Source organism: Salmo trutta, chromosome 1 (assembly GCF_901001165.1).
Source record: "Salmo trutta chromosome 1, fSalTru1.1, whole genome shotgun sequence".
NCBI classification, from domain to species: Eukaryota; Metazoa; Chordata; class Actinopteri; order Salmoniformes; family Salmonidae; genus Salmo; species Salmo trutta.
Window position 1 is genome coordinate 53,553,126 of NC_042957.1, and position 69,281 is coordinate 53,622,406.

General features: G+C 41.4%; 5 protein-coding genes across 6 annotated transcripts; 1 reads left to right on the plus strand and 4 right to left on the minus strand.

Moving 5' to 3' along the window:
• Positions 1–7,152: 7,152 nt before the first annotated feature.
• Positions 7,153–10,870, minus strand: LOC115194628 (PRKCA-binding protein-like). Its single transcript, XM_029754518.1, has 3 exons — positions 10,866–10,870; positions 7,561–7,672; positions 7,153–7,336 (listed from the first exon to the last, which is right to left on the minus strand). The coding sequence occupies exons 1-3, from the start codon at positions 10,868–10,870 to the stop codon at positions 7,199–7,201; spliced, it is 255 nt and encodes an 84-aa protein (XP_029610378.1). The 3' UTR covers positions 7,153–7,198.
• Positions 10,871–11,364: 494 nt separating this feature from the next.
• LOC115200103 (galectin-1-like) lies at positions 11,365–12,620 on the plus strand. The gene is made up of 3 exons (XM_029762840.1): positions 11,365–11,498; positions 11,889–12,060; positions 12,337–12,620. The coding sequence occupies exons 1-3, from the start codon at positions 11,482–11,484 to the stop codon at positions 12,481–12,483; spliced, it is 336 nt and encodes a 111-aa protein (XP_029618700.1). The 5' UTR covers positions 11,365–11,481; the 3' UTR covers positions 12,484–12,620.
• Positions 12,621–15,453: 2,833 nt separating this feature from the next.
• LOC115194691 (interferon-induced very large GTPase 1-like) lies at positions 15,454–17,794 on the minus strand (the record flags this gene model as incomplete). Its single annotated transcript, XM_029754624.1, is given in 2 exon segments — positions 15,454–17,081; positions 17,084–17,794. Coding segments are annotated over 2 exon segments (1,740 nt in total), but the record flags the coding sequence as incomplete, so codon positions are not given.
• A 37-nt stretch (positions 17,795–17,831) lies between these two features.
• LOC115200096 (interferon-induced very large GTPase 1) lies at positions 17,832–38,169 on the minus strand. Its single transcript, XM_029762826.1, has 10 exons — positions 38,049–38,169; positions 36,494–36,583; positions 36,001–36,120; positions 31,246–31,399; positions 28,477–28,649; positions 28,162–28,285; positions 27,757–27,984; positions 27,358–27,444; positions 20,721–20,764; positions 17,832–19,482 (listed from the first exon to the last, which is right to left on the minus strand). Exons 3-10 carry the CDS (start codon positions 36,088–36,090, stop codon positions 18,010–18,012), a joined length of 2,373 nt encoding a protein of 790 aa, XP_029618686.1. The 5' UTR covers positions 36,091–36,120; positions 36,494–36,583; positions 38,049–38,169; the 3' UTR covers positions 17,832–18,009.
• A 3,648-nt stretch (positions 38,170–41,817) lies between these two features.
• On the minus strand, positions 41,818–53,846 carry LOC115200110 (cdc42 effector protein 1). Of its 2 annotated transcripts, none has more exons than XM_029762862.1 (3): positions 53,724–53,846; positions 43,637–46,388; positions 41,818–42,610 (listed from the first exon to the last, which is right to left on the minus strand). In XM_029762862.1, exons 2-3 carry the CDS (start codon positions 44,088–44,090, stop codon positions 41,967–41,969), a joined length of 1,098 nt encoding a protein of 365 aa, XP_029618722.1. In that variant the 5' UTR covers positions 44,091–46,388; positions 53,724–53,846; the 3' UTR covers positions 41,818–41,966. The 2 variants fall into 2 exon arrangements, with proteins under 2 accessions (XP_029618722.1, XP_029618712.1); XM_029762852.1 differs by lacking the exon at positions 53,724–53,846 and adding an exon at positions 50,569–50,829.
• Between the last annotated feature and the right edge of the window lie 15,435 nt (positions 53,847–69,281).

Here is a 69,281-nt window from a genome sequence, read left to right on the forward strand (position 1 = left end):
ATGGATGTTTAAATGTTGAAAGATTGGAATTAAGGATAAAACAAATACATAGGGTCTGTGGGGATAAGACAGAGAAGCAGCGCACAGAAGGCCTTGACACCGCTCGTGTTTGGCTGGCAGAAGCTAGGAAGAGAGCGGATGGGGCCAGGGATAAGGGCGTTACTAACAATGATTTGGGTAGTCAGGAGCAGACAGAGAGGACTCCCATGGCTCCCACAGAGACACCATCTAAACCCAAATTATACCCCTCCCTGGCTGACCAGGGATGGCGGGAGAACCCAGATAACGAGGTAGTGGTAGTGAGACGGAGGCAACCACATCAAGTGCCGCCCGTACCGTTACCCCCTCCCCCATATGCTGGTCCTCAGGGAGCCAAGGGAGGTAGAGAGGAAGAGACACAGAAAGTAGAACAGGATTTAGCAAACTTATTGAGAAAAGTGGATAGAGACAGTCACTGTAGACAGAAGGGGAAAAACAGGGAGACGCGCTGACAAAGACGGAGAGAAGCGGTGTTTTAATTGCGATAGAACAGGACATTTCGCCAGAGACTGTAAAACACCCTGTGAACATTGTGACCGAGTAGGACACAACTACCGAAATTGTAAACATGAACAATAGCATTGGTGGTTCAGTGGTAGAATTCTTGCCTGCCATGCGGGGTACCTGGGTTTGGTTCCCAGCCCATGCACCATGGGACTAAAGTTTAATTTAATTATTGTTATGTTATGACTGGAACCATACGGTTGTTAGTGTTTGTTTAAGATAGAAACCAAACGTTTTGATAGCTTGTTTAGTTTAAATGGAAAGACAGAGTCGATAAAGTACGTTGTTTGTGGTCTAAATGGCCTGCTTAAAGGATTTATAGAGAATGGGAGTTGTATTTGAATGACAGAATCAAGGAAAAGGCAGTTACTGAAATCTAATGAATTATAAGGAGCGGAAATTAATAATTGCGACAGAATTGTGGCGATATACATGATATTTTTTTAAACCCTTGGACATTTCATAAGACTATAAGCCAATACCTAGAGAGATTAAAGGACGTGTCCAACGCAAATAGTGGGTTAATAGAACCCCCGGTAGTGGATGGATTTGATGCCCCGTATTATCAGCAATTAAAAATTGCTTTCCTCAGTGGAATGCGTCCCGAGATAAGTTGTGCCATCAAACAGAACCTCGTAGGGTGGGGGCTAGCAGATCTGAGGGAAGTAAGAGAGGCCAGAGAGGGGTTCGAGACAAATACAGAGAGAAGAAGGTCAGGCGCCCACAGCCAGACTCAGAGGAGGGAGGAAGGAAAGGCGTGTTCAATCACATAAACCATTGAGGAAGTTTAAAACTAATGATTGTGGGGAGTACAATGGAATCATAAGTATTATTAGGTTTTGTTTATAGTCAACTTTTGGGTTTTTGAATCAGTGTAGTAGGATGAAACGCTGACCAAGTGGTTATTTTATGGAAAAAGAAGCGCTTAGCTCTCTTTGGGAAAAAAATCCTAGGGACATGATATCTTAAAGGGGTATACACACATGGCATTTTGGAAGTTTTGTTTTCTGAGTTTTAATTAAACACGTGAAATTCTTTTAATAGGGAATGTTCTGGTAACCTGGGATACAAAATGTGAATAAAGTTCTTAGCCTTTATTTGTCTAATGTAGTAAGAAACACGGTTCTGAAAGGGTGGTATGACTTTTGACCCCTCTAGTGGCTTCCCTGTGTGGTCTGATCAGCCACATTGAAAAGCCATTTGGATGGTGAATTTAAGGTCATTGGTGATATTGATTTTAAGGGAATTTGTAGAACTGATAATTATGATGGAGTTAAAGTTCTTAGACACAATTGATAATTTGAACCAATGAGAGGACTAAAAGGGCAAAGCCTTAGACTAAGGGTAGGCTTCCTTAAGTCTATTTTCCTAGAACAATAAGGGTAAAATAATTTTTCTTGGTGGAGTAAATCAGATTAGTCATTTTGATCTGATTATGTTGTTTGAAAATATTTTGACTAGTAGCAGGGGTATTTTTTACATGATCTAGATAAGTTTATTTTCCCTTAGGAAGTCAGCTGGTGTTGAATTCAGTGTAAGAGATGTAACACAACAAGGCTGTGGAATTGATATAATAGTATTACTATATTTTGTTGTGAATAAGTTTAATAATGGTAGACTTATGTCAACAGGACAGGGATATATGACATCTGTAGGTGATCCTGGATTATTGAGGGTATCGAGATAATTAAGTAGATATGCAATATCTAGACAGGTTGATTTTTCTAAAACTCAGGAGTGCAACCAAGGAGACAATGAGACATTTAGTCAATATTTGGAAACAACCCATATTATGAGAAAAAGCTGGAGACAGATAAATAGAAGGGCAGATGGAGAAATCCTCCCCTGCACTGCTGAAACCTTGAGGGTTGGGGAGTAGCAGGAAGAAAGGAGGGGGGCCAGCAGGAGTAGATAGGAAGAGAATTTGGTTCACTTAGCTTTAGGATATTAATTCATGGAGAGACTAGCGGCTCCGTTGGCAGGCATGTATTTTAGTTTTGATTTTAAGTTTATGTTTGGTAAATTCGCTAGGAGGAGATATGATCATTTTGTTGAAAGTAATTGTTACCCTAACTAAAAGGGCAATGAAAGCTTAGTTGGTTTCAGGTGTTAGACACTGAACCATTGCCCAGACACTATTCTGCACAGTAGGCCGAAATAGTAGCATTGACTAGAACCGGTGAAATAAGAAAGGAGAGAAAAGTTACTATTTACACAGACAAGCACATAGACATTTAAAACCATACAAAACAGCACAGATACATCTTAAAGAAGATAAAACACTTGACAGAGAATTGTTACAGAATAGCCGAGGATGAAGGCCCCAGGGAAAATTGGACATGTGGAAAATGAAAGGGGGCATCCTACAAGAGAAGGTCTGACATAAGGATAATTTACTTATCCTACCAAAGACATTGTATGGATACGCAGCAATATTGATACATAGGCTAAGCAATGTATCAAGGGGAGGGAAGTATAGTAGAGTAGTTAGGAAAGAGTGATGGCCTAGAGGATAAATACTTAACAATTTCTTTTGTAGAATATCCATTCCAACATTTGGAATTGGACTTATTGAACTATTCCGAAAGGAGGGGAAGAAGGGGTGTTTAACAATAATAGATAAGTATAGCAAATGGGTAGAAGCGTTCCCAACTTACTTGGTGGACATGATTATGGTAGCTAAAATATTAAGTCAAGATATTATCCCTAGAGTTGGTTTACTAGGAGCCATCTTTTAAATGATGGATGACATTTAAGCTAATCAGGTAAAGCCTATAGAATGCCAGAGTTAGGGAGAATAGATACCAGAACAGGTAGACATAGAAGTTGAAGAAATACTAACAGAACTAGTGAGAAGACTGTTTGTTAACCAAACCCGTATGTCCAAGATTTTGTGTCCAACAGGTGAATTACAGGAGAAGGTGATTCACTCAATCCAACCAGGAGACTGGGTGTGGATCCAGTCCCTGAGGAGAAAAGACTGGAAGCAGCCCCGTTGGGAAGGCCCATACCAGGTTCTGTTAACCACTGCCTTTGCCATTAGAAAAGCTGAGAGAGTCACTTGGGTCCACGTTATCCACTGCAAGGAGGTATGTACACATATGAGCACTGCTGATCACACACAGAGTTAGGAGAAGAACCGAGTACCAACAGGGTCCGGGGGTTACCTCTTTAACGAAGATTCCCTATCCCGACCGTTCATCACTGTGTGTGCTCCTAGAGGTGTGAGTATGGGGTGGTACCTAGCAGATCGACTAAGGGCAGGAGAGGGTTGGTGGTTTTGGGAAGAGTAGAGACTCTGAGCTGCATCATAGTCTAATCTTTCTGATACATTCAGATCCACCACCTTCTGGTACTAATCATAAGATACCGTTGTCATTGAGAAGAAGTAAAAGATGAACTATATAATACACTGATGAGTGACATACAGAATAAGGAATCAAAGAAGATCAAGATGTAGAATTTAAGGTAAACATTAAACAATTTCCTGGGGAAGCAGACAACTGTACAGGAATTGGGGTTGGCCAGATTGAAGTACTCAGCCAACCCACCTCGGTTCACCTTAACTCCTGATGAGTACCAGTGTTATAGATATAAGAATGGCACCGAGAACTTAGATGATTTTAATGGCTGAAAGTAATCGTTAATGTGACTGACTTAGGTTTGAAAGCACAGGAGAAAATGTTTAACCTCATAGCACCTATAACTGATGTAGGCTGGGCTAGTACCAGGACGCATACGGCAGAAATTACCACAAAGGGTGGTTAGGAACTTGCCCCCTGGGGTTATTGGTCCAACCAGTTCGAGTTAGTCATCAGAGGCCAGTTATAGGTGGCTAAAGTAGGCACAGGAGGAGTTTTGACCAGGATGGGAGTAGCTTTGTCTAGATGGATGCTATTGGCATCCTCAGGGAAGTTCCAGATGAATACAAAGCTATGAATCAAATATGTGAAGGCTTTAACACTACATTATTTTGGTGGTTGACAATAAATAGAAATGTGGATTGGATTAATGACATCTTTTATAATCAGCAGAGATTCATGAATGAAACCGGGGATGCAGTAAAGAGGTTCTCTGACCAATTATCCGCCACCTCCCTCATGACCTGGTAAAATAGACTGACTCTCGATATATTATTGGCAGAAGAGGGCGGTGTAGGTAGAATGATTAGGTTCATTGCTGTACGTACATTCCTGATAACACAGCTCATGACTGGGAAATGGAAAAGTGTTGTAAGAACTGTATTATGGGCTGCTTTCACCTGTATGAGTGTGTTTGTGTTGTGTGTATGTTGTCTCGTCCCATGTGTAAGAGGTTTAATCACCAGGACTCTCGAGAGATCGATGACGCAGCAGTTGGTGAGATATGGACCGATTCCGAGCTCCGATCGGATGGCGAATGCGGGCCTCCAGGCCAGGAAGATGACTCCGTTTCTTTTGATCATGAGATGCCAATGTTTGATGAAACAATTTTCAACGTTTAGATGACTGTTCCTTTAATGAAAATGATGATGAAAATCCTGAATCGAAGTGTCATAATTGGAAATAGGCCGAGGACAGTCATTGATGAGTATAGGAATATACATGTATTGGCCTTGTTAAATTCTTGTATCACAATTGTGTGCCAGGCCCGCCACGTCTGTTGACTCATCCAGCTGTAACACAAAGAATTCACTAGCTTGTATGCGAAGCAGTAATTGTTTCAAAACATCTGTTCTTCCTTCAGCCATATACACGGCAGAAGGAAGAATTAAGTCGTCCACAATAGTATGGGGTTTGCCTGTCCTAGCACTCGGTAGCTCACCATATAAGACGCTTCTAGCCCCTTATTTTTAATGGTATCTGTTGCTTTTATACATGTCTTACTACTCGAAAGTCATCTTAATTCTTGCTCAAAAAACTCCCGTAGCTTATTTTTCAAATTGGCATGTTTCACTTCTAAATGTCTGTGCAAAAGTGAAGGTTTCATCGAGTTGTGAGAAAGTACATTTGCACATATAACACACTGTGGCTGAGGAAAGGCACTACTCCCAGTATAAGTGAACCCCAAATCAATGTAGTTCTCATCATATTTGCGCCTCTTCGATGGTCCAACATCCCTGTCTGTTGCTTTCCCGGGTAAGGGGGCAGTAGCCCTTCGGCTGCATCAGATTCACAACTGTCAGTGTTCATGCTAGCTGGGCTAGCAACAAATGTAGAATTACTGCTGCTAGCATTGGATTTGCTCGTAGAAGCAGAACAACTTGTGTCGTGTGCAGGTGTAGTACTGCTGGTAGTAGCAGTACTACCAGTAGAGCTGTTACGATGCGGGATGCGGGCCTTACTTTTTTTAGCCATTCATCAATTTTCGATCAAATGGAATGAGCAGCAGCTACGTTTGGCTACAAGTTGACCGTTAGTGGAATTCCCACGAGAGAGTAACGGTTCATGTGATTGGATGTTAATTATTTGACTAGGCTACCTGTATTTGACATTGTGTTGTTATTTCGCAGAACACTAGATGGTTTCATTTTATTTTTGGCAGTGAAACGAGGCTACTCATGCGAGAAAAAAACATCACCCAAATGTATATCCCCGTTGGAAAATCTAAATAGACTGTTTGAAAATGTGAATCACGGCATTGCGCCCCAGTTTGGGAATAGCCGTTGTAGTGGATCGCTGCTTCTCCCTGCAAATACGAGAGAAATGCATGGAAGAGATAAGACAGACAGTAACTCAAAGACCACCTAAATATAATGAAAAACCATGATGCAAATCCACATCGACACTTCCTCCAGGGGTCATATTACTCAAACGAAAATATATAGCCTATGGGGTTCCCCCAGGCAATACAGTATTGATAGATCTACCTAACCTGACATTGGCTCCCTTCCCTGGTTCGTCTGGGGACTCGAGTGACAGGCAGGTCATATTCAACCAGGTATTGCCAAACAATCCATGAGTACAAAGTGTGTCTGCAATTAATTTCAACGGAAAATCATGAAGGACAAGACTGCACAATATAGCAGTATTTAAGCCAAACAAAGGTGCTTCGGCAAGTGTAGAAACATAAGAATTACAGATCCTCTGATAAAACTGCACAAAGTTTGCAAGTAATATCAATAAATACCACTGTGACAATTTCAACTCAGTGGTCATAGCATGCAAATAAATGAAAGAGTCAGCGAAGCCTAAGGGCAACAATGGCACATTATAATCCTTTAATATAGACAGTGGAGCATCTCTCTAATCCTAAACACAGACCATGGTGGCGTAGTCATTGAACTCACATAGCTTTCTGTGTCATCACAATGGATTCTAAAAACAACATTGCCACTCCACACTGGTGATGTGAGGGCCCAAACTCCTGGCTATTGTCCTGTTCTCACTAGCTCTGAGGTGTCCTTCTTGTTCAACATCTAATTGGGACAGCAGCCCTTTTCAGACTGACTGGTCATTTACTGCCAAAAAATACAGAATCCAGGATAAAATACTGTGGCTTTGGACTTTCTATTTTTATCTACTGGTAAGTGTTAATCTTGTCAGTGTTGGTATATAAACCTTATGGTTTGGGTTGTGTGGCTATCAAAAAAATATCTATAGAAAATACACTAACTGGTTTGTAGCATTTTGTAGTATCAAACCAAAATTTATTGACAAGTTGATTCCAAGCCCTGTTAATGTACCTGGACAGCCTGAATCATCTTTGCCACCTCCACCTTTGTCTTGCCCTTCACAGATTTGCCGTTCACTCCTGTGATCTCGTCGCCAGCCGCCAGAGTCCCCTTCAGAGCAGCAGGGGTGTTGTCAAAGACCTGACAGAGATCCCAGTTACAGGTAAAGAATATATCCAATAATGACAAAAAACTAAGCCAAAAGAGCTCAGAGCCTTAAAACAAACTGCTTTAAGAAAGTTCAAGAAAAAGTTTTATACAATGCATCTATAATCTAATGTTTCTGATTTTGTTAACACTCTGGATACATAGCTTCAGAACCAAACACAACCGCTCTAATGGACTGAGGTACAGGTACATAATACCTGTACAATGTAAAGACAGGGACAGTACTGCGCCCCTCCCCCGATGCTGATCCCTATCAGGTTCTGAGCATCCTTCTTCAGGGATATAGTCCCAGGGACTGTAGGGATCCCCCTGTTGAAGAATAATTGGAGATTCTTTCAATACATTGTCTGTCTAGTGTCTACAATATGATTTGGGAAAGCAAGCGCTGTCAAAGCCAATTAGATGAGATGTACAGTGCAATTGGAAAGTAGTCAGACCCCTTCACTTTTTCCACATTTTGTTACTTTACAGCCTTATTCTAAAATTGATAAAATTGTTTTTTTCCCTCATCAATCTGAACACAATACCCCCATAATGGCAAAGCAAAAACAGGTTATTAGAAATTTTGGCAAATGTATAATAACCCCCCCCCCCCTCAAAATATTACATTTACATAAGTATTCAGACCTTTTACTCAGTACTTTGATGAAGCACCTTTAGCAGTGATTACAGCCTCAAGTCTTCTTGGGTATGACGCTACTAGCTTGGCACACCTGTATTTGGGGAGTTTCTCCCATTCTAGTCTGTAGATCCCCTCAAGCTCTATCAGGTTGGATGGGGAGTGTCGCTGCACAGCTATTTTCAGGTCTCTCCAGAGATGTTTGATCAGGTTCAAGTCTGGGCTCTGGCTGGGCCACTCAAGGACATTCAGAGACTTGTCCCGAAGCCACTCCTGCGTTGTCTTGGGTGTGTGCTTTGGGTCATTGTAGTCAATGTGAACCTTTGCTCGAGTCGGAGGTCCTGAGCGCTCTAGAGCAGGTTTTCATCAAGGATCTCTCTGTACTTTGCTCCGTTCATCTTTCCCTTGATCCTGACTAGTCTCCCAGTCCCTGCACTGAAAAACATCCCCAATGCATGATGCTGCCACCACCATGCTTCACCGTAGGGATGGTATTGGCCAGGTGATGAGCGGTGCCTGGTTCCCCCCAGATGTGATGCTTGGCATTCAGGCCAAAGTGTTCAATATTGGTTTCATCAGACTAGAGAATCTTGTTTCTCATGGTCAGAGTCCTTTAGGTGCCTTTTGGCAAACTCCAAGCGGACTGTCATGTGCCCTTTACTGGAGGAATGGCTTCAGTCAAGCCACTCTAGGATAAAAGCCTGATTGGTGAAGTGCTGCAGAGATGGTTGTCCTTCTGGAAGGTTCTCCCATCTCCACAGAGGAACTCTGGAGCTCTGTCAGAGTGACCGTCGGGTTCTTGGTCAGTTTGGCCAGGCAGCCAGCTCTAGGAAGAGTCTTGGTGGTCCTCGTCTCCTCAAGCACAGCTAGTCGGTCCTGGTTCAAGCCCAGCTAGGCTTGTATTTAACCAGGCAAGTCAGTTAAGAACAAGTTCTTATTTACAATGACGGCCTACCCCGTCCAAACCCTAACCCGGACAACGCTGGGCCAATTGTACGCCGCCCTATGGCACTCCCAATCACGGCCGGTTGTGATACAGCCTGGAATCGAACCAGGGTCTGTAGTGACGCCTCTAGCACTGCAATGCAGTGCCTTGGACTGCTGCGCCACTCGTGAGGTTATGTTGTCGCAATAGTCAAACATGTACTTTTGTAATGAAAGCAACAACAAAAAACTGGCAACGTTAGTAGCAAGCTACCTCCCTAAATAATGGTTAGCTTACTTGCTAGCTAGGCTACCTAATGTTGGCAGCTGTCAGCAGTATGTGTATTGCAAATGAGCATGATAAAAAAAAAAGGTGGCCACTGGCCAGCTATTTACCTCCGACACAGTTGTTGACACGCGTGTTGTTATCTTAAGACAAACGTTTGTCTCATGCCCCTGGGGAATGTTTCTTTAAATGTACATTTTATTTTAGATTATTTTGTATTTCTTCAGACCACTTCACGGGTTATTCATCTGTCAAAAAGAAGATTCTGTTTACATGTCTCGTCACTTCTGGGAATTTGGCGGAAACTGTCATTGATTCTTTTTCCCTTCTCCCCATAGAGATGGTCAGCGCTATCCTGGACCTTGGGACGTCCCACCCTTACCTTAACCCCTACCCTAACCATAATCCTTACCTAACCTTAACCCTTACCTTAACCATTTAACATTTCTACTTCAATTGGGTAGGGAGGTCCCAAGGATTCCAGATATCAAGGACCATACTGTTTTGGACTGTATTTCAATATTATATAATAAAATTCATGAAAACGCTGTCATTTAAGATATGTATAAAATTGTATTTGTGGATTCATCTACTTATTCTACCTGATGCCTTTTATAGAATATTTTCAATAGCGTTTTTGTATGTTTTGCACTTGGAAGACCATTCAAAGACTAAAAAGGTTGATAGGCTAGGGAAGTCGTCACACTTTCCCATATGTGAATATACTGTTGATTCATAAAATCTATTCATTGTTGTATTTGTTAAGGGCAGATCATGCACTTTAACTGTCCAGTGCTTCCAGATTTCTATTAAATATGACCTATAATTAATTACAATATTAGTTAAATAGTTATTTCCTTCAATTTAAAAATGTATGTTAAAAAGCAGCTTTTCTGTGTTTGAATGGTGTGAGCGTACCCCAACAACAGAATGCCGTGGGCGTATACCAGTAATTAAAAATATTAACGACAAGGAAATGACTTAATGGCCAGCTCAGCCAATGAGCCAATGAGACGTCTCGGCCAAAAACGTGACATCATGTTATATGAGGAAATAACAAGCATTTTTGAAACGGTCTGTTTGAGATACAACTTTAAGGTGGGGTTTGAAGTGTGTTTTTTTTCTGAAATGTATGCTTTGACCACAAAATATGAGTAAAAGATGAGTTGATAACATTATTTGGGTATGAGTTAACACAACATGAGCTTTTAAAAGTAAGATTTTTCACTGGACAGTCATTTACTACCACTAGCGGCTGTCAGCCAATCAGCATTCAGGGCTCAAACCACCCAGTTTATAATATACAGTGCAGCACTACACAGTTGATTATTGATCAGAGTGACTTTGATCAAATATCAGTTTTGTGTTGCTGAGTGAATTAATTTAAATAGTCAGGCCCTTGAGTCTTGATTATGTTTTGACAACATGGTAATTGTTGAAAAAGTAATCTATGCATGTGTTGGGGTTCGTTCCTTGTTCCTTATCAATCATTGGCTCATTGGTGAAATTAGCATTCAGACAATATCTTTAATTAAATCAATCAAAAACCTTTATTAATGCAAGTCAACAGGAACATAGCACGCATGTTTCTTAGTAAGTTCTGCAAAATAGAAAAGGGTCCGAGTTGTTTTATTATGCCTGCAGTCATATATCTTAGTGATGTCACTGCCTACGTCATTACCTTCTACTCATGAGACCAAACCCATGCCTACACAACTATACAAACAAGAGTTTCAGTGTTATCTAAAGGCTCAGCAGTAAATGTCCACTCCCCAAGTTGATTTATAGTGGAATGTCTGACTAGTCTCTTATCTCTTTCACTCCCCTGCAGAGTTCTGTCTCACAGTCACAAATCTCTCAGACCGTTTCTTTATAAGAGACCTTAGAAAAGACTGTGGAACAATATTAAACATTATAATGAATATTAATCTATATTGTTAATCTATAGTATAGGACCCTATAAATGTAAGGAGGGAGGGGTCTTATAACCCCCCCTTCTATAAATACAACATACGCATAATCAATTATTATAATACATCAAACATTTGGTACAGCCCCTATCATGACCCCAAGGTGAACCCGACACATGCACTGCACATAGTGATTCCAATGATTATTAAAAGTCAGTCATTAAATATTTTATAACCCAACATGACATATTAAAATACAAAATCCCTTTTACCTTATGTTCAAAAGCACTAAATTTAATTATATGGTTCTTCATAGGAACTTGAGCTGAAGCATGTGGAGCTGAGAGCTGGAGACCAGTTCAAAGTACAGGGGAGGATTATGGATGCGGCTGAGAGGTACATTTAAAAAAAAAAATACGAAGTCAGTTAAGAACAAATTCTTATTTACAATGACGGCCTACCCCAGCCAAACCTGGCCCAATTGTGCGCCGCCCTATGGGACTCCCAATCACAGCCGGATGTGATGCAGTGACGCCTCTTGCACTGAGATGCAGTGTCTTAGACCACTGTGCCACTCGGGAGCTGCATTTAATTGTTTTTGTGTTTATATCACAAAGAGGGACCCATAGGATTCATTTATGCATAAAAAAATAAATAAACTACCAGTTTCACAAATTATTGTTCAAAAGAGGAGGACGGACCAGAGAATGGTTTTGTTTTGGTATACTGTATGTGTGAAATCAATTCATGTTAGACAGACATGTATTATATGTATTATATATCCAGGTTCCAGATCGACCTGGGCTGTGATGAAGACGACCTGGCACTGCACTTTAACCCACGCTTCAATGATGACACTGATGGTACTGTGCTCATGTGCAACTCAAAGATTGCCGGCTGCTGGGGTGATGAGAAGAGAGAGATCCACAATCCCCTCCAAAGGAGTTCTACATTCAAGGTGTGAAAATTGAGGTTGAAAATATGGAGGGAGGGGGTTTGGTCCTGACTAGGCAAATGGAGAATCTTGGGCATAGTGTTTCAGGTGTTCAATATAACAGAAACAATTAGGGCCTATGTCCATGTAATCTACCACTAGTATTGTTTTAAGGAAACTAGCGCTAATACACTGCACAGTGCTTAGTCCAGCTTGTTCGTTGCAATTGGCCATGTGGGTGTAAGGGTGAATGTGCTACAACACTAATGATGTAAACAAATGGGGTTTCTCCCTCTCAAGATTGTGCTGAAGCTGATGGGCGACATGTTTGAAGTGGAGATGCCTGATGGACAGGAGATCATGTTCCCCAATCGTGAAGGCCTAGACGTCATTACCTACATTCGTATCAAAGGAGACCTCAAACTTACTTCTTTCAAAATCTACTAGACCCCAATATATGAGGGGTGATTTAGTTAGATCAATGGGTTAGGACAGGAGCAATGACATTTATCAAATCATTGTTCTAATATATGTATTAGTGAACTGTTGGACATATTAAATATGTATCTGGGTTGACCACAGTCTATCATTGTTTATCTTTTTTTCCCCATAGTACAGTATATTTGTTGCAATAATATTCACAATCGCACGTACACTCAACACAAGGGTAATATGAGGATGAGGTTATGGTACTATTTGTCAATCATTTTGATTCCTTTACTACTACTACTACAAAAAGTGTTGCACCCACATCTTGGCCAGGTGAAATATTGGAGTCAATATTGAATTATATTGGTGAGAAAGAGCAAACAATATGTCATAATTTCGGAGCGTTTATTGAGTATTTGCTTACGGTAATACAATACAATAGTACAAGGATTTATCACTTGACAGAAAATGTGATAAATTGTTCACACTCAAAACATCTGCATATACATTTTTGATCCCAAAATGAGGCCAATAACTAGGCTTTTTCCTGTTAGTCTATCAGTGTCAGTTAAATGATTGAATCAAAATAAGACGTGTAATAGGCCTAGCTGATTAGAATAATAAAAGCGGTGCTTTATTGTACATTGCTCAAGGGCACATTGCCAAGAGGTTTTTCAGTTTCTGACTATGTTCATGTTTACAATGTCAACATGTTTACAATATCATGCTTGTGCCATCATGTCTGTATGTTTTTACTATTTGAGCTCCCCTTAGATTTTCTTTAAGCTTTCAATAGCTTGCTGTTTTGTGAACTTCCTCCATTCATTTGGAATTTCACCTCTGCCCTGGAATTTTTTGTCATAAAACCTTTCCAGGTCTTTTTGATATCGACAAACAAACCACTTCCAGTACGGAAGTTCAGAGAGGTCTGGTGTGATGCTCCAATCAGCAAATCTTGGGCCAGCTTTTCTGTATTCTTTCAAAAGATATGTATCCTCTGATTCATGGGAGGGGTAAAACCGGCAATTACTTGTTACTGAAGTTGTACAAAAATCTATCCAAAATTCTACTGTGTTTCTGAAGTGGCATCCATTGATTCCTTTAGGGCGATGAAAAGGGACATTGTGATCCTTCGGTTTGTGCCCCTCCATGGTGTTTGTACAGATCAAATCAAAATCAAATCAAATGTATTTATATAGCCCTTCGTACATCAGCTGATATCTCAAAGTGCTGTACAGAAACCCAGCCTAAAACCCCAAACACCAAGCAATACATGTGACAGAAGCACGGTGGCTAGGAAAAACACCCTAGGAAAAACTCCCTAGAAAGGCGAAAAACCTAGGAAGAAACCTAGAGAGGAACCAGGCTATGAGGGGTGGCCAGTCCTCTTCTGGCTGTGCCGGGTGGATATTATAACAGAACATGGTCAAGATGTTAAATGTTCATAAATGACCAGCATGGTCAAATAATAATAATCATAGTAGTTGTCGAGGGTGCAGCAAGCACGTCCGGTGAACAGGTCAGGGTTCCATAGCCGCAGGCAGAACAGTTGAAACTGGAGCAGCAGCATGGCCAGGTGGACTGGGGACAGCAAGGAGTCATCATGCCAGGTAGTCCTGAGGCATGGTCCTAGGGCTCAGGTCCTCCGAGATAAAGAAAGAAAGAGAGAAAGAGAGAATTAGAGAGAGCATATTTAAATTCACACAGGACACCGGATAAGACAAGAGAAATACTCCAGATGTAACAGACTGACCCTAGCCCCCCGACACATAAACTACTGCAGCATAAATACTGAAGGCTGAGACAGGAGGGATCAGAAGACACTGTGGCCCCATCCGATGATACCCCCGGACAGGGCCAAACAGGCAGGATATAACCCCACCCACTTTGCCAAAGCACAGCCCCCATACCACTAGAGGGATGTCTCCAACCACCAACTTACCGTCCTAAGACAAGGCCGAGTATAGCCCACAAAGATCTCCGCCACGGCACAACCCAAGAGGGGGAGCGCCAACCCAGACAGGAAGACCACGTCAGTGACTCAACCCACTCAAGTGACACACCCCTCCCATGGACGGCATGGAAGAACACCAGTAAGCCAGTGACTCAGCCCCTGTAATAGGGTTAGAGGCAGAGAATCCCAGTGGAGAGAGGGGAACCGGCATGGCAGAGACAGCAAGGGCGGTTCGTTGCTTCAGCCTTTCCGTTCACCTTCACACTCCTGGGCCAGACTATACTTAATCATAGGACCTACTGAAGAGATACGTTTTCAGTAAAGACTTAAAGGTTGAGACTGAGTCTGCGTCTCTCACATGGGTAGGCAGACCATTCCATAAAAATGGAGCTCTATAGGAGAAAGCCCTACCTCCAGCCGTTTGCTTAGAAATTCTAGGGACAATTAGGAGGCCTGCGTCTTGTGACCGTAGCGTACGTGTAGGTATGTACGGCAGGACAAAATCGGAAAGATAGGTAGAAGCAAGCCCATGTAATGCTTTGTAGGTTAGCAGTAAAACCTTGAAATCAGCCCTTGCCTTAACAGGAAGCCAGTGTAGGGAGGCTAGCACTGGAGTAATATGATCAAATTTTTTGGTTCTAGTCAGGATTCTAGCAGCCGTATTTAGCACTAACTGGCTTTACAGAAGGGACAATGTACCCAGCAGCAATCACAAAAATGTTTGATCAGAATCTCATCTGGCCTCTCCCTGAACTGCTTCATGTCCAGGAGTGACACGTTGCTGAGGCTTCTGTTGATCTCCATGATTCTGTTGGCAAGAACTTCCCTTACCTCTTCTTCGAGGAAGTCAAAGTTGGTTATATCACAGAAATCACTGAAATGCTTTTCAGCAAATTTCAGTTCATCTTTAAGAGCACTGGAAAGCTCTCTAAGCCACATGTTGGTGTTTCCATTCTTGTTTTTGACCGTCTTTGTTGCTGTTTGCACTGCATGGCTCACACGCTGCTCTTTACCTTTTATGTTCCCTTCAATCATGGTGAGGATTTTGGACCTTTTTTCTGTGAGGATATATTTCTCGACATTCTCTCTACTAAATCTCTCAAAGTGTTTCCTTGGGTTGTGAATGTAGGTCATGCACTTGTCAAAGTTTTCCTCCTCTGCCAGTGATGTCAGGATGTGTTTCTCCATGTTAGACCTGTTTCCACTGAATGCTGGGTGACTTAATTGCATTTCTCCAGCCAAGTCAATGGCAGTCTGGTCATAGACTGCCTGTACAATCAATTCTTTCAGTGTGTTGCAAATTAACTCACCAAGCACAGCTGCAGATGTGGATCCTTTGCAGTAGCTCTTGAAAATCTTGTTGTACTGTGGTCTCTTCTGCTCCAGGTAAGTATGGGCATCATTGTTGCATCTGAATTTGCTATGGGAATCTGCTAACTTACTTCCTGCTAGCTCACACACATGAAGTGAAACATCCACCGTAAACTCCCTTTTAAATCCATATTTTATCTTCGATTCAAATTCCTTAACGCTTTCTTTGACATGAATTACTATTTCTTGCATGTAACTGTCACTGTATCCCATCTTTTCTATGGGCTTTGTCTCAATTATCTTCTGGCTTTGTTCGACAACATCATTGGTGAATGCTCTTATCAATTCCTGATCTGTGTATGTTAGAATGTTGCTTGGAACAATGACCCCCCCAAAATCTCTTAAAAGCACCACTCACAATATTTTTCTGCAATTGGTCTTTGCTTGGCTTCCTTTTACCAGCTTTTGATTGTTGATCTTGGTGCTTGGATCCAATTACATAGTCAGAATAATTCCCCATGGTACAAATCTGTGGGTACATTCCACAACTTTTCCGTACAAGAGACAATTCATTACCGATCTCTTTAAGGATACAAGTCACATCATCCGATATGTTTATGTCCTTTATGGGAGGTGTATCTTCCATCAACTCAGTAACCCATGCTCCCCAAAGAGTATTGAATTCATTCTCAAGTTGTTTTTCATCCTTTGCCTTGTCCTTCAGTTCTGAGGCAAGTTCTTTGCTCTTTTGGAAGAGCTTGTTTTCATACTGTGTCTTCTTGTCATCCAGCTTTTTGCGTGAATCCCTTTGATGAATAACCTCCTCTAACTTTCTTTTTGCTCCCTTCACAAGTTCATCATGAAGCTCACACATTTTGGCTTGAAATCTCCCTCGCCACTGAATCAACATTTCTTTATCTCTGTCTTCATCAAAGTACTTCTCCATTGATTTGTCCACTTCTTCACGAGTCTTTCTCATTTCTTCAACAAGGTAATGTCTTTCAACCTTGTGAAGTTTTCCATTTTCGATTTGATTGTGCAGTTGATTTTCAATGCTTGACATGGCACTCCTGAGAGCCCAGATCCATTTTCCATACTGAATCTCAAGTTTTCTGTAAACTGCAATTTCTAGTGTATTTTTGAAGCTGAACACAAACTTTTCGTTCAGTAGTGCATTCCAAAGGTCTTGGATCCTGCTTTTGAGCTGTGATAATGTCATGCCAAAAGACTTTGATGTTTTAGAGAGGATTGTTTTCCTTAGCTCCTGGACATCCTCACTGTAGCATGGGTTTGGTGGAACCATGGGTGGGCTGCCCTCCCACAGCTGGGAAAAGTATTTCACATCTCTGCATTACTGTCCTCTTCTTTGGCAGCTAACTGGGTTATCTCGTCTAGTTTGTCCTGTAAGCGCCTCTTTCCCTCCATGTTTTTCTCTCCAGCCATGATGTCTTCAACATTCTGGTGCACAAACACACAACTTGGAGACAAATTAACTTTCTTCATCCTCATGAAGGCCTGAACAGCTATCTGAATGATGTCCTGCATCTCAGCAGGATTCTCCCCAAATATGTTGATCAAGGTCATGTTTCCAAGGCCAATGACAAAAGTTGCAAGTTCATTGTCATGGTGCACTGTTGCCTTTCCTGCCAACTCTAAAGCTCGAAGTCCCTCAGTGTCAACAACGAGAACGTAGTCAAACCTAAAGTCATCTTTCATCTCCTAGGTCACTTTCAACAGCTGTATGAAAGCACCTCTGGTACACCTTCCAGCACTTACTGCGAATTGCAGTCCAAACATTACATTCAGCATTGTAGATTTCCCTGTGCTCTGGATTCCCAAAATGGACAAAACAAAGACTTTCTGATCTCCTAGTTTCTTGATAACTTCATCTAAAACCCCATGAATCCACGTCAGTGGCACATGAGCTGCGTCACCATCCATTAGTTCTATTGGGTGTCCCGATATCATAAGTTCTGCCGCGAGCTCTGGAAGGTAAGACACGTTCACCTCACTTTCTCCTTTGCTTTGCCTGGCTACAGATGCATGGGCTTCATAGATCTGTGTTCAAATCCGAAAGTTGCTGCTTGCAGCTTTCCTGATATTTTTTCCAGCTCCATTTGTCTCATTTTCAGTTGCTCTGATTTATCATGCTTCTTTTTCAAAGCCAGGACCTCGGACCACTTTTCATCATATTTGTGATGAAGGTCTGAGAGCTCATCCGAGGACAGGTCATCCAGTAGTATCCCTACCCACTTGAGGAAATATGATTTTTCTTTTTCTCACAGAGATCGTAGACTTGTGATAAACATCTGCATGAGTTCAGTAAAGGCAACTTTATGTTGATGGTGTCGAATTTGCATCATTTCATGTTGTAATTTACTTCTTTCCATCTCTAGATTCCCTTGGAGACGATAAAGGTCTTTATTTTTTTGACACCAATCATGCCACAGCCTTCCTTGACATGGAATAAATTTTTCTTTGATCTTGGACAGTTCCATTTCCTTAAGCAGATCCGTTATCTGCAGAGCATTAGTCTTCCCTATTTGGCAATCTTCATCATCCTCATCTACCCTAAACCCTGAGTACTCTGCCATGTCCTCAAGTTTGAAGGAGCAACATGGTCTTGACAAATTATTTCTAATGATCCTTTTTAGTTCCTCAGACACATCTGACTGATTTCTGTCTCTCAAACCCATTTTGTACTTTCCCTTTTTAATTTCAGTTGCAACAGAATCCTCTTCAGTGAGCAGACATATCAGAGGTTTAGAAGACTTGAACAGCTCCTGCACGATTGCCATACTTTTGTCGCCTTTTCCAAGACTTGGTAAAAGGATAACATTGACTGAGGCTTTTTCAATCAGTCTGTCACGCTGAATTTCTTTCGCAATTGCGTCACCATGGAGATTACAGAATGCAACACAGTCAGTGAAAATATCATTGGGCTTCCCAGCAGGACAATACCATGCAATCTCTACCACCCCATCCATTAGGAGGCAGGTTTTACTGCTTCCTGGACAGTGTCTGTGGAAGAATGTGCTGTGACGTTGGTTGATCAAGTTGCTCATCAGCTGAGATTTTGATGAGGACACAGAACCAAGCCTAAAGAATGACACCATTGGTGTTTCTGCCTTGTAAATAGGCATACTTTGGCTGGTGAGCATATTAGAGTCATTAGTGGACTTCCAGGTTTTTCTGATTTGTCGAAATGTCCACAAAGGGCATTCAATCTCTTCGGTGAAGGGGTTTGGCACAAGCAAAGGCAAGGCATACTGACACACGGACAGCTTTGTGACCATGAACTGCCGAAGGAAACTGTCTGAACAGTGAAACACTGCCATCTGGCCGTCCATTGGGTGAACATGCGTGTTCCTCTTTATATCACCAGAGACTGTGTTCTTGTTGAAAAGGGCATCGAAGGCACTTTCTTCTGTTTCTGCATTATCATTTCTGTTGTCATTTGTGTCATGCATCTCACTATTCTCATCTCTTACAGGAATGTACCTGGCTCTGTAGTCCAGCATCAACAACCTTTGTAGGAAAGTATGAGCAAGTTTGTTCTCTGTTTGGGGTTCGTGTCGATGTTGAGCAGAAGAGCCAATGTTCAGGAAGTCTGCAGTTGTCAACTTATCTTGATATTTATCTTGAAGGTGAAGTCTGCACATGAGCTCTTCTACTTTTGCTAGTTGTATATTTTCTGGGATGTTTTTTTCAATTAAACTCCTGTCGATTTCCTCAAGTATCTTTTCTTCTCCCTTTAACGTTAACCAAACACATTTTAATAGCTTAGTAAGTCATAACATCTGCCGTACTATCAACACACATACTTAAGAGTGACGCAGAGTGATATTTAAGAGATACAGTCTCCAGTGAAAGTCTACACACCCCTTGCAGTCTCACATTTTGCAGCCTTAAAATGTTATCTAAAAAGGGATTAAATTAGATTTTTTCCCCTACCGATCTACACAATCTACTCCACATTTTCAAAGTGAAAGAAAAATTCAAGAATAGTGTCAATTTATTACAAATAAAAAACAAAGATGTCTTGATTGCATATGTCTTCACACCCCTGAGTAATAATTGGTGGAAGCACTTTTGGAAGCCATTACAACCTTTTACCTGGGCTTTGGTACTTTCATATTTCTTCCTGACAAACTCCCCAGTCCCTGCTGGTGACGAGCATACCCATAACAGGATGCTGCCACCAAAATAGTTGAAAATACAGGAGGGTTTCACTCTGTGTTGTATTGGATTTGACCCAAGCCTGTAGATTTTAATCTAGGCCAAAAGGTTATTTTATTTTCCGTATTGTCTTGCATGATTACTTAACAGCCTTGGATGATTTGGAGTGGATTTTTTAATCACAGGATCCCTCCTTTTCACTTTGTCATACAGGTCAGTAATGTGGAGTGGATGCAATGTTGTTGATCCTATGTATTTCCTCAGTATTGTGGTGGTAGCATTATTTTATGGGCATGGTTGTTACCGGCAGGGACTGGGGAGAATTTTATTTTTCAGCAAGACAATTACACAAATGGGAATGCCAAAGACACCAGAATGTCTTTCCGATAGTTGTTCAGTGTTCCCGAATGGTCCAGTCTCAGTCCTGACTTAAATCTGCTTGAAAATCAGACACAAGGTTTGAATATTGCTATCAATGATTCCCAACCAAAATTACTGAGCCTGAGCAATATTGTTGTGCAAAGTTGGTAGAATCTTATTCAAATGATTAACAGCTGCCAAAGATGCTTCCACCATGTGTGAAGACATCTGCAATCAAGACATCTTGTTTTTTTAGTTTTTTTTCATTCATTTGGAAAGTGTTCAATAATTTTTCTTTCACTTTGAAAATGTGGAGTAGGTTTTGTACATAAAATTCAATTTTTCCTACTTAAGGCAGCAAAATGCAAAGACTGTACAAGGGTTGTGTAGAATTTCCCAAGGAACTGTATTTGAGCTTACCAGAGCTTGTGTAAGGATATTTCAAATGTACCTTTTTTTTGTTTGCAACACCATCTTCAGGCAAGTTACCTGGAACTGTAAGTAAGAGGGACAGGAAAAAGTAAAGTGTATATTAGACACGTACAGTATGATGAGCAGAAGTGTTTTCCTAATTTCTCAATCTTTGTGGCATTGATCACTTTTTTACAGGACATGAAAGTTACCATTGTCAACCAAGCTTTTCTAACAACACATAGGGGGAAATCCTCTATCTTCACATGTGAATCTGTTTACACACTTATCCCACTGTTGTCAATACCTAGTCTCGGAAATCCGAGACCTAGAGCAACAGCAGATTGCCCTAAAATCACAAGTTGGGGTGGGCGGGGCTTAAAATGTGAGCACAAATTGTGATCTTGAAAAATAATTGCCTCATATATATGACAGAGGCGGACACAATGTGGACGCAGATAGCTAGGCTAATTATAGCCCCAGCCAGTCAGTGGGTGAAAAATTGTAAGTTACATTGCCTTCAGAAAGTATTTATACCCCTTGACTTTTTCCACATTTTGTTGTGTTACAAGGTGGGATTAAAATGAATTTGTCATTTTTTGTCAACGATCTAAACAGTACTCTAATGTCAAAGTGGAAGGAAAATTCTAACATTTGTAAAAAAAATATACAGTACCAGTCAAAAGTTTGGACAAACTTACTTCATCATGGGGCGGCAGGGTAGCCTAGTGGTTAGCGCGTTGGGCTAGTAACCGAAAGGTTGCAAGTTCGAATCCCCGAGTTGAGAAGATACAAACCTGTCGTTCTACCCCTGAACAAGGCAGTTAACCCACTGTTCCTAGGCTGTCATTGAAAATAAGAATTAGTTTTTAACTGACTTGCCTGATAAAAAATTCAAGGGTTTTTCTTTATTTTTACTATTTTCTACATTGTAGAATAGTGAAGACATCAAAACTATGAAATAACACATATGGAATCAAAAAAAGTGTTAAACAAATCAAATCAAAATATGTTTTATATTTGAGAGATTCTTCAAAGTAGCCACCCTTTGCCTTGATGACAGCTTTGCACACTCTTGGCATTCTCTCAACCAGCTTCATGAGATAGTCACCTGGAATGCATTTCAATTAACAGGTGTGCCTTGTTAAGTTAATTTGTGGAATTTCTTTCCTTCTTAATGCGTTTGAGCCAATCAGTTGTGTTGTGACAAGGTAGGGGTGGTATACAGAAGATAGCCCTAGTTGGTAAAAGACCAAGTGCATATTATGGCAAGAACAGCTCTAATAAGCAAAGAGAAACGACAGTCCATCATTACTTTAAGACATGAAGGTCAGTCAATCTGGAACATTTCAAGAACTTTGAAGGTTTCTTCAAGTGCAGTCCAAATACCATCAAGCGCTATGATGAAACTGGCTCTCATGAGGTCCCCCACAGGAAAGGAAGACCCAGAGTTACCTCTGCTGCAGAGAATACGTTCATTAGAGTTAGCAGCCTCAGAAATTGCAGCCCAAATAAATGCTTCACAGAGTTCAAGTAACAATAAGAAGAAGAGACTTGCTTAGGTCAAGAAACACGAGCAACGGACATTAGACTGGTGGGAATCTGTCCTTTGGTCCAAATGTGAGATTTTTGGTTCCAACCGCCGTGTCTTTGTGAGACGCAGAGTAGGTGAACGGATGTTCTCCGCATGTGTAGTTCAAACCGTGAAGCATGGAGGAGGAGGTGTGATGATGTGGGGGTGCTTCGCTGGTGACATTGTCGGTGATTTATTTAGAATTCAAGGCACACTTAACCAGCATGGCTACCACAGCATTCTGCTGCGGTACACCATCCCATCTGATTTGTGCTTAGTGGGACTATCATTTGTTTTCAACAGGACAGTGACCCAACACACCTCCAGGCTGTGTAAGAGCTATTTGAACAAGGAGAGTGATTGAGTGCTGCATCAGATGACCTGTCCTCCACAATCACCTGACCTCAACCCAATTGAGATGGTTTGGGATGAGTTGGAACGCAGACTGAAGGAAAAGCAGCCAACAAGTGCTCAGCATATGTAGGAACTCCATCTAGACTGTTGGAAAAGTCTTTCTCATTAAGCTGGTTAAGAGAGTGCCAAGAGCGTGCAAAGCTGTCATCAAGGCAAAGTGTGGCTACTTTGAAGAATCTCAAATATAAAATATTATTTGATTTGTTTAACACTTTTTTGGTTCCTACATAATTCCATATGTGTTATTTGATAGTTTTGATATCTTCACTATTATTCTACAATGTAGAAAATAGTAAAAATAAAGAAAAACCCTTGAATGAGTAGGTGTGTTCAAACTTTTGATTGGTACTGTATATAAAAATGAAACACTAATATATCTTGATTACATAAATATTCAACCCCCTGAGTCGATACATGTTAGAAACACCTTTGGCAGCGATTACAGCTGTGAGTCATTCTGGGTAAATCTCTAAGAACTTTACACACCTGGATTGTAAAATATTTTCACATTATACTTTTTTAAATTCTTAACGCTCTGTCAAGTTGGCTGTTGATCATAGCTAGACAGACATTTTCAAGTCTTGCCATAGATTTTCAAGCCGATTTAAATCAAATCTGTAACTAGACCACTCGGGAACATTCAATGTAGTCTTGGTAAGCAACTCCAGTGTATATTTGGCCTTGTGTTTTAAGTTATTTTCCTGCTGAAAGGAGAATTTGTCTCTCAGAGTCTGTTGGAAAGCAGACTGAACCAGGTTTTCCTCTAGGATTTTGCGTGCGCTTAGCTCAATTCTGTTTCTTTTTATCCCGACACACTCCCTAGTCCTTACCGATGACAAGTATACCCATAACATCATGCAGTCACTACCATGCTTGAAAATATGAAGAGTGGTGCTCAGTGACGTGTGGGATTTTCCCCAAACATAACGCTTTGTATTCAGGACATAAAGTTAATTTCTTTGACACATTTTTTGCAGTTTTACTTTACTGCCTTATTGAAAACAGGATGCATGTTTGGAATATTTGTATTCTCTACAGGCTTCATTTAGGTTAGTATTGTGTAGTAACTACAATGTTGTTGATCCATCCTCTGTTTTCTTCTATTACAGCCATTAAACTCATTGGCCTCATGGTGAAATCCCTGAGCGATTTCCTTCCTCTCTGGCAACTAGGTGTATTGATACACCATCCAAAGTGTAATTACTAACTTCACCATGCTCAAAGGGATATTCAATGTCTGCTTTGCGAGGCATTGGAAAATCTCCCTGGTCTTTGTGGTTGAATCTGTGCTTGAAATTCATTGCTCGACTAAGGGACTTTACAGATAATTGTATGTGTGCAGTACAGAGATGGGGTAGTCATTCAAAAATCATGTTAAACACTATTATTGCACACAGAGTGAGTCCATGCAAGTTATTATGTAACTTGTTAAGTACATTTTTACTCCTGAACTTATTTAGACTTGCCATAACAAAGGGGTTGAATACTTAGTGACTGAACATTTCTAAAAACATAATTACACTTTGACATTATGGGGTATTGTGTGTAGGCCAGTGACACACAATTTCAATTTAATCCATTTTGAATTCAGGCTGTAACACAACAAAATATCAAGTGGTGTGATTACTTTCTGAAGGCACTGTAATGTTAGCTGTCAAACTACTCACTTGCGAGTTACAGATTGAAAACATTTTCTGTGATCTCAATCTATCTAGCTACCAATTTTGTGTCTGGTGGGGATGTTTACACCAGGGCAACAAAAATGATGCATCTCTTGCATTAAACTAATACAAAAATATGTAATTGTCTCGGAACAGGAGTGGAGAAATATTATTTCTTTCTTTCAGCATCTCCTGAGAAAATGCAAATGTGCGTGTAATATGTTATCTTTGACACTGTTGTACAAGCAGACAGTATTTCGACCACATAAAATGTGCATCCAAGACCAACTGAAGTCTTATCATAAATGGGTTTCATCCTTTTCTCAGCTTAAAACCTGTCAACTGATGACATTTGGATATTTTGCACAGGACCTATCTTTCCACAGTTTTGGAGTTATTGCGTTTTCTCCCCGGTCCCTAAATGAAATGGACAACTTTACCGGTGTTAACTAGATACTGTAGATTACAAATGCATTCATTCTATCTCTGTAAGACATTATTCCGGTGAGCACTACTTTATTTAATCTTCTGGAGCAGCAAGTTATGACAGAAGAGAAGCTGCAACTTGTTGACAAACAAATGGCCTACCAAATGTCTACATTTTTTTATATGGCCTACCAAATGTCAGAAATTATGAGAATCAGCTAAATAAATGATCATGAAATGATTATGGTGGATCAAACCTACTTTTTGAAGTGATTTGTTTGACAATCGGGTGAAAACATCACACAACACCCATGATATGTGAAACTGAGCCTGCACAGACCGTGAAAAATAACAGTAAACAGGATAAGATGTTTACATGCCACAGTATTCCGTCTAAGATTAGCATATCCCAGGTATCTTATCCAGGTTCCACATAACCGGGATACAAGTTTTTGGGGTTATTGTAAATGGGATATGATGTTTATATGCTTCAACTCAAAAACAGAATACTTAATTAAGTATTCCGAATAATAATGGGATATTGGTGTGCACTAAAAACTGCTATGGTGAAAGCCCTTCTGAAGAAAAGTAATCTAGATTCTTCAGCTTTTAGCAATTTTTGGCCAATCTCCAACCTTCCATTTTTAAGCAAAATTCTGGAGAAATTGGTGTTCAAATAGCTAAATTATTTTTTAAGTGCCAACAGCATTTAAAAAAAATCCAATCTGGTTATCGTGCCCAGCACAGAGACAGTCTTCGTTAAGGTAGTAAATGATTATAGAGCCAACACAGAGACAGCCTTCGTTAAGGTAGTAAATGATTATAGAGCCAACACAGATGCCAAACAGCTCTCTGTCCTTGTACTCTTAGATTTAGGTGCTGCATTCGACACTGTTGACCATGATGTCCTTCTGGACAGACAGAACTGGTTTTAGACCTATTTAACCGGTCGAGAGTTTTTTGCAACCCTTGGTGAACATAACTCAGAGAAAATACATATCACATGTGACGGTCCACAAATTTCGATTTTGGGTCCGGTACTGTTCAGTTTATATATGTTACCCTTTGGCAGCGTTATCAGAAAGCACAGCATTGATTTTCACTGCTACGCAGACGATACACAACTTGACATTTCTGTGTCACCAGAGGATTTTAGATCCACTGAAAAATGATTAGACTGTATTAGTGATTTAAATACTTGATTGGCTCATAACTTCCTCCAGTTAAAGACCAAGGTTCTTATTGTTGGACCCAAAGCACAGAGATAGAATCTAGCCGCACATTTGAATTCACAGGCAATAAAGATAAAACACCAGGTAAAAAACCTTGGTGTTATTTTCAATTCTGGACTACATTTTGAGTCACACATTAGGAATGTGACCAAAATAGCTTTTTACCACCTGAGGAACATTGCCAAGGTGCGGCCGTTTCTCTCTCAGTCTGATACAGAGAGACTCATCCATGCTTTTTTTACAAGTAGGCTTGACTACTGTAATGCTCTCCTGTCTGGTCTACCCAAGAAAGCCATTGGTCAACTACAAAACATACAGAATGCTGCAGCATGGGTACTGACCAAGACCAGACAGAGAGCACCCATTACACCGGTTTTAAGGTCTCTGCACTGGCTGCCTGTGAGTTTAAGAATTCATTTTAAGATTCTTTTCTTGGTTTTTAAATCAATCCATGATTGTTCATCCCAATACATGTCAGACATGCTTTTAAGTTATGTACCCAGTAGGTCCCTCAGGTCCTCTGGCAGTGGCCTTTCAACTATCCCAAAGCCTAGGACCAGGAGGCATGGAGAGGCAGCCTTTAGTTATTATGCCCCCAGCCTCTGGAATAGCCTGTCAGAGAACATGAGGGGGGCTGAAACTGTGAACATATTTAAAATAGATCTTAAAGCACATCTTTTTAGCTTTGCTTTTCCTTCGGGTGCTTTTTAGTTGTTCAGTTAGTGTCATTCTTTTGTTTTTTATCTTATGCTTGTTGTGTAGTAAATATTTCAGCTTTTATTTTCAACGTTTTTTTATTCGTTTTTTCCTGTAAAGCACATTGCGTTTCATTCCATTTATGAAATGTGCTGTTTAAAGCTTGATTTGATTTGATTTGCATGTAAACGTGGTCAATGACAATCCCCAAATGTCATTACACTTTTTGGTGTTTTGTAACAAATGTCTCTTTCCATTCATCAAATGGTGTGAGTGCACAGTGCACTGTTTGGAACTGGAATTATTTTGGAGTGGATGAACATGTGCAGTTAGCCGACTTTTTGAAGTTATTTGTTTGACAATAAGATGAAAACATCCTAACTGGATGTGTTCATGCCAAATTAAAAGGTAATAAAACATGTTTTACCCTTAAATTACATGTACTTACTATTAGGCCAATAAAAAAGCAGGCCCACTCAAGCGCGTGCACACATAGGAGGTCTATTGAAAAAAATAGACCCCCCCTCGAATGTCACGGTATAATTCGCACTCTGCCTATCTTAATAAGCAAGATATAGACCGGAAAACAGTTTTTGGGTATCGTCAACGATCGGGGTAAGTGTGTGTAGACGGAGTCACATGTCAAGATGGGGAAAATCCTCCTACAGGACTTACCTGATGCAGTTTTCTCCTCGCTTTGTGATCGGTCACCCCAATCTGTTTTCAGTTGCCGTTTCCTGATCTCTTCATCATACATTTCTCCTGTGTAGCAGCATAGATCATTTTCAGACACCATGAGGTCTATCTGTTCAAGTAATGTTGAAATCTCAGTTGGATCATTCATACTCTTTTTGCAGGTGAGATACCTATTTCCACACATTTCTATGAGATCCATCAGATCATTGTTGTCCTTTAGATCACCCAACCCAAAGTCTTGGTCATTCTTGTGGGTGAAGACGATTATTGTAAAGGCAAGGGCTCGCTCTCCAAGCATTCTTTCCAGCCACCCCACTCCCATTTTGAATTCATCAATATGCTGACCCAATGGTAGAAGTAAGAGGACAGCATTGATACCCTGCTTATGCACAAGTGGACCTATGTGATTCTCCTGGGTAAGTTCAGAACTCTGCAAGCCCAGCATGTTGATGACAGAGACACAACGACCGGACAAATCATACATCCTGGGTGCTATCTGTGAGAGTTCTGCTGCTAGTAGATCGTCTTGACCAAGAAGGAGATTTCCAGATTCAATCTCCATAGAATCAGTGCCACCAATCAATGCAATTGTCAGAACAGGTGTCACTGAAAAATAATTATAAGAACAATTAAATGTACATACTGTAAGTTAGTAGCTGTAAATCACGTACAATGCTATGACATGATGGTTGACTAAAACAATCTCACCTGTCTTACTTCTAATTGTAAGTTGCTCTGGATAAGAGCATCTACTAAATTACTAAAATGTAAATTTCTTCCTACTTTGTGCGAAATTAGAAGACGTTGTGATTTCTTTCTTTTCTTCATCAGTCTTGGTTGTCTTGTTATCCTGTTGGTTGCTGTGTTGACTCTTAATGTCTGTGATGTCAAAGGCCTCAGGCTCCAACTGTAGAAATAGTTGCAGTGCTTTAACACAAGCTCTAACTACTGAGAGATGTTGGTCCAAATTGCCAAGTATTCTTGAAAGAGGCTTAACCTAACTTGTACAGGAAATGTAATATCACTGATACTGAACATTTCAATGACCCCCCAATTGTTTAACAATAGCATAAACACTGCTGTTGAACTATTTCTTACAGATTTTTTGCTCACTGTGCCAACATTATCCATGTTGATTGAAATGTGGGGGTCAGTAAAGTGATCCAGATGAACCATGGTATCTTGATCTTGATGAGCCGAAGGAATTGTGCAAGTTGGTATTAAACTTTCATCACACGGATCCACCAAATCATCACTTTCGTTTTCAATGTCTGTTAGGTATAGACAGAGACAGGAGAGTTGTTTTTTGTTAGGACACTTCAAGATTTAATATTTACTTGGCTCTATTTTAACAAATCTAACACAATGGTAAATCTTAGTGCAACCACGCAGTGCTGTCAAGTTGTGGGTGTGGCAGAAATATTTCAGTTATTTTTACAGCGGGAATAATGGGTGCAATAGCTGGCGGTGGCGGTGGCGCAAAAGGGCAGGGTTTGGATGAATAAATAAGTTGTAGGTGTGACAAGAGCTTGACCACTCACAGGCCAATCAACGTTCTTCATGGCGTTATACTGCATGCGGTTGTCTCAAATTGTGTAGATTATTAACAGTCTTTGCATTACAATCAACTCCAATTCGTCTGGAAGGAACGCAATATTGTGGATTGATACAATTATTAAATAGCATACAGTAACGAATAATAGCAACAATAAAATGCATCCAGTTTTGCTAAATATGTTATTTTCAATCCACATTGTTGTAGTTGGCTTCAACATGTAGGTCTATATGTCTTTACACATCACAGTCGCACTTCTCCAGAAATAAAAAGGCTCTTATTAATTGTATTTCATGTGCGAGGCACGTTCTCAATAGGCAAGATCATTTTGCCATTGATATGGGACTGAATAATTAAAATAAGTTTGAAGTGGGGATGGAAAAGGGGGATGGATATTTGAACACTCAAAATGAAGTATGTAGGTGGGTCGTTCCACAAAAAGTGCCATAATGCTTTGACATTTTAAGTAGAAATTGTGCACTAATATTGCATTTTATAAGCCGTTTATATTAAATGAAGTGCCCTTTCATATAGACCATATGGAGAATTCACTAAATCAGATTTTTTTAAATGTTAATAGAGATTTGCTAAAGTGCCAAAATTCTGCATTTTACATGTCCCTCCGTGCACCCTCTGTGACTTCTAAGATTTTAATCCACTTAATACCAACATTTCTCAAAGTTTTCAACATCATTGTAAAGCCCTAGCTATTTGTTGCTTTGACAAAGTCATTTCTGAATATTATTATTTATTTCATGTGATTAGTGATTAATTTACGTCCCTGTTACGGGAACTGAACTCTCATTTTAATATGGTGAAATTGTTCCTTTTTAAATATACCTTTTTTCAAATATACCTTTTTTCAATCCTAGTGTAAAAGCAGGTGAATTGGTCCTACTCTTTTTGGAAATGTTCTGGTGTTTTGTGGTCAAACAGAGCATGTCGAGCATAACTTTACCCATTGATAGACAGGCTAGAAATGTTTTAACAAAAAATATTTATATTAAGTTGACAATCAATTGCCACCCCCTGTTGTACACAACAAGCTTCCATTCTCCCTGTCACAAGGGGATAACCTCTTGAGATGGAAAACCTATTTTTTTCATTAAGTTGAACATGTTGATCATGTCTTCCCTGTGGCTCAGTTGGTAGAGCATGGTGTTTGCAACACCAGCATGCTGTGTGCAACGCCAGGGTTGAGGGTTCGATTCCCACGGGGGGCAGTACAAAAAAAATGCATGAAATGTATGCATTCACTACTGTAAGTTGCTCTGGATAAGAGCGTCTGCTAAATGATGTAAAGGTAAAATGTATTTTATGACAATGTTAAAACTGAATTGAATTGGTGGAGCGGCCCAGGTACAGTATGTGAATTGTGAATTATACAAAAGCATGCGGGCAAAAACCTCCAAAATATTTCAAGGCACTCTGATGAGTAGACACGTTTAAAACCTCTTATTGATAGGCTGCTTGGATAATGCATGGCCAGGATAAAAAAAATATGCACCGACGCAGAAGAACCAGACTTCGTTGTAGTAGGATAGCCTATTGATGGCTTGATTTTGAATTAAATGAAACGTAAAACAAGAAATTGTACAGGAAAATAACTTAAACGTTTTTAAATACTAGGGTCACCGGCATCATCGCATCTCTCGATCCATGATGGGCATATGGACACATGTCCATGGAGGGGGTTTTACACACATCCAAAATAATAACAGGAACTGGCTAAAAGAATGTCCAATACATAGATAAAAAGGGAACGTTCGCTCACTGTTTTGCTGCTCACAAACATGGATTAATAAAGCTTTGGTGATTAAGATGTACAAAAAAAAAAAATCTTTACATGGGCATTGCGCCATGGCCACCGCTGACAAAATCCATGCTGTAATCATCTGCGTTTGCAAAAAGAGCTGATTTTAGTGGTTCTCAAAAGTCCCCACCTGCGCTTCTTGAAATCGGCACTTTGGCACACGTTTTAAGGACACACCTCAGATATTGCCACCCCTCCCACCCCAGTGCAAACGAGCTGATGTTAGACAGGTAAATTGCCAGACCTGGTGCAAGAGGTGGAAAATGCCAGAGCGACAATTTTTACAAGCCAAAATTACTAACTAACATGTGTTTGACAATAACCGCTTTGGCACCAGCTGAAAATAGTGCCAACAGAATCAACGTTACCAATCAATGCAATTATCAGTTGTGTCGCAAAAATATAGTGCATAATAACAAGAGAGATTGAGAGAAGTGAGTATCTCTAAATCAAAGTTATACTGTGAGAATTAAATGATGGTTGACTAAAACGCTCTCACCTATCTTACTGCTTTGTGGGAAATTAGAAGAAATTGTTGTGATGTCTGTCTTTCCTTCATCAGTCTTAGTTGTCTTGTCATCCTGTTGGTCGCTGTGTTGACTCTCAATGTCTGTGATGTCAAGGGCCTCAGGCTCCAACTGTAGAAATAGTTGCTGTGGATGTATCATGGGAGTATCAAAATACATATCTGGATTACATCATTTGAGTACAAACATTTATACAAGTATTTTGTTAAAGTTACTGTGTAAATTAAAAGGTAGTGATCAGATTACATTTACTTCAGACCCAAGGTTTGGAAAAAATGGGAACGCCCTTGTCATGCAAATTCTGCATAGGTCTGCGCAAATATTAATAACATATTGAAAAGATGAGTAAGTTATTTCAGAAGCTAGCAGATTCATTAACTACCAAAAACAGCTGCAAATCCCAATGAAACTACATCATGTTTTGATATTCACTTTCCTTGCTTTGTCTAACACTATCATGAATCTAGAAAATAGGTTTTGTGGGTCAACGTGCAGTATATATTTAGTTTCATAGCACAAACGTTTGCTAGCAAGTTTCTCACAGTCTTCAGCTGTGGCCTGCCATGGCAAGTCCAGGAGGGATGCCTAGCAGTGACCTAGCAGTGACCCCACTTCCCAATTTCAGAACACTATCTTCACTGTCCTAGATGGGTATTTAGGTTCTGGTCAAATCACCACAAAATAACACGACTTTTGGGCTATTTTGCCGAAATTACACAAGAATGTTACAAAACCTCCAGGGCGTCCGTCCTATTGTAGCGGCTTTGATGCAGTAACGGTGCCTTTATCAACTTTATATTTTTTTTATTAGACCACTGGCAGAACAGCTCCCCTCCTTTGTAAAGGACACCAGCAGTATGGTCTCAGAACAGCTCCCCTCCTTTGTAAAGGACACCAGCAGGATGGTCTCAGAACAGCTCCCCTCCTTTGTAAAGGACACCAGCAGTATGGTCTCAGAACAGCTCCCCTCCTTTGTAAAGGACACCAGCAGGATGGTCTCAGAACAGCTCTCCTCCTTTGTAAAGGACACCAGCAGTATGGTCTCAGAACAGCTCCCCTCCTTTGTAAAGGACACCAGCAGTATGGTCTCAGAACAGCTCCCCTCCTTTGTAAAGGACACCAGCAGTATGGTCTCAGAACAGCTCCCCTCCTTTGTAAAGGACACCAGCAGTATGGTCTCAGAACAGCTCCCCTCCTTTGTAAAGGACACCAGCAGTATGGTCTCAGAACAGCTCCCCTCCTTTGTAAAGGACACCAGCAGTATGATCTCTATTATTGAATCTCTTGATTCTCTCCCTGTGAATACTTTGTTACTTTTGATGTTGAGTCGCTATACACGAATATTCCACAAGAGGGCGGTATTGAAGCCATGAAACATTTTCTTCTGCAACGTGACCCTAATGAACTACCTTCCAGGGCATGCGTTATAACATTTACTGAAATAGTACACACACGTTTAGAAACTATTTCATGTTTCTAAATTATTTCTTTATTCAGACGAAGGGTACTGCTATGGGATCCCCTATGGTTCCTAACTATGTTAATTTGTAAATGAAACAGTACTCAATACTCTCAAAAAATATGTATTGCCTAACATTATTATATGGAAACGGTTCATTAATGATATTTTTGTTCTATGGAGGGGTGATGCAAAACAGCTCCAGGCATTCCATGCTTTTCTTAACTCTTGTTCTGAGCACCTGAGATTTACTATGCAATCTGGCACACGGCAAATCCGTTTCCTTGATATTCTGGTTGTGTGAGGATAATGTTCTATACACTGATATATACAGGAAACCTACTGATCGTAACAGTTTGTTGAGGGCTGATAGCTGTCACCAGCTTCCCTTGAAAAACAGTTTTCCCTACAGCCAATTCTGTCGAATCAAAATAATTTGCAAACAAATAATCAGATTTCGACAGAAATATGGCTGAGATGCAAAGAAAATTCAAGGGCAGCGGGTACAAAAATGGTCAGATTAAAAATAAATTTAAAAAAAAGAAACATTCTTACTACCTGCTATTCAAAGTGCTCTGAACAAATTAAGTGGAATCGTTCGCAAACATTGGCACATTCTAAGATCGGTAATGTGTTTTCGGACATATTCTCGCGGGGCAGAAATCTCAGAGCACAATTGTTAAACTCTGATTTACCACCCCAAAACAACGCCTCTACCGGATGGAAACTACAAGTGTAATGGTTGCGCTCAATGCAATGGCACTTACAAACGTAGCTCCTTCAAACACCCCCAAACAGGGGAACAAATCCCAATCAAAGGTGTTATCACGTGCTCCAATGATGCAGCTATTTATTTTATGAATTGTCATTGTAGTAAAACGAAGTGCGAATTAAAAGTATGAATCTCGGAGTGTCGTAAAAGCCAGTTGCAGCCCACTTTTTGGAAGCGAACCACTCGATTTCGTCCCTACGTTATATCGGCACCGAACACGTCACCTCACCATCCCTATGAGAGGAGGTGACCTCGACAATTTATTGTTTAAACAAGAGGCTGCTCCCTTCGGTCTCAACCTAGACTTTGATCTGAAGCCATTCTTGTGATTTTGTTATTCATTGGAAATATTTGTAGGCCTATGTAGCCAAATGGTATCTTTGATCGTATCCTATCCATTTCTGTTTTTTTATATGTTCTATTTATATCTGTAAATTAACTAATGATATCAAGCCACACCCAGCCATGATTACAGACACATGTGCGTGTCCTTTTACACTATATAAACTAGTGACCCGCAGTGTTTGTCATTATACCCTGATTTAGACAGCGTGTCTGTCGAGATGTTGGTTATTAGGTTATTCAATTATTGCATCTTAGCTCCTAGTGTGCGTTCCTTTTCCTTTTCAAGTGTTCTACTCCGCTTGCCAGCACCTCGACTAAACAGGTGTGCGTTTCTTTCGCCTCCAGATTTGCCAGATTCGTCTGTGACAGCCGAAAGTCGGACACTAGTGGTTTTCCAACAGCAAGGCTCAGATCAACATGGCAGTGTCAACATAATTGCTATTGTTTATATAAAAATGTTTTTGTACATTTCGAAATAAACTTTTCTATACCCCCATATCACACACTTACAATCTGAAAACGTGCATACTATTAATTGGTTAGAAACAGGTTTCAAATATAACTTTCATTTGTATCTGCTTTAGAAACGTGGAAAAGTTGGTTTCTGTTTAAGGGTCAAGCTTGTGTGGGTCAAACAAAAACAATGATGTTGATATTTGGTTACGTTGACAACCAAATATAATTCAATATCACATTTGTAATACAGAAAATAGCCTATTAACTTATTTACATGTTAACTAATTATCTATTAATTAATGTAATGTGGCTCCTGAGTGGCACAGTGGTCTAAGGCACTGCATCTCAGCGCTAGAGGTGTCACTACAGACCCTGGTTCGATTCCAGGCTGTATCACAACCAGCTGTGATTGGAAGTCCCATAGGGCGGCGCACAATTGGCCCGGCGTCGTTAGGGTTTGACAGGGGTAGGCCGTCATTGTAAATAAGAATTTGTTCTTAAATGACTTCCCTAGTTAAATAGAAATAAATAAAATGTTGGATTCATGACTCCATCTCCACCAAAAATCACAGTTAAAAATAGTTCCATCTGGCTTAATCATATTCTTTAACTTAGATTTTTGACCCAGATGGAGACATAAATAGAGACATGAATTGAACATACAGTATCAGCCAAGCAGTAGATGGTATAGCCAAGTAGATCTTCAGATGTTGATATTTGGTTGCGTAGACAACCAAACACAATTCAATATCACTTTTGTAATACAGTAAATAACCTAAAATAACAGTATTTATTAAACCTTAAAATAAGTATTTATTCAACCTAAAATGAGTAAAACATCCATGGCCACATTTTGGGGTTACTGTAATTATAAATGTCTTCTTATGTGATCCTAGAAAGCTTGCATGTTCAAGATGGCATGCGAAGGTCGCAGATCTATGGAGATCTTCTCAATTGCTCTGATGTTAAAGTCTGGTCTCATAGACTAGACGTAACATAGTAAACGTAAATCCGGGACACGGCAGAATTTTGAACAGCATGTACTTTTAATGCAATCTTAACCACAATTTAGGTTATTTGGTTTTGCTATTAGATGCAGCACAGTGATAACACATTCTGTTGTTCTATAAACAAAATATCAGATATTGTTTTCCCATTGGAACATTGTTTTGCTTTTAAATGGTTGGAAGCGCAGTGATTTAGGTGACAACTAAACCAAAAATCTGACATTGTTTTCCTTTGGAATTTAGTTGTGCTTTTAGAGGAGTGAAAGCATAGTGATAACACATTGGGAAATCAACAAATATTTGGCTGTCTTTTTGAGTGGGTGATTATAGGTTGTAATTACATTTTACATAGATAGCAGACACTCTTATCCAGAGCAACAATTAAGGTTAAGTGCCTTGCTCAAGGGCACATCGACAGATTTATCATCTAGTCGGCTCAGAGATTCAAACCAGCAAGCTTTCGGTTACTGGCCCAATGCTCTAAACTGCTAGGTTACCCTGTTGTCCCTTCTCATTGATTAACGTCTAAGCCAAATATTTCCCAATTGTCCACATTGAAATGATGTGCCCAGTAGAATGCTTGTCTCTTTGTCTCTGTTTTAATGATAATTTTCCTGATTTATTTGAGAGTCAATTCCTGACACTCTCTGTCTTGCTGTTCCTAACATGATGTTCCTCAGTTACTCACATGTTCTTCTCCTTGACATGTACACTCAGACGACGGATCCAGTGCGTCTTCACTCTTTGTCTCCATTTCCTTATTTTCTCCAGTCTCCATTATTAGCTGCTACTAGTCACTGCAAAAAAACTTAAGAAAAATCAATCAGTTGTATATTATTATATTCACTTCAGTTACCTTACATCAAAACAAAACCTTTGTTAGTATTTTACTATATAAAGCAGCACTTAATTGAAAACAGTTTGGTTAATAGTAAATAATACAATTCTACTGTATCAGCAGATTTAGTAGAATTTACACATTCTGTTCATGTAATCTAAGGACACTGACGAAAGAACAATACGACTATTACAAAAAAGAAGAAAGAAAATAAAGAAATAAATGAATAATGCTAAGAATAATGTGTGTGTAGAGTGTGTGTGTGTGTCTCTTCACAGTCTGCGTTGTTCCCTGAGATGTTGTTTAATCTGTTTTGTTATATTTTATTGCTTGCCTGAGTTACCTGAGGTGGAAGAGAATTTCATGTAGTCATTGCTCTGTAGAGTACCAGTGTCAGTGCAGTACATGTTGAGTGTCCTTCCCTATAGGTGTGCTGAAAGTGAGTTGTTAAATTATTCACAGAGAAATATCATTCTATCTGGTCAAACACAATCTTTTCTATAAGTTTGCTTGAACTGGCAGCAAGCTGATTGGGCGGCTGTTAGAGCCAGCAAAGGGAGCGTTAAAATTTTTGGGTAGCGGAATTACTTTAGCTTCCCTCCAGGTCTGTGGACAAACACTTTTCAAGATACATCACAAAGTACCATTGGGTTTTGTAATTGGTTTGCTTGAACATTGACATTAGCTCCATAATAGATAACATGATTGGTTTAAATAGAACAATTATGTGAATCTTTACAGTGTCAAATTTGAGCTTGACTTTATGTCATTTGGTATGACATATTTACAAACACACAAATAAACATACAAAATAAAACAAATATATATATAAAGGCGTGACCCTGGACAACACCCTGTCGTTCTCTACTAACATCAAGGCGGTGACCCGATCCTGTAGGTTCATGCTCTACAACATTCGCAGAGTACGACCCTGCCTCACACAGGAAGCGGCGCAGGTCCTAATCCAGGCACTTGTCATCTCCCGTCTGGATTACTGCAACTCGCTGTTGGCTGGGCTCCCTGCCGGTGCCATTAAACCCCTACAACTCATCCAGAACGCCGCAGCCCGTCTGGTGCTCAACCTTCCCAAGTTCTCTCACGTCACCCCGCTCCTCCGCTCTCTCCACTGGCTTCCAGTTGAACTCGCATCCGCTACAAGACCATGGTGCTTGCCTACGGAGCTGTGAGGGGAACGGCACCTCCGTACCTTCAGGCTCTGATCAGGCCCTACACCCAAACAAGGGCACTGCGTTCATCCACCTCTGGCCTGCTCGCCTCCCTACCTCTGCGGAAGCACAGTTCCCGCTCAACCCAGTCAAAACTGTTCGCTGCTCTGGCACCCCAATGGTGGAACAAGCTCCCTCACGACGCCAGGACAGCGGAGTCAATCACCACCTTCCGGAGACACCTGAAACCTCACCTCTTTAAGGAATACCTGGGATAGGATAAAGTAATCCTTCTAACCCCCCCCCCCCCCCCCCCCCCCCTTAAAAGATATAGATGTACTATTGTAAAGTGGTTGTTCCACTGGATATCATAAGGTGAATCCACCAATTTGTAAGTCGCTCTGGATAAGAGCGTCTGCTAAATGACTTAAATGTAAATGTAATAAAGGAAAGGATTCGTTTTTTTTTAAGTCTGTTTCGCCACATCTATATAAATTCATCTTTACATTAGAATGTTTTGTTTTTATGCAACCCTGTTAATTTTTATACACTACATGGTCCCTGTTGTCATTATTTACCTGATAGTACCCAATCTAATTGGTTTTGATGAAATGTTTTACTTTACAGTGTTTGATTTTATACTACTTACACTGTATTATACTACTTACACTGCCATACTACAGTTACCATGAGGTGCAACATAAACAAACATAAATTATAAAGGTTACTTACAGTTTGCAAAGTGATATCCATTTGTTGTTTGTTCATAATGTAGACTGAACCTTTTATCCACAGGGTATTTATAAGGCCTTCAGTATCTTTCAAAGCATCATTTCCTGGAAATCACATGACAATGTGTAAATGAAACTTAAGACATTTGAGATGGCAATAAAGTTTGGTTAGCAATCAGTACACTGTAACTAATACTGTTTATCGCAAGGCAAACATATTATAAGACATTCATAAAATTATATATTTTATGTGAATGTAAATTAAAAATGAAGTGCAAAGTTCCCAAAATCCTTTATTGGAGTGGTGGGGAAACAAAACTCATTAATTGTGTAATGCAGTATAAATTTGACCTCATTTAAAAGTTATATAGACCTTTGAGAATGCATACCCCCACCCTATCACATGATGAAGACAGAGTTTTTTCTCAGTGACTAGCCTTTATAAAGCAAGTTTACAAGGATAATGAGTTTCGTTTGCTCCAAGAAACTGCATAGCATTGTGTGTGCCTGTGGTGGGTAGATGTAAAAGTGCATTTGTGTTTATATATGTGCTTGTCTGTGAATGCTATTGTGGAATGTCATCTTACCGGCACCAAGATAACCTCAGGTGTGTGTGTGCAGGAAGTAGTTGACAGAGAGAGAGGAAGAGATGCAGTGTCTCTGCTCTGAACTAAAATCAGCTCTGCCCAGTCCTATACAACAGGTGCCATGGAGTCCTCATTCTTAGTCATTGGGATCTCAGAAAGTGGAATTTGAGTGTTTAGCTTCTACATCTGAATGAAGGGACAATATAGTATTGCCTTCTTTGCATGTCTAATGTAGTTTTTAGGACAAACTATGATGTTAATCTAGTAGATCTGTTCCCAAGTATTCCCTTGAATAAGTAGAGAGACACGTGATAGTGTCTCAATGTATGGTATGAAATTATTATGTTATTTCCAAATACAATATCTGTCTGGTCTTACTTGTGGTCAGTTTGCAGTGTACAAATTATTATCATTATGTTCCAGCCCCCTATTTACTCAGAAATAAATTGTCCAACGGCTGAATCAAGTTACCCCTGGTCTATAGTGAATATCCATTCCTGGTTGAAAATCACTGTTGCTTGTTTCTGTATATTTTCTTTATCCACTCAATGTGTCAAAAAGGACAGAACCAATGTTTATTAAAAAACGGTATTTATTGTTAAGAATATGACTGCTATGACAGCTACTGGTAAATGGATAAAATTATACAATCGTATTTTGTTCCGTATACATACTGTATTCATATGTGACATCACATACAAGTCTGTACTGGTCATTTTAATTAGAGTGCCTGTAGTCTTATGAACATAGCTAATATTCAACTTCATTTGATTACCTTCATGTATGACAATGCATTTGTTTCCTTGTTATTTAAAAAGAAATTATAGTCACATGTATGAACATAACACCGTGAACAAACATACTTGGAAAAAGTACTTGACAATAACTATCACTGTAAGGCAGCTATAGGTTTAAACGATTATAGGGCTGTGTATCCCAAATGAGTTTTATACATTTTACAGGGCACGCCCTTCATTTCAACTTTAGCATGCAGTGCAATCTCAGATATTATTCCAGATATTAGTGAGAAAAGCTTTATTCCTATCAAACTTTTCTCAGGAAATGATCATTTCTGAAACTGGCTTTGTGTTAGGTCTAACTGAGATGATTTTCTCACTGAAGATATGTCAATTTAGGTCTGGTGGATAGAAACTAAATCAAACAAAACAAAATGTATTGTCCCTTTAGTATCCACATACTGTTACAAATCGTTTTGCAGATAGTCATGTTTTATCTCCCTTTTCAGTCCTTTCCACAGAAGGAGTGTGCCATTAGGCTGGAAATCCTACCTTTGTCTTCTAAAAATAAAAGGTATTATGTTCCTTACATCCATGTGGCATGTCTGTGAATGACCACTATGAGTGGTTTTAACAGACACAACCTTGGATCCTTTCTGGTTGTTGTACAGCGTCTAGTGTGACTGTTGTACTGCAGCTGCTATAGCACAGAGTTGCACGATATCAAAAGATAGTTCCATCCCAGAATTGAATGACAGTTTAATGGAATCTGCTTAGTATAAGGTATATTTCTTATGAAGATATAATGAAACCTGTCATGTTTTAAAGGTTGTTTTTTATATACAGTGGGGAGAACAAGTATTTGATACACTGCCGATTTTGCAGGTTTTCCTACTTACAAGCATGTAGAGGTCTGTAATTTTTACCATAGGTACAATTCAACTGTGAGAGACGGAATCCAGAAAATCACATTGTATGATTTTTAAGTAATTCATTTGCATTTTATTGCATGACATAAGTATTTGATCACCTACCAACCAGTAAGAATTCCGGCTCTCACAGACCTGTTAGTTTTTCTTTAAGAAGCCCTCCTGTTCTCCACTCATTCATTACCTGTATTAACTGCACCTGTTTGAACTCGTTACCTGTATAAAAGACACCTGTCCACACACTCAATCAAACAGACTCCAACCTCTCCACAATGGCCAAGACCAGAGAGCTGTGTAAGGACATCAGAGATACAATTGTAGACCTGTACAAGGCTGGGATGGGCTACAGGACAATAGGCAAGCAGCTTGGTGAGAAGGCAACAACTGTTGGCGCAATTATTAGAAAATGGAAGAAGTTTAAGATGACGGTCAATCACCCTCGGTCTGGGGCTCCATGCAAGATCTCACCTCGTGGGGCATCAATGATCATGAGGAAGGTGAGGGATCAGGCCAGAACTACACGGCAGGACCTGGTCAATGACCTGAAGAGAGCTGGGACCACAGTCTCAAAGAAAACCATTAGTAACACTACGCCGTCATGGATGTGGTCTGATGAGACAAAAATAGAGCTTTTTGGTCTAAACTCCACTCGCCGTGTTTGGAGGAAGAAGAAGGATGAGTACAACCCCAAGAACACCATCCCAACCGTGAAGCATGGAGGTGGAAATATCATTCTTTGGGGATGCTTTTCTGCAAAGGGGACAGGACGACTGCACCGTATTGAGGGGAGGATGGATGGGGCCATGTATCGCGAGATCCTTCCCTCAGTAAGAGCATTGAAGATGGGTCGTGGCTGGGTCTTCCAGCATGACAACGACCCGAAACACACAGCCAGGGCAACTAAGGAGTGGCTCCGTAAGAAGCATCTCAAGGTCCTGGAGTGGCCTAGCGAGTCTCCAGACCTGAACCCAATAGAAAATCTTTGGAGGGAGCTGAAAGTCCATATTGCCCAGCGACAGCCCCGAAACCTGAAGGATCTGGAGAAGGTCTGTATGGAGGAGTGGGCCAAAATCCCTGCTGCAGTGTGTGCAAACCTGGTCAAGAACTACAGGAAACGTATGATCTCTGTAATTGCAAACAAAGGTTTCTGTACCAAATATTAAGTTCTGCTTTTCTGATGTATCAAATACTTATGTCATGCAATACAATGCAAATTACTTACTTAAAAATCATTCAATGTGATTTTCTGGATTTTTTTTAGATTCCGTCTCTCACAGTTGAAGTGTACCTATGATAAAAATGACAGACCTCTACATGCTTTGTAAGTAGGAAAACCTGCAAAATCGGCAGTGTATCAAATACTTGTTCTCCCCACTGTATACCCTGTTCAATGTTGCTGTCAGATCATGTCTAAGAAACTCTATACAAGCTTCTCTAAAACTGAACAAGAGACAGTATTGATCCAGTTGTTAGATGGTAGACGAGAGCTCTTATCATTATGAGGAGGAGCTTTTCAATTCAAATCATTCATGTAAAAGGTTTATTGAAAAACATGGATCCCTCTGAAGGTGTTGAGTGCAAGGATTCAGAACCAAGGTCACCCAGTAAGTAGTCTAATGATCAAAAGGGTTCTTCTCCTCACAATGATAGACATTTGGTAAATGTTTCAGACTTTGATCTCCTCTTCCTCAGGGAAGGCGTAAGGGGCTTTAGGCTGGCTGAGGGGGGAGGAGGAGGAGGAGGCAGAATCGCTGCGATGACTCCTGGAGAAGGAGCCTCCCCCGTAGTGACGCGCCAGCACATCAGCTGCCCTCTGGAACCTCTCAGCTTCCATAACTGGTTCTACCTGTGTAGGAGACCGCATAGATGCGTCTGGCATCTTAAGAGACCTCTCATCCTCCTCCTCTCCCTCTGGCCACTCTGAGCTGCAAGAGCGCCCCCTGTTGTTCACATTCACTTTGAGCGGAGTGCTTGACATGGAAGGGTTTGATGAGCTTAGCATGGGGCTCTGCACAGCCAGCTCAAACACAGAGCTCTGCTCCTCCTCTTCCTCCTCTTCCCCCAACTCCCAGCTGTGATTGGGCATACTGAGGCAACTGGGGCTGTCAATCATGCCCAGAACCTCACTCATGAGAGAGGGGCCAAGGTCCACTGTGAACGAGGTGAAGGAGTCGGAGCGCGTTAGCGCGAAGCCGTCGTTGTCTGGGAGCGAGCCACAGTGATAGTCCTGAGCGAACAGTCCAGTGCCATCCTGCAGCTGTTTATCAAGGCGGGAGTGGCGGGGTAGTGTTACGAAACCAGACTGCAGACCTGCAGACAGGAAGGAGACAAACATATTAAAATGCAATACATTTTTAGAACAGTTCATGCCTTGAAAAAGGCCATTGTTGATTCTATTAATGCATCTACAGTATAATATCCAATTACTTTCATTCGACAGAGAAACCAACTTTCAAAGAAGTGCATTGAAAATAATGTCAGGGAGCCTTGCAGTTTGCCTCATTGGCCAGAGGGTGACAGTATAAAACAAGCAAGGTGTTTAGTCGTTTCAGAGCACCAGCCCAACCCACACACACATTCCACGGTGCCATGACTTCACTGGTTCTGAATGCTCCCTGGGTGGGGTATAGGGGGGGGCTTGGTTTAATGCCTAGTGGACAGTTCTCAGCCACTACTGAAAGAGAGGTGAGAGAAGGACCCAGAAAGGCATATAAAGAGGATAACAGAGTGGGAAAGAGAAAGGAACTTAAAGTTAAAAAAGTTAATGACGTGGAGAGTAGAAAAGGAATGAGAGGAAAATGGGACAGGAGAGGAAAGAAAGAAGAGCTAAAGAAATGACCAGAATATACAAATGAACATGTACATCACAGTAAGAGGTGATATAGTGTGAGTTAACCTGTTAATCCCCCAGGTCATCTAGCTCTCTGTGCCCTCTGTTGGTGCTCTTTATTTGGGTACATTCCATCTGAGTTGGGTAACTAAACCCCTACCCCTGAACACACACACACACACACACACACACACACACACACGCAGTTTCGCTGTACCAGCAGTGATTTAAAAGGGAGATGATGAGTGTTGGGTTTATGCGGTGCAGTCAAGCAGCACACAAACACAAAAGATGACAGGAAATGCCCTGTTGGTATCTTTCTCTCCCCAGCTATGTTTGTTTGTGTTTATAGGCGTAATTGTACGCAGGTGACTCAGAAAACAATTATCTGTTTGTTGACTGTTTGGTGGTTTGAGAAGAGGAAATTGCAACCTGTGTGTGTGCGCATGCGTGTGCATGTGTGTGTGTGTGCAATATGTCCTTTTCCCCATTACAGATGTTCTTACCGTAGCTGTAGAGGGAGGTATCTGGGGAGCTCACTGAGCTGGGGAACAGCACCCTCTGGTAGCCGTTGGGCATGTCAATGTTCAGCTGGGGCAGTGAGATGGCGTTCTTGATGATGGGTGAGACAGGAGGCGGTGGGGGTGAAAGGTCACGGGAACCGATCCTGGCACGGGGCACAGGGGACCTGCGTACATGCCTCAGGGTGCGGGAGAAGAAGCGGGTGGTCTTCGTGCTGCTGGTGGGTGAATCGGGGCTCGCTGGTTCCCCTTTGCCCCCATGGTTGCTAAGGAAGGAGGTGTCTCCGAACACATCGCCGCCGCGGCCCACGTGCATGGTGTGACGAAAATCTGGGAGCGGTGGGCTGATCATGTCCACGGAGAGTTCGCTCTTAAAGCGCCTTTTCCCCTGAGAGCCCGACGCTAGGCCTTTAATCCCTGGCAGTTTTCCCAGACTCATGGTAGCAGAGATGACTACCCTTTAAATATAATTAATCAGGGGGATTAAAAGTCCAGTAAGAAATCAGTCAACTTTTCCAATGTAAAATGAGTGTTAAAAGACACTTAAACAACTTTCTGGATCTTTAAAAAAAAGAAAAACTCAAAGTATGTGCTGAGAAAGTGTGTGGAATACATTCTCCACACGGCAGCAAGTGCCAGCTATTCATCGAGCGTAAGCCTGCAGTTTGGCTGTAGGAAGTCCCACTGAAGTTTTCAGTTGAATGATGGTTATCTATGGAGTCAGTCAACATTCAAAGCTTTCTCTCTCAGGATCAATTCTGTGCTTTAGAATGACTCCAGCCTCAAAGAAATCCTGTCCTCCTTCCCAGCAGCTTTTAGTCATGAGGAATAAAAAGAGGAGGAATGACACATCCCAGGGATTCTGGAATAACCACAGCCTATGTGGTCTGAGCTTGGGATCCACTGGTCTTTTCCCAGACGGTGGGATTTTGAATGTCAATTCAGAAAATATATCCACTTGCGGCTCCAAATATATACTGACAGTTAAAGATAACTCATCCAGTATTTGTGCAGTGAAAGAGTGAGAGAATACTAAGAGATGCTCATATTTTGTCAGACAAAATACATTGAAGTGGTGCCTGACTGTTATTTTGAACTTGTGTTTCTGCTTGTGAACACTAACAATATAACTACCATGCTCTCTCTGTTGGCAAGCTCATACCTGTGAACGTTTCTAGAGCTAAATCAATCTTAGACGTGCACAACAATTTCTATAATTAGGTCATTTAAATGCACCTTTCCCTTCAGCAACAAAAATATACAGGTCCTTAAACTTCCCTCTCAAAGTTAAGCAATGAGGCTTTACAAAAATAATATTCTTGTTCTTCTCTTTTTAGGATCAGTCCAAACTGAAGTCTATACCTATCTCCTTTAAAATGAGCACCAATGTCTTCTGTCAAGGCTGGACAGCCAGCAGTGTTACCTAGAGACCCCTTTCTGTGAAAACCATCCAAGGTCTTGTTAACAAACAGTTAACCAACATCCCACCCGTCTAGACACTAATCAGCTAGCCAGAGGTTTACGAGATCCTCCTAAAATGAGAAGAAATATGTATGTTTTCTGTAAACCTAGTTAAAATTCCTTTGCAACTTGGCACAGTACAGTAGATAGGAGTTAGGCTGTGTTATACATCTGAAAGTGGTTATGTTTAAGCTGCTTGGCCCTGTGTGCTCTGTCCAATAAACTTGTTGGAGATTATAAATAACTTGTTAAGGAACTGTATTGGGATTATGTCAGCTTTAAAACACCCTTTATTACCACTTCACTCTCACCCAGTGCTTTCTCTTCTCACCACTACAGGCTTCAACACCAAGACAACACCAAGACAACAACTCTCACCAACCAGGTCACTTTAGATATGGCTTATTGAGGATTGACTCAATAGGCTGACACCTTTGATTGTCAGCTAATAATCTTCTCTAATGCACCTACACACATGAACACACTGCACTCAAATACCAAAACACACACTTGATACTTAATCACTTAACTGACAACTCAGATCCTTCCAGTTAATGATGGAGGTTTCTAGGCTGCCGCAAGTCTCCTCAATCAAGTCCTTCTTCCCTTCAGATACAGTAAGTGTTTCCAGAAACTAATTTGTAATCCTGCTTTGAAAGCAACCTCACCTTATAGTCCCCTGTAATCAAAAACTAAAATATCTCCAACCTGTAACTCACTAGTCACTCAGTCGTTTTAGTATTCCCTCATAGAAGCTTTATCTTGAATGTACCGTCCACAGGGGTGGTCAGCTTTCAGTCCCTCTGAGACCCAGCAGAAAGAGCAGGGGGTCCGTTCACACATGTCGTCTCCACTAAAGCGCTTTATCTGCGTGTGGCACCACACAGTCCATGGGACATCCTGTCACTTCGCTCCCCTCTCACCGGGACTGTTGTCTTCTTTTATCCTTTGTTGTAGAGTTCAGCAAATTTACCACAGTCCCGGGACACCAGGCATTTAGGGGCAATGAAACACCATACAAAAGGGATAATGCTTTATAAAAAAAAAGGCAATACACTAAAGTGCAGTAATCCGTGCGACTGTTTTGTCTGCGTCTTGGAAGAAAAGGAGCTCCTCTGGGATTGGCCGTGTCCTGGATTAGTTTCTAATCCCTCTCTTCATTCCTCCCTCTCCTCTCGTTCTCTGCCTCCCACAATCCAGATAGTGTTTTGAGATACAGGTAAGTGGCTCCTCTCTCTTTCTTCAATGAGACCATGTCAGGGCTGCCTGGAGAAGACTTCACAGAGAGTTACAGAGTTAGAGAAAAGGCAACCATTAATAGGACACATAAATGGGGTCACATAAATGGGGTCACATAAATGTGTCCGGTTGCTGAACATCTAGATTGACTTATTTTGGGAATGCTTCTTTTCACCCAGTTTTGGCTCATGAGTCCCTTCTAACGGCCAACAGGTCATAAAATGTATTTTTTTTGTTGGTATGTGAGTTGTTTTCCAAAATAAGAGAGCACCACAACACATTTTAGAGAGCCTTGTATGTCATTGCCAGACTCCAAATGCAATATATACATTTCAACAAGACCAGTTCTCTCAGAGGTCTTTACAGCAGGTCTCCCCAACTTCCGGTCCGCAGATCAGGTGATTTTATTTGTCCTCCTGTTTTCTGAGCAAAAATAAAAGCATAAAAGACTGTAAAAACACCAGAAAATTAGCTCCAAGTGATTTTGGAAATCTGTTCCAAAGTATTCCCATGTACAATAGAGAGATGTGTGATTTAATAAAAATGTAATGTGATTATGTTTTGGTCAAACATTATATATTTTTAGGCTTCTTGCGGTCAATTTGCAGTCTAAAAATGATTTGTAATTATGTTCCGGCCCCCTGACCATCCGCTCAAGAACAAAATCAGTCCGCGGCTGAATCTTGTTCTGCTTTACAGAATCTTAATTGTTTAATTGGCAGGTTTGTCTCAAACCCTCTTAACAAAACTGACACCCTAGGAAGAATGCAGAATTAACATAATTCTGTATTCTAGAGTTACAATGTACATCTAATTTTACACCACTAACTGTATTTAAGGCACTTCAGGACTGTAGCCATGTTTATGTAGGTCTACTCTAGTCTGTCATGTTTGTCCTAAATGCTGAGGAAGTGAACACCTAACTTAGCCCCATGTGGCTTTGGCTGACTGCTCCACAGCGTCTCTGAGGATTAGTGTCATGGCCTGTCAGTGTGACGTGGTGTCTCATTTGGAGTACAGGGGTTAGAGTAGAGGCACCTGAGGCTGCTGCTACTCAGGCTTAGGATAGTGGGGGAAGGAAAGGGGGAAGGAGGACTGAGGATGTTTGTCGATGGCGCCTGTACTGTTCCGTCTTCTCATGAACGATTTGCTGCAATTCAATTAAGAGGCTGATTAGTCGTCTGTGACGGTAGCGTGCGAGTGGCAGGGAGGAGGGACGGTCGCTGCTGGCTGGTTGCCTGTTGTGTCAAAACCAATCTGTTGTAAGGGATGCCTGTCCCTGGCTAGTTGCCACTCCTATCGTTCACAGTGGGTGTCTCTGTCTCTTATAGCACCTCTGCAAGCTCCCCTAATCGCACACTAAATGGCTCCCTCCTTCCCCTACCCTGATATTTTACACGGTCCCATCTCTCTCTCTCTTTATCAGTAATTCCACAACTTTCTGTGAGCTTTTAGATGCCTCTGTGCTCATAAACCCTATACTGCAGACCAGGAATCCACCGCAGGCTCTTTATATAGTACATGGACTGGTTAAAGACGCACAGGGAGATGCATGGCTCTGCTAAACATTATATTTATTATTTAATTGTACCGGCGCACATCCGTAAACAAGATGAGTTATGCTGCAAGGCTGGCGAGGGCAGCCTGTCTGATTGTATTTAAACTATGGAGGGAGGGAGGGAGGGAGGGAGGGAGGGAGGGAGGGAGGGAGGGAGGGAGGGAGGGACGGCGATCTGAAACTCTAATGGGAGCAGTGGGTGAGGGGAAGACAGCCGGACGCGCTTCATTATGGCCGTCAAATAAAGGACCTAAAGCTCTGAATGGAAACACTTTTAATCTCCCTTTCTTGTCAATTTTTCATTCTCTGTCTCCCTATACTCTTTTTGCTCTCTCATCACACTTTCCTTGCCTCTCTCTTTCATTCTTTCTTTCTTTCTTTTCTTCTTTCCCCTCTCTGTGTCCTCCTGCTTGCCCAGTAAATGGGTTTAAGTCTTCAGAGGAACAGCTGGTACCACAAAGCCCGCAAATTGCAGAACTGAGCTCTGCACTGGGATGGTTCTGCCACAGTGGGTCAGCTCTGAGGATGCTTCCACTGGAGAGTCCTGGTCCCTTTAGAGCAGGGTACCCCAACTTGTGGCCCGCGGGCGTGGTTGGTTTAATTTGCCCTCCAAGATTTATGAAAAATAATAATTGTTGGACATAAAAAAGGAGGAAATCAACTCCAAGTGATTTTAATTGTGGAAATCTGTATTCCCACGCATTATAAAGAGACACGTGATCATATACAAATGTAAGCAATGTTTGAAATTATTTTGTTTTAGTCTAAAAATATACATCTGCTCAAGAAAAAAATCGGCCCACAGCAGAATCTAGTTGATGATCCCTGCTTTAGAGCATTGCATCACCAGGCTGTGGGTTAAGACGCATGACTCCAAATACTGTCACTTAGTTTACGAGGATCTACTTTTGCGACGTGGCTATAGAAAGTCTGCCAGGTCCCCTAGTGGTGTGGTGACTGTGTGTGTGTGTGTGTGTGTGTGTGTGTGTGTGTGTGTGTGTGTGTGTGTGTGTGTGTATGTGTATGTGTATGTGTATGTGTATGTGTATGTGTATGTGTATGTGTGTGTGTGTGTGTGTGTGTGTGTGTGTGTGTGTGTGTGTGTACACATAGTCCTCCCTCCCCATAATTCCCTTGATGCAGTACCTTGCAACATTTCAACATTGCATTGCCTAATGCTCAAATAAATCTCCAAAGATGTTCATTTCCCAGCACTCTCTCTCATCATTAACCAGTGTCTTCTTGACCATACTTACTATGTTAACACAACAGAAGGGCAATAAGTCAGAATGACAGTGGAGTGTAAATACATCCCTATTCCATTTCAATAGCATGTTAGACCACCAGACCAGAGAGTGTTTGCTCTCTAAACTTCCACATAGCAAACATCAGTAGAGGCCATTTACAGAAATACCATCAGAAATGTCGCAATAAGGGAGCCTCTTATGATAAGTGTTTTGCTGCTGCTCCCTTCTTGCTGCTCTCAGATCAGTTACTAGCAGAGTGATTGTGTGAGGTAAGCTTCACTATTCACTGGCCTGTGATGCTGGCAGGATCTCAGTACAGTTGTGCCATGACACACCAGCAGTGGCCAATTGATTTCACTGTTTCGAAGTACTGGGTTTCTTGGGGTCCAATTGAAAGCCGCAGAGGTTTTAAGACACCTGTTTGTGAAATAATTAACCCCTAGAATTTATATGAGAGAGCATTGATTTAGAATTACATATTCAAAGCGTTACAGGACAATGAATTAGGATTTTGGTTACTCTTGTTCTATTTACACATCATGCTGAATACTGGCAATGGGTAGTCATTTCCTGATGTAGGGGTGCACGCATTCAGAAGAAATTAATCAATGTTAATCAACTCTGACCTCATTTTGTAAGTTAACCCTGATCTACAGTTTCATAAACAATGTACATGCAGCCAAGATAAGTGGTCTGGTTTTAGGTTCATTCTACAGTATGCACCTAGGGATGTTGAGAATGTAAGTATGTAAGGGGCCAGAAATGGGATTAGAGAAAGAAAATATCAAAAAAACAAACACACACATGTCCTTGTTGGTGACACAACCGCGCGCACGAGCGCACTCACGAACGCGCACACAGACACTCACAATAAAACATTCATGCATAAGAGATGATGGTCTCAGACTCTCCAAAATAATTAGCCTACCTTCCTGTAGCCTACTTGAAATTATAATCACTGAAACACAGTAACAATGTGAATTTCTAATGAGATTTTTGTAACTGGACTGAGAACATTCACTGTCACCTTGTGCACTGGTCCCACTGTCCCCAGCTATGCGCCACTGTCAGCTCTCTCTCTCTCTACGCACAATTATGCGCTCCAGGCACACAACCGATCCCAACTCCTGTCTAGAATATCCGACAGTCTACCTCGTCTCGATGTAGAAAATTACTATACAACATTACAGATTTGATACAAAATTTAAGGGACTGATCAACGTGATATATTGCCCCCACCATTAGCAACTGTAAATTGAAAACTAATTGTTTCAATTTGTCTTTACTTTACTGTTTATTTATGCATTAGCCTACAATAATAATGTATCAGCAATTAGGATAAAGATATGTGAATAAAGTAATTTCCATACGAAGTATAGACTATGTAATATTTTTTTCCGATGTAAACTTACCATAAAATCCACTGAAAGTTCGCTTTCGCTCCATAAGCTATGAAGGGAAAAGGTACATAGAAATTGTATTTTCAATGTGTGCCACCCTTGTCTTCTTTGATATGTTTCGATGTATTAAAATGTTTCCAGTAAAGTCCATAATGTGCTTTACAGAGGTGTTGCGATGCTGCTTAGAAATTGTTTCGCTGGAAGATGGGAAGGGGATACAGGGCTGCGCCGCAGGAACGTGAGCGACAAAACAGTTGTCAAATCAGGATTTGAATGACGCCTTCAACAAACGTTCACCGTAAGAAAAAAATGGTGTGAGGACTTGGAAGTCTTGTAACATTTATGCACACTAATCGCTGTACAGTCGTGGACAAAAGTTTTGAGAATGACACAAATATTAATTTTCACAAAGTCTGCTGCCTCAGTTTGTATGATGACAATTTGCATATACTCCAGAATGTTATGAAGAGTGATCAGATAAATTGCAATTAATTGCAAAGTCCCTGAATCCCCAAAATTCACTGAATCCCCAAAAAACATTTCCACTGCATTTCAGCCCTACCACAAAAGTACCAGCTGACATCATGTCAGTGATTCTCTTGTTAACACAGGTGTGAGTGTTGACGAGGACAAGGCTGGAGATCACTTTGTCATGCCGATTGAGTTTGAATAACAGACTGGAAGCTTCAAAAGGAGGGTGGTGCTTGAAATCATTGTTCTTCCTCTGTCAACCATGGTAACCTGCAAGGAAACACGTGCCGTCATCATTGCTTTGCACAAAAAGGCTTCACAGGCAAGGATATTGCTGCCAGTAGGATTGCACCTAAATCAACCATTTATCGGATCATCAAGAACTTCAAGGAGAGCAGTTCAATTGATGTGAAGAAGGCTTCAGGGCACCCAAGAAAGTCCAGCAAGCGCCAGGACCGTCTCCTAAAGTTGATTCAGCTGCGGGATCGGGGCACCACCAGTACAGAGCTTGCTCAGGAATGGCAGCAGACAGGTGTGAGTGCATCTGCACGCACAGTGAGGCGAAGACTTTTGGAGGATTGCCTGGTGTCAAAAAGGGCAGCAAAGAAGCCACTTCTCTCCAGGAAAAACATTAGGGACAGACTGATATTCTGCAAAAGGTACAGGGATTGGACTGCTGAGGACTGGGGTAAAGTCATTTTCTCTGATGAATCCCCTTTCCGATTGTTTGGGGCATCCGGAAAAAAGCTTGTCCGGGGAAGACAAGGTGAGCGCTAGCATCAGTCCTGTGTCATGCCAACAGTAAAGCATCCTGAGACCATTCATGTGTGGGGTTGCTTCTCAGCCAAGGGAGTGGGCTCACTCACAATTTTGCCTAAGAACACATCCATGAATAAAGAATGGTACCAACACATCCTCCGAGAGCAACTTCTCCCAACCATCCAGGAACAGTTTGGTGACGAACAATGCCTTTTCCAGCATGATGGAGCACCTTGCCATAAGGCAAAAGTGATAACTAAGTGGACAAAACATTGATATTTTGGGTCCATGGCCAGGAAACTCCCCAGACCTTAATCCCATTGAGAATTTGTGGTCTATCCTCAAGAGGCGGGTGGACAAACAAAAACCCACAAATTCTGACAAACTCCAAGCATTGATTATGCAAGAATGGGCTGCCATCAGTCAGGATGTGGCCCAGAAGTTAATTGACAGCATGCCAGGGCAGATTGCAGAGGTCTTGAAAAAGAAGGGTCTACACTGCAAATATTGACTCTTCCATCAACTTCATGTAATCGTCAATAAAAGCCTTTGACACTTATGAAATGCTTGTAATTATACTTCAGTATTCCATAGTAACATCTGACAAAAATATCTAAAGACACTGAAGCAGCAAACTTTGTGGAAATTAATATTTGTGTCATTCTCAAAACTTTTGGCCACGACTATACTGTTGCAGCAGCAAACACTTTTATGATGCATAAATTAATTGTATGTTCTTTTCTCATTAACAAATACAATGTGGTTGTTAATCAACTCTGGCTTTCAATTCAGTTGATACGTCCTCTTTATTTTAGTTCCTGATGTTAGGATATTTTTTAGGCCAATACAAAAACGTGCCACTAATTATTTGTACACTCTTGAAAAAAGGTGCTATCTAGAACCTAAAATGGTTATTTGACTGTCCCCATACGAGAATCCTTTGAAGAACCCTTTCGGTTCCAGGTAGAACCCTTTTGGTTCCAGGTAGAACACTTTTGGGTTCCATGTAGAACCCTTTACACAGAGGTTTCTACGTGTAATCCAAAAGGGTTCTACATGGAACCAAAAAGGGTTCTTCCTGGAACCAAAAAGGGTTCTCCTATGGGGACAGCCGAAGAGCTATTTTGGAACCCTTTTTTCCCTAGATTGTAGGTCTTGAAGTCTACATAGTATTGCCATCCATCCCAGCCAGCAAGAGCTTGGAACAGGGAGTTAGATGGAGGGGGTTAAGGGGGTGGGTGAATGGGTGAATGGACTGTTGGACACTCCAAAAGGATACAGCCTCGTCAGGAATGCCCAAGAATCGACAAAGCCATGATGTGCCAGCAAATAGTTTCCAAATTCCAAAGTGGTTAGTGATTGGGCTAATCTTGTAAAACTCCTTGAGCCCTGGTGACCTGGGCTGTTGGCTGTTTCTCAAACCAGCAGGCAATCAGCAGGAAGGCAGGCAGCTCTGGAGTATCTGGGGGTCAATGTGCTGGATTTCATGTCTGTCCCCAAAACACAAAACCACATACCACTGGGCTGAAGTTAGAAGGCAGAAAGAAGAGGGGGTGTAAGGATGTCAGACACCAAAGACACTCTGAGACCAGAACAATGAGGCATAGTTTGGAACCTTGATTTCCCTTGCTCATACAACCCTCTCTCAGTCAGCTCCCTCCCTCCCTCCCTCTCTCCCTCTTTTCCTTATTTTTTCTCCCTCACAATTGCCCACTCCACTCTATCCCAAGGAAAACAGTCTTGGGCTGAGTATGCCGGTTCTTCAACAAAAAAGAGCATGACAGTTTTGGACCCTGGACCTAAAGGAAGGCAAGATTACATTTTACTCTTTCTCCCTCTCACACTTTCTCATACATAGAATTAATTCCTCACACACTATTTGCCATTTTCCATCGCTCTCCTCTCTTTTTGTACCCTCTCAACTCTCTAATCCTCACCTTTTTAATCACCTTTTCTCATGCTCTCTCCTCCATGCTCTCCCCTCCATGCTCTCCCCTCCATGCTCTCATTCAGAATTAGACATACTGAGGTTCTGCAGCTGTTGTCAACCGGACCTGGTAGTCCTCATACATTTACAGAAGTCTGTCTGACCTCATCAGCCCCACAAATCCATCCTTTACACCCACTCCTCCTCCTCTCCCTCCCTCTCTCCCTCCCTCCCTATTGGCTTCTGAGGTTCCGGCACATTCCCCTTCATGGGAAATGGATTTCTCCACTGATCACTTATTTCCCAGGCAACTATGAAAGCCTCTCCTGCCATTAGTCTCTATTTGTTCAGTTCTCCAGCTGCCAGGCCTTCCTGAAGTGGGCGTCAGTGAAACCACAGGCACATCCACGAACCCCAGAAGCCTCGGTGCAAAGTTGAAGTAAAATATGAACCGATGATCTGAGGATGAGAACAAACAATATCCACATCGTTGGGATGTTCAGAATCACCCAGGATATCTTTGTATAGTGGCAAATTCTGGCAAACTTGTAGGACCGTTTTTATGGGATGCCCTGTATGCTGGTTGAGGCATTGGCACATACAGCACTATTGTTTTAAAGTTTTGAGTGTAGGCTTGACTGTCACAGAGTGAGGTCTAACTGATTCTGTGTAGTTTTTGGTGGCTGTGAAGTTTCTGTCCCCATGGTCTTCAGGTCTTGATCCCTCATGATGATATCGGTGCTCCCACTTGACCCACTTCACCCATAAACCAGTCAGCAAGCCAGAATCCAATCAACCACTTACAGAAGCAACTGAAGTCAGTCAAGGGTCAGTCAAGTTTAATAATGCATAACACATACAGTAGTAACAGATGGTAAATGGATACATAGATCAGTCAAATGATACAGAATAAAGGGTCTTGGTCTGCATGTCCATGCATTCCTTTTGCATTTCTATCTATTCCTTCCTTTTCCTGTTTTAGGAAGTGCTATTCTCTTGGACTCCTTGTTTAGTCATTTATCCATACATCTATTGATTTCTTCATACACTCTGTGTGATGTTGTGGCCCATTAGATCTGCCTCAGAGTAGCCTACAGTGGCTGGGTACTAATGGAGTGTGATCTCCACAGTTCACAATCGCACTCACACACACAGACACACACACACTGTTTACACAGTGGGAATGAGAGAGGAGTTGAAAAGGACTGATGGCTCCTTTGTGACCACTTAGGGGATAAAATATTTTTAAGCTCCGCAGGCGGCTTTTGGGTGTGGGAATGTGTGTGCGTGCTTGTTTGTGTGCATGCATGGATGCATGTTTCCTTTCAATTGTACGTGAGTTCTGTGCCAATTTGTTTTACTGTGCAAAATATGTTTTGATGAGGTATCTATGCAATACCAGTTGTCTTGTCATGATTTACAGTAATGAGATGAGTGTACATTTGCATGCATCACCTAAACAAACCACCTGAAGTGTGACAGACTCTAGAATCGAAGGGATTGAAGGAGATTGCTGGTGACAAATGAGCAATGTGATGTCATCTGACACCCTGATGTAGAGAGTACAGATGCAGCCTGGGAACAGCAGGTCCTCTTCACACCAGAAGCTCTGAGGTTAAGACGGGAATCTGCCGAGTTCAGAGGCAGGGGGGCTTTTCACTTTCATAGGCTGATAAAATATACATGCATGCGCACGTGCACACGCGCACACACACACACACACACACACACACACACACACACACACACACACACACACACACACACACACACACACACACACACACACACACACACACACACACACACACACACACTGGCCTGGGAACAGTCACAACTGCTTATTATTATAGGATCCTCTTGTAGTCATATACACCCACAGTCGCCGCTGCGTACACAGCACTCACACATGGGAATGTATACAGTGTTGAGTATCTCTGTTTGTAAGAGTGATTTGCTTTGATGGCCTCAGGCTGACACTGTTGTTGTTTTCCTGTTGAGATTTAGTCATTTTAGATTGAAACTAGAGGGGGTTTAGAGCTGGACCCATGCCAGTCACACAGACAGAAAGAGAGAGAGAGAGCTGGAGCTGAGCAGAAATTTCACATCCAAAAGAAAGCTTGGAATTCTGTCAACCAGTGTTCCATTTCTTTTAAGGGGAGCCACATGAGCTAAATAAAATGAGGGAAACAAGGGAGGGAGAGGGAGAAAAAGATGAGAGAGAAACAAGAAGAGCCAAGAGACATGCATGAAAAGAGGATAGACGGACATAGAGACGTGGAGAGAAAAAGATGAAGGACGATAGAGCAAGGAGGAGGGGAGGCCTTGGGTATGCATGAGAGGAGGTGAGGGAGGTAGAGGGGAAGGAGGGCTAGTAAAACAGGATGAGAAGTCTCTCAGACAGAAAAAGGATTTCTCCTTAGGAAATGACTTTCACACAGTTTTTACAGGCTGCCAAGAAACACTTTCCGTAGCTTACTGTATATGGTTTTACTACAGTAGAAATACACTAAATTGTAAGATATGAACATTTTGTTAGTTGATTGTAATAGGAACAACTACTCTGACTTAATTTGGCTTGTCATACTAAAGTTACTGTTCAATGTGTGATGCTGTATTGCTCTTTTCTACCACACATAATTCCAATTGAGTGCTCACTGTTGCAGGTACATCAAAATACTTGTGGACATTAAAAAGTGCTTTCCCACTAGGCGCAAACTGGTTGAATCAACATTGTTTCCACATAATTTCAACAAAATTCAATGCAATGACGTTGAATCAACATGGAAAACAGATAAAACTGATTGAATTTGCAAAAAGTAAAAAACGCAAAGACATTTTGGTAACGTTTGTCTTTTTTCCTTAAACTTTTATCCTAAATCCAATGACATATTTAACATTTTTGTTGATATCACGTTGAATTCACATTAGATGACAATTCAATTAAATGTTAATCAAAACTTAACTTTGAACTGACGTCCATGTCTAGTGGGTTATCTTTAATAAAGTCTTTAATAGTTGTGCTGATGCTGCACTATGTTCATACAATCATCTATCCACTGCACCCAGAGGATAAATCGAAATGGCAGACCAGTATGCATCAGTCACCACTCCGCAGACCTCATCCCTCAGTTAAGATGAATTATTTGTGTGTGATCACCGGAATGAAAACAGTTTTGAACTATGTTGCATCGACCATCTCTTTAGCCAGCCAAACAAAACAATCCCAAGAATATACTGTAGTACAGCATGGGCCAAGAGCAGCATGGTCAAGGGCAGGGGGCATAATGTGGGTCTATGCTTGCTTTCCAGTCCCCTACTGGTCTGTTCAAAGCCTCTTCAGCCCTTACAAAAACTAGCCACTAACCTGTATCTAGAACAGTCAATCAAACATACAGTACAAAGCTGGTGGGATATGGAAAAATACATCAACATATTTTTCAAATACAAATGGTAAATTTCTGTATTTTCCTCTGCCACTCATCCAGGGCTGCCTTGCCAGGCGTGCTATTAAAGTGCATTAGGAGAGCTGTGGAGAGCAGGGCTGGAGTCAGAATCCCTTATGAAACCCAGATGTTCTCCTGGAACGTAGGGGACAGCCAGGGAGGGGAGGGGAGGGATGTACGAGGGGGATTCAGGGAGACCATGGTGGAGCCATTGGGGCAGCATCTCTTCGGACCCAGAGTCAAGGGTTTCCCTGCAGGGTCTGAGATTTATGCAGCTACCGCTCTGCCATAACCACACTGTGGATGGGATGGCATTGCACGGTCTGTGGTAAAATTGGAAGAGGGGGATCATAGCTCTGACAGACTCAATTGGTCTCTGGTATACTGAAGGTTCCTAGTACTAGCGTATATGAACCCATTCACTGTGTCACATACATTTCCTCTTCAGATTTCTTTGTCCTCTTTGTGTAGGAGGAAGAGGATCTCCTCAGTTTGACTCCCATCCAGACAGAGACAGTGTGTGTGCATGTGTGTGTGTGTTTGGTTTTACTATATTTGTGGGGACCAGAAGTCCTCACAAGGATAGTAAAACAAAGAAAACTGTAGGGGCATTTTGCCGGTCCCCATAAAGAACAAGACTATTTTAGGCTCAGGGGTTAGGGTTAGGGTTAAGTTTAGAATTAAGGTTAGAATTAGGGTTAGTGTAAAGTCTTAGGTTTAGGGTTAAGTTTAGTTTTAGGGGTTAAGGTTAGGGTTAAGGTTAAGGTTAAGGGTTAGGTTTAGGGTTAGGGTTAGGTTTAGTGTTAGGGGTTAGGGTTAGGGTTAAGGGTACGGTTTAGGGTTATGTTTAGGGATTAGGGAAAATATAATTGTGAAAGGGAATCAATTGTTTGGTCCCCACAAGGATAGTAAAACAAATGTGTGTGTGTGTGTGTGTACATGTGTGTGTCTGTGGTTGAAATAGTCATGTATGGAAAGGTTGGGTTAGGGGGTACATACTAAGGAACTGTGGGTCAAAGTCTCCACCCTTTGTTTTTGTTTAGACTGCACCCCTATTTCCGTGAATTCTGACCGGTCAGGATGCCATGCTTGGCCCAGAGACAATGGATCATTGTGCTGTCCAGCCACCGCTTCTGTCAGGCTAAAACAGGAAGACTGACTTGAGTGCGCACAAATACACATATACTCAGACTCATGCAGAGACACACATTGAAAAATTCACTCACACACACTGAGAGGCTGTGAGACTCTGAAATTCACCTCTGTGTTTTTACGAGCCAGGCTATATATAGCCCTGTGTGTCTCCGGGGTCAGATGATACACTGAACATGACTTGACAGATGATCTGGCACAGTATCGAGCCCTCAAGTTATCCTGAAATCCTTCCCCTTCCACTACTTTTCCTTCTTCCAGTACGTCTTGAGCCATAATTTAGGCATATCTTGTAGTCAGGACTCCTCAAAGAACCAAACAGGGGGATTCTAAAAGTTATAACTCTTTCAAAGACATATTCTCTATCAAAGGTAAATAGTCTCATATGCACTTATAGTATGAGTGTCACACTCTGACCAAGAGAGCTGTTTTCTCTCTCTGTTTAGTTAGGTCAGGGTGTGATAGAGGGTGGGCATTCTATGTTTGTATTTCTATGTTTTGGCCAGGTATGGTTTCCAATCGGAGGCAGCTGTCTATCGTTGTCTCTGATTGGAAGCCATACCTAGGCAGCCTTTTTTCCTTTAGTTTTCGTGGGTAGTTGCTTTCTGTTTAGTTTGTTAACCTGACGGAACTGTTGGCTGTCATTTTGTTATTTTGTCACTTAGAAATATCCTTGTTTTTGAAAGAAAAGCAAATTTTTTATCCATTAAAAAAAACATCAAATTGATCAGAAATACAGTGTAGACATTGTTAATGTTGTAAATGACCATTGTAGCTGTAAACGGCTGATTTTTAATGGAATATCTGCATAGGCGTACAGAAGCCCATTATCAGCAACCATCACTCCTGTGTTCCAATGGCACGTTGTGTTAGCTAATCCAAGTTTATCATTTTAAAAGGCTAATTGATCATTAGAAAACCCTATTCCAATTATGTTAGCACAGCTAAAAACTGGCCTTCTTTAGACTAGTTGAGTATCTGGAGCATCAGCATTTGTGGGTTCGATTACAGGCTCAAAGGGGCCAGAGTTTCTTCTGAAACTAGTCATTCTATTCTTGTTCTGAGAAATGAAGGGTATTCCATGCGAGAAATTGCCAAGAAACTGAAGATCTCGTACAACGCTGTGTACTACTCCCTTCACAGAACAGTGCAAACTGTCTCTAACCAGAATAGAAAGAGGAGTGGGAGGCCCCGGTGCACAACTGAGCAAGAGGACAAGTACATTAGTGTCTAGTTTGAGAAACAGACGCCTCACAAGTCCTCAACTGGCAGCTTCATTAAATAGTACCCGCAAAACACCAGTCTCAACGTCAACAGTGAAGAGGCGACTCCGGGATGCTGGCCTTCAAGGCCGAAGGGTTGCAAAAGGGTTTTCTAATGATCAAGTAGCCTTTTAAAATTAAAATCTTGGATTACACAACTAACACAATGTGGTATTTGAACACAGGAATGATGGTTGCTGATAATGGGCCTCTGTACGCCTTTGTAGATATTCCATTAAAAATCAGCCATTTCCAGCTACAATAGTCATTTACAACATTAACAATGCCTACACCGTATTTCTAATCAATTTGAGGTTATTTTAATGGACAAGGATACAAGGATACAAGGATAAAACAAGGATATTTCTAAGTAACCCCAAACTTTTGAACGGTAGCGTATGTTTTACTGACACACCACAGAAACTAGAGAACCAGGTTTCACCAGTCAAAGGTGGAAGAAGAGGGGGGGGATTGTACGGACGGGGTCAGTTGAAAAGAGAACCCAGTTGAAAAGAGTGGACAATAGTGGAGTGGAATCTTCCAGTTTGAGTCATGGGTGAGTCATAGAGACACAGGGGTTAATACCCTCTCCCTTTCTCTATATTTGGATGTCTGGTCGAGACAGTCCATTGTATGAAACAGCCCATTGTGCGCCTCAACATGCACACATTCATGGTCCAGACACGCACACATCAAAACAGTCCTTCAAACATTGTGCTGGATGCATTAGTGCACTGTGGTTCATTGTGTGAGACATTCCCCTACACAGTATACTGAAGTATGAAAATATGTCTAAAACATTAACGTACAAACACAATTCCTAAATAGTGTCACTCACCTAATTATAACAGATAAAATGCACACACCACTAATACAACAGCATATCCTGCTGTTGCCCTGCAACCTCCCATCCCGTCCCCACCACACTCTTCCCATTGTTATGATCATAATGAGAGATGACACTTGTGGTGGTTTGTTGACTTTATTCCAGATTTAGAGGGAATTTCTTGGGCCAAGGGAATGTGAGGAGGGAGATGTTTGCCGCCAAGAGTTGTGAAAAATGTCCCTGTGTGACCTTTAACTGTTGACCTGTGACTGAGGGTCTAGACCACTCGAAGACATTTCTATGTCTGGCTTCTCTAATACGCACGTGCAAAGGTGTATGAATGCCCGTGCTCACACACAGTAACAGACACACACTCATTGGCATATTATCTCTGATAAAGAGATTGCCTGCCTGCCTGCCTGCCTGCCTGCCTGCCCCCCCCCCCCTCAATAAAGATGAGCAGAAAAAGACTATATAAAATAAATACAAATACTGAGCTATATTGTCACGTTATCGAAGAGATTAGACCAAGGCGCAGCGGGTTGCGTGCTCATCATTATTTTATTAAAACGTGAACACGAAAAAAACAGAAGCGACAGAATGACAGTTTCGCAGGCTATACTAACAGCAATGCAAAAATAACTACCCACAAAGGAACAGGAGGAAAACAAGCTCCTTAAGTATGACTCTCAATCAGAAACAACGATGTACAGCTGTTCCTGATTGAGAGCCACACTAGGCAAACAAAGAAATACACAACATAGATAACCTAGAATAAAAGACAAGAACATAAACCAAAAACCCCGGAACACATAAATACAACACCCTTCTAAGTACACACACACCCTGAACCATATAAAACAAATACCCCTCTACCTAAATACCTAGCCCAAACCACATGAAACAAACACCCCCTGCCACGTCCTGACCAAACTAAAATAACAAATAACCCCTTATACTGGTCAGGACGTGACAGTACCCCCCCCCCCCCCCCAAAAGGTGCAGACCACGTATGCACCTGACAACAACCCCAAAATAAACCCCTAAACTAAAGGGAGGGTGGCTGCCGTCACCGACGGCACTCGTGCATACACCCCCCCTCCCCAAACCTCCTACAGTGGAGGTGGCTCAGGCTCAGGTCTTAGTCCCCTCCCTGACCAGTCCACCCCCACTGAATACCTTTGCCGAAGGCCAGTCACTACAGACCCTGGACTATCCTCTGGGAGCTCCAGACTGTAGGCCGACTCACTCGGTTCCGGACTGTAGGCCGTCTCACTCGGTCCCGGACTGCACACTGTTGCCGGATACTCTGGACGGGGTACTGTTGCCGGATACTCTGGACGGGGTACTGCTGCCGGACACTCTGGACGGGGTACTGCTGCCGGACACTCTGAACGGGGCACTGTCGCCGGACACTCTGAACGGGGCACTGTCGCCGGACACTCTGAACGGGGCACTGTCGCCGGACACTCTGGACGGGGCACTGTCGCCGGACACTCTGGACGGGGCACTGTCGCCGGACACTCTGGACGGGGCACTGTCGCCGGACACTCTGGACGGGGCACTGTCGCCGGACACTCTGGACGGGGCACTGTCGTCGGACACTCTGGACGGGGCACTGTCTTCAGAAGCTCGAGACTGGGCTGACGCACTGGAAGCCTGATGCGTGGGGCTGGTAGTGGAGGTACCAGCCTGGAGACACGCACCTCAGGGCTAGTGCGGGGAGCCGGAACAGGCCGAGTTGGACTGGGCTGACGCACTGGAAGCCTGATGCGTGGGGCTGGTAGTGGAGGTACCAGACTGGAGATACACACTTCAAGGCTAGTGCGAGGAGCGGGAACAGGACATACTGGACTGGGCTGATGCACTTGAAGCCTATTGCGTGGTGCTGGTGCTGGAGGTATCAGACTCGAGACACGCACTTCAAAGCTAGTGCGAGGAGCGGGAAACACTGGACCGTAGAGGCGCACTGGCGGTCACGAGCGCAGAACTGGCACCGCTCATACTGGCTGGGTGCCCACTTCCCCCTGGCAAATGCGGGGCGCTGGCACTGCGCACACCGGCCTGAAAATATCTGGCCTCGCCACAGTACGCACCACCCCTAAGCACGGGACCTGTCCAGTCATATGTCGCCTAAAAAAGGCACGGGGATTTGGCTTGGGGCTCAATCCTCGCCCAGCCAAACTACCCGTGTGCCCCCCCAAAAAAATTATTGGGGCTGCATCTCGGGCTCCCTTAACTCCTCCATAGCCCTGGAAATGCTCATCCTCATCTCCGCCCATGTCCATCCTTCTTCCTCCTGCTCCTTACCCCGCTGCTTGGTCCATGGTTGGTGGGTAGTTCTGTCACAGTAGTCAAAGAGATTAGACCAAGGCGCAGCGGGTTGCGTGCTCATCATTATTTTATTAAAACGTGAACACAAAAAAAACAGGAAAACAAAGCAGCAACAGAATGACAGTTTCGCAGGCTATACTAACAGCAATACAAAATAACTACCCACAAAGGGACAGGTGGAAAACAAGCTCCTTAAGTATGACTCTCAATCAGAAACAACGATGTACAGCTGTTCCTGATTGAGAGCCACACCAGGCAAACAAAGAAATACACAACATAGATGACCTAGAATACAAAACAAGAACATAAACCAATATCCCCGGAACACATAAATACAACACCCTTCTAAGTACACACACACCCCAAACCATATAAAACAAATACCCCTCTACCTAAATACCTAGCCCAAACCACATGAAACAAACACCCTCTGCCACGTCCTGACCAAACTAAAATAACAAATAACCCCTTATACTGGTCAGGACGTGACATATATTGTATGTTATCTACATTAACATAGGCAAGACCACAATATTTGCCTATGGAGCAGCAAGAGGAATTGCCCTGCCCTACCTTAAGGCTATGCTCAAACCCTACATCCCAACCCGCCACCTCTGGTCTCTTTGTCCTCCCACCTGAACAATTGCATTAGTATAAAATGATATATATCTCTTGCTGCTCCATAGGCAAATATTGTGGTCTTGCCTATGTTAATGTAGATAAAACTACATTTTATCTGCATTAACATTCTACTTTTTAAAATTAATCTCAGTTTAAGGAACTGTATAGTGTATAGTGGCACTCGGTATAGTGACATTTCATGGCATCCTTTTTCACTGGGGTATAAAAATGAGGTAACATGCATGTAAAATCCATTTGTCATCCATCACCATTAGGAAAGGCAAAGAACTCACAAATGAAAAGAGACAAATGGTCGTTGACTTTCATAAACCAGGCAATGGGTACAAAAAAAATACTGTGCCTTTAGAAAGTATTCACACCCCTTTACTTTTTCCACATTTTGTTGTGTTACAGCCTGAATTTAAAATGGATTAAATTGAGATTGTGTGTCACTGGCCTACACACAATACCCCGTAATGTCAAAGTGGAATTATGTTTTTAGAAATGTTTACAAATTGATAAAAATGAAAAGCTGAAATGTCTTGAGTCAATAAGTATTCAACCCCTTTGTTATGTTAAGCCTAAATAAGTTCAGGAATAAAAATGTGCTTAACAAGTCATGTAATAAGTTGTATGGACTCACTCTGTGTGCAATAATAGTGTTTAACATGATTTTTGAATGACTACCTCATCTCTGTACACCACACATACAATTATCTGTAAGATCTCTCAGTCAAGCAATGAATTTCAAGCACAGATTCAACCACAAAGACCAGGGAGGTTTTCCAATGCCTTGCAAAGAAGACCACCTATTGGTAGATGAGCAAAAACATGTATATTGAATATCCCTTTTAGCATGGTGAAGTTATTAATTACACTTTGGATGGTGTATCAATACACTTAGTCACTACAAAGAAACAGGTGTCCTTCCTAACTCAGTTGCCAGAGAGGAAGGAAACTGCTCAAGGCTTTCACCATGAGGCCAATGGTGACTTGAAAGCAGTTACAGTGTTTAATGGCTGTGATAGGAGAAAACTGTGGATGGATCAACATCATTGTAGTTACAACACAATACGAACCTAAATGACTGAGTGAAAAGAAGGAAGCCTGTACAGAATAAAAAATATTCCAAAACATGCATCATGTTTGCAATAAGGCTCTAAAGTAAAACTGCAAAAAAATGTGGCAAGGAAATTAACTTCATGTCCTGAATACAAAGCATTATGTTTGGGGCAAATCCAACACAACACATCACTGAGTACTACTCTGGCTGCATCATGTTATGGGTATACTTGTCATCGGCAAGGACTAGGGAGATTTTTTGGATAAAACAAAACAAAATAGAGCTAATCACAGGCAAAATCCTAGAGGAAAACCTGGTTGAGTCTCCTTTCCAACAGACACTGTGAGACAAATTCCCCTTTCAGCAGGATAATAACCTAAAACACAAGGCAAAATATACACTGGAGTTGCTTACCAAGACGACGATTGTCTTGAAAATCTATGGCAAGACTTGAAAATGGCTGTCTAGCGATGATCAACAACCAACTTGACAGAACTTGAAGAATTTTTAAAAGAATAATGTGCAAATATTGTGCAATCCAGGTGTGCAAAGGTCTTAGAGACTTAGCCAGAAAGACTAACAGCTGTAATGGCTGCCAAATATGATTCTACATGTATTGACTCAGGGGTATGAATACTTATGCAAATTAGATTTCTCTATTTCATTTTTTTATAAATTTGCTAAAATGCCAAAAAATATGTTAACTTTGTCATTATGGGGTATTCAGACTGTAACACAACAAAATGTGGAATAAGTCAAGGGGTATGAATACTTTCTGAAGCCACTGTATACCACTTACCACAATTAGGGCAACAATTATGTTTAAAACTACTGGAACAGTGGTGAACTTGCCTGGTATTGGACCCAAGTGTATATTGTCCCCATGCACAGTGAGGAAGAGAGGGAAAGGAGGGAAAGAAATGTCCAAGAGCCACAGTTGGAGAATTACAGAACTTGGTCGCATTTTGGGGTCACCAAGTCTCCAAATCTATAATTAGACGCCACCTCCATGCCAATAGGCTATTTGGAAGGGTTGCCATAAAAAGCCTTTATTGACACACACACGCACACAAATGTGAACAACTGTAGTTTTCTAAACAGCATTGGTACTTGTATTGGAACTGGGTGCTATGGCCAGATGAGATGAAAACAAAGCTCTTTGGCCACGCCAAAGAAGGATGCATATGCAGGAAAGTCCTGGGGACTTCTGCTACAAGACCATGGTGCTTGCCTACGGAGCTGTGAGGGGAACGGCACCTCCGTACCTTCAGGCTCTGATCAGTCCCTACACCCAAACAAGGGCACTGCGTTCATCCACCTCTGGCCTGCTCGCCTCCCTACCTCTGCGGAAGCACAGTTCCCGCTCAGCCCACTCAAAACTGTTCGCTGCTCTGGCACCCCAATGGTGGAACAAGCTCCCTCACGATGCCAGGACAGCAGAGTCAATCACCACCTTCCGGAGACACCTGAAACCCCACCTCTTTAAGGAATACCTGGGATAGTATAAAGCAATCCTTCTAACCCCCCCCCCCAAAAAAGAAAGATATAGATGTACTATTGTAAAGTGGTTGTTCCACTGGATATCATAAGGTGAATGCACCAATTTGTAAGCCGCTGCTAAACGTCTGCTAAATGACGTAAATGTAAATGAAAGAATACCTACTGTAAAATATGGTTGTAGATGTTTGATGTTATGGGGCTGTTTTGTTTCCGCTAGTCCTGGGGACTTTTTTAAGGTCAATGGCATCATAAACTATACCAAGTACCCGGATATTTTAGCCAAAAAACCTGGTTGCCTCTGCCACAAGGTGAAACTTGGCCACAAGTGGATCTTCCAGCAAGACAATGACCCCAAGCACATATCAAAATCCACAAAGAAATTATTAATTGATCACAAAATCCACATTTTGCAATAGTCATCTCAGTCTCTGGACTTGAACACCAACCTTGTTGTTTGAATTGAAAAGGGCAGTCCATAAGTGCAAACCGTTGGATATCAAAGATCTGGAAAGATTCTGTATGGAGGAATGGTCTAAGATCCCTCCCAATGTGTTCTTCAACCTCATGCAATTTTTTTGATAAAGGCTTAGTGCCGTTGTCCTCGCAAGGGGAGGGGGCACAAAGTATTGAAAACAGGGGTGCTAATAATTTTGAGATTTTTCTAAATTACTTGTTAAAGGACCAATGCAGCTGTTTTTATCTCAATATCAAATCATTTCTGGGTAACAATTAAGTACCTTACTGTGATTGTTTTCAATTAAAATGGTAAAAAAATAAACAAATATATCTTCTTGCTAAGAGCAATTTCTCAAGCAAGAATTTTGCTAGGATTGTCTGGGAGTGGTCTGAGTGGGTACGGGAAAACTGAAAACTAGCTGTTATTGGCAGAGAGGTTTGGAACTCTCGTTCTTAATGGTCTATTAATGATGATGTCACCAAAACTCCATTCTTTTCAAACAGCTCTTACACTAAAAGGGCATTATCATAATTTTCATAATTTCACAGTCTTATGCCAACCTCAAGTGTGGAAATATATATAAAACCTGGGAAATCGTGTTTTTGACTGTACTGGGCCTTTAAAGAAAATATTTTTCTGAATTGTATAAGTACCAAATAAAATTATTTCCCCATTTTTTTGGAGCATACAATATAGCTCAGTATTTGTATGATTTATTATATAGTCTTTTTTTGCTCATCTTTATCAAATGTGACAATAATTTCAGATGCGACTGTAACTGGTCGGCCAAGTATTGCTGTTCCATTTTCAACGTTACTGGGAGTCCCTCTAATAGGAAAGAGAAAAATGTCAGTATTTATTGTATTTGGCCTTGCCACAACTTTCCATTTCTGTTTGTGTGCTTTTTCTCAAATGTGCCTAAATCCATTTAACACAACACTAAACATGCGGTTAGAAAAGGCACATTCTAAAATCTAAACGTTTCATAAAGTCTGAGTGGTCAACAAAGCTGTCTATAAATGCAGTTCATATGTGTGGCAGTGCTTACATTTAGATAGCCATGCATGCTACATACATTCTATAATTTAAAGGTTAATGACAACCACATGTTTTTGGAAAGGAAGTGATAAAGATATGGCTGGCATGAGGGTAATATTGAATAAGGTGATGTTGGGTGGTGCATTTGTGTGCATGTGCAAGGTGTGTACATTTTGGGTAGAGGGCTGTTTTCTTGTAGGTGTGTCTCTAAGTGTGAGTAAGTGAGTTATTAAGACAAATAAGGTATTGAATTTCAACCCATGACCCCTGCGCAAATTCTAGAACTATACAAACTGAACAACTAATGCTAATATGCTCAATTTTTAACTGGGCTTTATGTTACAGTCTGCGTCCTGCGCTACACAGGGCCTGATGGAAAACACAGGCAGGTCTGTGGATGTGGCTGCTCTGCTACCCATGGCTCTGTGCCCAGATCCCAGTATAGTGTTCCGTGGTTAGCAGAGAGGGAATATCCTGGAAGGGTTACTAGATCTACAAAACACAATGGGCTGAGTTTAATGGTGTTGGATGGTTTTTATGACTGAAAAATGAATTTATAGTGAGGAGAACCATGGAAGGAGAGTGATAGAAGTTGATCTTCTCTCTCTGTCAATTTGAAGTGCAGTACGTTCCCAGATCACAATTTATTATTTTACTCTTTAGTGGTAAGTCTCATACTGTATATCCATATTGACCAGCTCATCTCATTAACACTGATTAACATTTGTGATGATAATCGTCGATCCTAAAACTGGCCATTCACGACACATGTAGACAGTGGAGTTGGAGTATGACCTCTGATGTCTGGAGCATTGAGGAACAGACACTGTTTAGGTAACACACACACACTCAGACATACATAGACACATGCGCACACGCAGCAGAAAGACATTTCACCTTGAGGTGGGTTTCTGCACTTAGTGCACAGCTGTCTTTGTTGCCAGTAGTGGGACATATACATTAAAAACATTGTTCAGATTACCTTTGGTCTTCACTGAAATGTTTTAGATTAATTGTATCCTTTCATCCATTTTTGGTTTTTAAACAATTTGACATTGGCTGTCTCAAAGTCTCTGATCTGTGGCCTTTATATTTCAATTGGCAGCTGTCAGCTTCTTAATAGTGCTTTGGTGATTGACCAGTTCATTCAAACACTGTTCTAAAGGAGCCAGTGTTCTTATGGAAGTTCTATGACCTATACACACACACAAAAAAAAATATACATATATAGTGCAAAATAAGGGTTCTTTGGCTTTTAACCATAGCGGATTCCTTTTTGGTGCTATCTAGAACCTTTTTTTTAAGGTTCTATAAAGAACCATACTCATATATAGCACCAAAAAGAGTTTCGCTATGGTTATAACCCTTTTTGGTGCTAGATAGAACCCTTTTTAATGGTTCTTTATAGAACCTTTATGGAGAATAGTTATATAAAGAACCTTTCTCAATCTCAGAGGTTCGACGAAGAACCTTTTGGATAACCATGCAAGTTTTTTTTTTATTCTGGTTAGGCATGTTATATTGCTACAATTCCATAGGTGTTATTATTGTGTTATTTGACAAGTTGGATCAGGCATGTCAGCTCTGGAACGCCGAACGTCTTTCACAAGACACCGTCACTGGCCACAGTTATAATTAACATGTAAAAACATAACACAACAGGTTAGATCAATTGGAATGACACTCTCACTCACGGTAAAACCACACTCCAAAATATTCAAATGAACTGCCACCCCTACATTTTAATTATCACAAAAAGATGAACAAACCCTTTTCTGAACTGCAAATAACCATTAAAGGGCACAAACCCTTACCAAATAATCCTTGAGGAAACCTATTTTCTAAGTGTGTAACCCTGTATTTAAAAAA

Coding starts and splice junctions, on each gene's coding strand:
- LOC115200096 (XM_029762826.1), bottom strand. CDS start 36,090: ATGGAGACTGGAGAAAATAAGGAAATGGAGACAAAGAGTGAAGACGCA. Junction 28,286..28,476: donor GCACAGTGAGCAAAAAATCT/GTAAGAAATAGT, acceptor CTATTTCTACAG/TTGGAGCCTGAGGCCTTTGA. Junction 27,445..27,756: donor TCCACTTGTGCATAAGCAGG/GTATCAATGCTG, acceptor GCTGCTACACAG/GAGAAATGTATGATGAAGAG.
- LOC115200103 (XM_029762840.1), top strand. Junction 12,061..12,336: donor AAAGGAGTTCTACATTCAAG/GTGTGAAAATTG, acceptor CTCCCTCTCAAG/ATTGTGCTGAAGCTGATGGG.
- LOC115200110 (XM_029762862.1), bottom strand. CDS start 44,090: ATGAGTCTGGGAAAACTGCCAGGGATTAAAGGCCTAGCGTCGGGCTCT. Junction 42,611..43,636: donor TACCTCCCTCTACAGCTACG/GTAAGAACATCT, acceptor TCCTGTCTGCAG/GTCTGCAGTCTGGTTTCGTA.
- LOC115194628 (XM_029754518.1), bottom strand. Junction 7,337..7,560: donor CCTGTCTTTACATTGTACAG/GTATTATGTACC, acceptor GATCTCTGTCAG/GTCTTTGACAACACCCCTGC.